The sequence below is a fragment of the Tenebrio molitor genome, chromosome 8 (genome assembly GCF_963966145.1).
Source record: "Tenebrio molitor chromosome 8, icTenMoli1.1, whole genome shotgun sequence".
Lineage (NCBI taxonomy): Eukaryota > Metazoa > Arthropoda > Insecta > Coleoptera > Tenebrionidae > Tenebrio > Tenebrio molitor.
In genome coordinates, this window is record NC_091053.1 from 10291941 (window position 1) to 10364029 (window position 72089).

Below are 72089 nucleotides of genomic sequence, written 5' to 3' on the forward strand. Positions count from 1 at the left end.
TCAGTGTTTCACGCGCATCGGTCCCCCGAAGGGGACCCTCACGTCATCCGCTCATAACCATCTCCAAAAACCATTCTCAGCAAGTGCGTCAACTTCGGGGAGCTGTCTGCTCTCCCAATCTCTAGGGCCCGAAAACCCGCACCCCGTCTACCTTCCGGGCTCATGTCGGCCTGAAGGTCCCACTCTCGGCTCTTGCCACAAGCCATCGTAAGCTCCCGTCAATTCCTTCTCGTTTAACCAATCCTTTGCTTTGTCACTACTTCGGGGAGTTGTCTGCTCCTAGTTCAAAAGTGGGTGACCTAAGGCCACCCACCCCTGTCCACCTTTCGGGGACATCATCCGATGAGCGGAGCAGATAAACCTTCTTCTGAACCGCCCGATTTGCCTATAAAGTCTGCTATGACCGACCGTAGACCCGGTGGCACCACGGGGAGATCTGGGCGGGGTGTACACTCACGATCTCGGCAAATCACCTGCCGCGGCGTGATCTCGGGTGGTGAGTGCACACCTTCTACCACCAGTATGTATAGGACAGTTGTCCTATTGGAAAATAAAGTTGCCATTGGGAAAAACTCTTCTTACAGATCGAAGCATTACATCTTTGAGAATTCTAATAGAAACGTCCGCATTAAGCCGCATTAAACTCTTAACTGGCCATTGGGAGACGACTGGAAAACTTTTTCGTCAGAAAAAATTACTCTGCTCCAGAAATCATTTTCGACTAGATGTTGTAAAGACAATCCGATTCTTGCCTCCATATGACGTGGTGTTAATCGTATTTTTTTTTGCCGCTTTATAGTTTCTCAGATTATTTGCCTTTATACGCCGACGTGCCGTCCAAACGGAGCCAGGAAAATTGGTAATATTTACCGCTGCAACAGCGTCAGTAAAAGGACTGTTTTGCACTATGTTCAGTAAGGCTTCCTCATCGTTTGGAGTTGAGACTAGATGTCCTCCGAACCCTGGTAGCCGTTCTACCGCCTCCGTTTGCCTCCATTTCTTCATGATAGAAAAAACAGTACTTGAGGGAATACCCAACTGTGCCGAAATTTGTCTGTAAGACATTTTATGTTGGACCAAAGTTATTATTTTAATTTTATTAAAATTAGATACTGGCGGCATTTTCGTGACAGTTTAGGTGAAACGTCAGTCATGATCACATATGTCATGATTGATTGTTATTTTGACAATAAAGCTTAGACTACATAGTTTTTTTTTAATAACATAAAAATTGGTGTGCGAAATTCCGTACTCCCAACTGTACACGAGGAACATTAGCGAACCGAGCACGGATCCCTGGGGGACGCCAGAAACTACATCCTGCATTGCAGAGGAGGCTGAACCGATTTGTTCTTCAGGAATTACCTTGCCCTTCTGAAGGAAGGCGAGCATTGGCTTATGGATGAGCTTTTCCATTATTTTGCAACATATGCAGGTGAGACTTATGGGTCGGTAATTCTCCACGCACGTTTTGTCACTCTTTTTGAAAATTGGGGAGACCGAAGCTAGCTTCCAGGTGGACGGAAGTGCGGACTTCGAGAACGAACAGGAGAAAAGATGGTGTAGAGGCTTCGCCAAAGTTTCTGCATTGGTTTTTAAAACTTTACAGCCAATTCCATCAGGACCAAGAGAAGATGAGTCCTTTAGTCGCTGTAATTCTTCCTTGATACCAGAAATCGGAAAATCAATGTCTTGGAGAGCGTTTTTGCTGCGCCAGCCAGCTGGAATAGGGATAATGGTTTGTGCAGTATCGTTTACGTAAACACTCTTAAAGAAACTAGCCAGGCAATCAGCAGTGTCCTGATTTTTTGCGCATAATGAACATTTCGTGTCTTTCACAACAGGCAGCGACACTTTAGAGATCATTTTGGACCTCGTGTATTTGAAGATGGCCTTTGGTCTTTTGCTGACGAGGTTGTTTTCATATCGAGACCTAGCTTGCACTAATTCGCACTTTAAATTATTGGAATAATTTCTGTGGGCAGCAAAATCAACGGCCTGCCCAGCGACTTGTAACGCCTCCAGAGATTTGTTTTAATTTTGGCTTTTGCAATACATTTTTCAGTAATCCAAGGTTTCTGACGATTTCTGACAAAAAGGCGATATGATGAATGTAAGCATATAGCCGTGTTCAGGATGCCAACGAGGGATTCCCACACCTCATCCGGATCGTCCAATAGGTAAAGTGGGCTTCAGTCGAAATTATTTAAATATGTGTTGAGATGGTCGCAGTCGACAACTCTAATATTTTTTTTCTCAATCTTGGGAAAGCAATAGTCGATAATTTGCACCGTGCACTGCACAGTTGCATGATCCGAGATCCCCACTGGGGGACCAATATTGACTGAAGATATTAGTTGCGGATCAGTCGTTAAGAGTAGATCTATATAATAAGGAAGGGTTTTGAGATGCCCTGTGTCGAGTTGGATGCAGAATCATCTGCGACAGATTTGTCTCCAAGACCATATCTACGAATAATGAGGCCGAACCGGTCCCACTTGGGGCCTTCGAAATGGCCCACTCTACCTCTGGAAAGTTAAAATCTCCAAAAATTAGCAAGTGTTTGTGAGTTTCAGATAGATAGATCATTGATTTTATCGGTACGCGGTGGCCGATATACACAAACTAATACGAAAGAATATGCAGGACAAGTTAGCTGTAGTGCTAATATTTCAATACACGGCACTGTTACTGGAATCGTAGTAACAATATAGTTACGAAAGTACATTTATTTCATACTGTCCGGTAGATGCTCGATTGCATCATCAATTTGAGTCCGATAGGTGAGTTATAACAGAATCAGAGCCGGAAAGTGTCACTAAGCAACACCTACCGGACTGTTTTATTTTTATCCATCAAATCTGACACTGAAAAGTGAAAAAGTCAAAAAATATTCAATCTAAAAAAACAATAGCAACGGCCGTTGTCACAGGAAAAAGGTGATGCTATTTTCACAGCATACTGTGATTTTTTAATTTTTGTCGTTTAGACATTCTTGACTCGGCTCCTAACGTCGCCTCATCCATAATGTCTAACTCGTACTGTTACAAGTAACATACCGGACTTATAACGTAAATTACTATTTGTGGAGTAGAATGCATACGCCTCCACCCCTACCGGAACGATCTGTGCGGTATACTGAGTAAAGAGGGAGATCCAAAAGAGAGGAAGGATCAGAAAGCGACAACCATGTTTCTGAAAGCAGCACACAATGAGGTTTGCGCTGTTGAAGATAAAGATGAAAAGAGTTTAGTTTGGCTGACAGAGAGGCAATGTTAGTATAACAGATAACAATCTCTTTAACTTCTGGTAATTCGTTAGAGGAAAAATTTGTAAATTTTGCTGGTTGGCCACACCTTTGGTGGTGATTGCTATTTCGAGACGAGATCGTTCTTTAGTTTGTCAATGGCCCTTTGATACACAGTGCATTTAGGATCCCAGGCAGCATGATCAATCGGCACTTTGATATTTTCATCATTGTTTAGCTTGACGCAGTTGACACATGTGGGCTTTTCGGGATGACAATCTGAAATGGGATGCACAGGGTGTCCAGGACCAACTTTGACGCTACATTGTGGACAGCAACCTTTGTCAGTGCAGGTTTTTGAAGAATGGGGGAAACCATTGCAGTTAAAACATCTCAGAATTTCGATCGCATCAAATGCATAAGAGAAGTCGTATCCTATGAACAATCCTCCAGCACTCATGATTTTGTTATACGTTATTTTGTCTACTTGTATAACTGCCTGGTACACTTTATTATTTTTTTTTGTAAGGCCACAATTTTAGTACTTTGCATTCTGAACTCAAGTGAATACCCGTACTAACGTGTTTTGTAGCATATTCCACAAACTCAACTATTTCAGATTCCTTAACAGTTTGTAACATACCAACAATTTTTATGCTAGGTTGTATCATCTGCTCCTTTTTAGGTTATTTTAATCGTGGAAATATCAGGAGCCGTGGAAAGACACAAATAAACCAAAATGTCTGTTGATGACATTCAGGAAATGTTACGAGATATTTCTCTTTTTGATCGGTGAAAAATTAACCAAAATTACCTAATTCACATGGATATGTTTTATACCGGGTGTCCCAAAATTCGTGCCCTTCCCGTGAGCCCGAAATTCTCCACTTAAAATTAAATTCAAATCTGCAAATAAAAATTGTAAGGCTTTAACAATAATTGAACTAGAGACTAGGGGATTGTAGTGACCCAGTTTAAAATTTAAAATTTAAATTCCCGGTACTGCCACGAGAGCGCGCCAAATGTGAAGGTACTAGCGGCTAGACTAGGAACTAAGGGATGGGGTTGGTAATCTTGGGGAGTTGGCAACGCTGAGAGCGGAAATATATCGGGGGTGACGCGGTCTCTCGCGCGTGGTTGAAGGGCGGTAGGTCACTTTTGTTTTGTTCTTCGAAACGAACACACCGTGCGAAGAGCTATCCATATTCCAAAAATTTGTAAGTTAAATTTGAATCAGTTACACTACCGTCCCGAGTAGATATTTTGTGTCCCCGTGAAGAATCCGGCGTTTTAATCCACCCCGGGTAATTTATCCCACGTTAGTTGCCCCTTTTTTGTTTTTTTTTTTTGGGACCAGGACCACGTGGTAAGGGTATGTAGTAGCTTTCATTTTGTTGCATGCTGTTTCTTTCGAGAAGCGCCCATTTGTTAATTTTAAGCGTTATCCCTCCGGTCCATCAGCACAGATCCAAGCCCATACATTAACCGAAAACCTTCCACTTTCTCTTAAATGATGAACGTATTTTTCTTAAAATCCTACAGTTTCGGGGTCGATAAACTCTTATTCGACCATTGTTGCAAGACTGAAAAACCTTTTCGTTGGAAAATATAACCCTATTCCAAAAATTGTCATCATGTTAAGAAGGATTTTCTAGCAGCAGCATAATTATTTATTTCACTTCCTCTAATTCTTCTACGTGCTACCAGGAAATTCTCGAAGATGATTGAGTAAATTCTCATCGTCTTGTTCGGTGGACACTTTGTGACCTCCCGAACCATCTAACTGCTTCAAGAAATGAAGTTGGTCCCATCCAATTTTTTAAGCTTCATTTAAGTAAATTCGAGGCATTCTTAAACAAATTGTTGACAGTGTCTTGAAACTTAATAACAACTGACAATTACTGACATTTTAATTAAGTCCATGCGCTAATGATTTTTTACAAAATTACAATAGAATGATGTAAACTGTTCCGTGGCCGCAACTGTACAGTTAATTTCAAAATTATAGAGTACACCTCAAAAATCAATGAGTCGATTTGTTATCAGTTTTTTCCACATGTAAAGATGCCGTTTTGAAATTGAACGTCGTATTTCTTATAGGTTAGGTAAGTTTGACAAGATAAAATGTCGCTGATATTTTAGAACACCATAATATTGTCTGTTTTATCCTCTGCACGGTGCTCTTCACGATGTTATAATTCCGGGCTACCCTCCGGATCTACCACCCTTCTTCTAATTTGGCTGTGTAAATTTGAATGAATGTCATTGTGACAATTGAAAAATTCCGCAATTAAGAGATTTTCAAAAAAACCATTCTGCAAACCCGAGTACATGATGGTGGTACCATTAGAAACATTGCTGTCGAACTGGCACTAGCACTGTGTTGCGGGCGGGTTTATTTTCACGGATTTGAAAATTTTAAATATTGAGGTTGACAAACCTTGACAAATTAATCTCGGTACGTTCACTAAGCCTAAATTTTCAAAAAACTCAGTGGCGTCCCAAGTTAACTGTCGTCGTTTTTATGATCACGATGGTACATATACAGGGTGACTGACGAAAAACCTTTGATGCTGTGTCTTGCTTATTTTTTATCCGATTTGAATAAATGACACGTCAAATGAAATAATTTTGAAAACAATTCAAAACCAACTTAATAAAAAACAATTCTTGCGTCCAGTTTTTGACAGATGAACATCAGCTTCTTTTTTTCAAATAGCACTGTACATTTTTTTTTCTATTCAGTATTATAGAGTATATAGAGTGTAATTTGAAAAAAAAAGTTGGCTATCGTCTGTCAAAAAATAGATGTCGAAAAACATATCGAATAGGATAATAATGAAGTGCTTTTCGAACTATTTCATTTGATGTGTCATTTATTCAAATCAGATGAAAAATAAGTAAGATACAGCGTCAAAGGTTTTTCGTCAGTCACCCTGTATATAAAAAATTTGGCTCAAATTTGTCAAAGTTATGACGTCATTATATTTTTTCCAAATGGAAAGCTACGATTCCGACTAGATTATTTTATACAGCTTATTTTTCTGGATTATAAAAATCTGGTTTAAGTAGGGATTACTTAAAAGTAAGTAAGTAAGTAAACTGTTTATTGTACACTGTTTTACAGGTATACAAATGGTAACGGTTAGGTAAATACCTTTATCTACGGCTGCTTGGATAAATCGTTATTACCACACTCATTTACAATCATTTGAGTTGCGTAATGTAGTTCATTACCGCACTGGTTTCATTACGTAACGCATTTTTATTTAGAAGCAAACAGACAAAATTTATTGAAATACAACAATACAAAAGAAAAGCTGGGTACTTGTTGTAAATACACAGTCCTTGCATTTTGTTCGCCCAGTAGCCGGCATCGACTTCGTTTCGGTCTTCAATCTCTGGGCTTGGCACAAAAAGACTCAGTTTCACTTTTAATGATATCATCTACTACTCTCCTTTGGGTTAATCGCACAAGAGACCACTTTGTAATACACGTCATACCGGAAAAACGACGCAAACTGCAGTGACACCTCCAGAGACGCTCGTCTCTTGCACTCCAGGTCATCCTCGAAACAGGATCACACACGTTTCCATTCCAGGTTCTGGTACTTTTCTCACTTGACGTCGGGGTAACCCCAATGTACATTTTTCGAAGTCGCTTCACTTCCGAGAGCCGCGATAAGACGTAAACGACCCGGTTCTCAATTATGAAAAATTTAAAACAACGCGTTGTTTACAAACAGAATTAGCTGGTTGTCCTGATATTGAGCAAATTGTTTCAATCTTGTTGCTTTGATTTTGAATTAAAATGATTGAAACTGACATTTAACAATTATCAAAATATATTTTTGTAAATGTCAAATTTGACGTTTTTACCAAAAATTGATTTTTTTAATTAATAATTCGCAGCCGTAGATAAAACGTTGTACATAACACGTGGGCTAAAGCATATTACAGGAAACTCGTGTGTTACAGATGAACTCGGGCTAACGCCCTCGTCATCTGCAATCTTCACACTCGAGTCCTGTAATATTGCCTTTATCCCACTAATTATGTAAATAACTAATCTAACACCGTTCCACAATTAAACAAAATAAAAGAAAATAACAAAGTATGACAAAAAAAGGAAAAAAAAAGAAAAATCAAACTTAAATCTAATTACAAAGCAAGAACTTAACGTTCGTATCGAGAAACCGCACACATTAGAACAAATAACAATACATAACCAAATCTATAAAAACGGTCACAAAAATCGTTTTATGACTTAGGCCTGTATTCACCAACGCCAGTTAAAGTTAACTGTAGGTTAAAATATACGAAAACATTGTTATAACAATAGGTAACTAAAGTAACGAAGTATTTTAACCTACAGTTAACGTTAACTGGCGTTGGTGAATACGGCCGTCAATCAGGTAACCAACACATAGTTTTTCTATTTTAGTTCTAAATTGCCCCTCTGGCAGATTTAAATATTCAAGAAATTTATTTAATATTGTAGGAGCCATATAAGAAAAACTACCTTCAAATTTTTTGGAAGAATGGTGCGGTATCGTAAATGTATCGAACCAGCTGGATGTTGTGTCGATGACCTCCGTGGAGCAGCTGATCACAAGGCCACCTCGGCTGATGTTGGAGAGATGTCAGCTGGGGACTTGTCTGTGTTTGGGTTGGTACTTTTGGTTGGTAGCGCGCACAAAGTCGAATACCGCCGAACCAAAACGAACCGAATTTTGAAATAACGAACTTTTCCAAATTCGTTAAAACCGGTAGATTACACAATCGCACTTGGAATTTCGGTAGTTTGAACGATTTTCACAGCGGAAAAAGCAAACGTACACGAAACGACGAAACAGTTGAGTTGAATTTCGACAGTCTGAACGATTTTCACAACGGAAAAGGCAAACGAACACACAACAACACACCACAGTGACACATTTATGAATCACTACACATATTGGTTTTTGAAGGAGTTTTCGAACAAAGGGCCGAGTTGGTGCGCCATTTATAACGCGAGGTTCCTCGTGGTCACACGTTACAAGTAATTTGTTGATGGGTTTGTTCTTTGGAACGAATTCTCCTCAATGACCGCGGCGAATGATTAAAAAGCGAAGACTCGGAACTATTTGATTTAATCGCTAAACTAACTTAAAAATAAAAAAAATAGCCGCGTGGGCGGTGCGTACAATGTAATGTCTCTTTTTCAAAACTAACAAGCTCAAACTTAAACTTAAAAACTAAGATGGCTGCTCTGGTTCAGTGCTACCACCCTCTCTTGGTGTAGATAACTGGACATACATACTAATAAAATATTGTCTCTCGTTGGCATCCTAGGCGTTGGTTCGCTTTTTCTTAATTTTGATTTGTTCATTTTGGCTTTTAGGTCGCGCTTTCGCGGCGCGGCACTGTTTGGTAGCGTCCATTTTTTCGTTCGTTTATTTTTTGTTGTTTTTGCTGGCGTCAAATTTCTGCAGCCACTTGTTTGGCGCTTCTCTTTACTGTTTTTCACGTTCACTTGACGAAATAAAATTATGGAAGAACACTGGGTGGTGCATGTAATCGATTTCTCACTGTTCAGGAGCAGGTAGTCGGCAGGTCCGTTCAGGTCGACCGCTCGGACAAGAATGTTTTTAAAGTTGTGACGATCACTTGCGGCAGTGACGTCACGGGATTTGACGCCGTTCGGGTCGGTCGCGGTATGCCTCGAGCGCCAGTCCCTTTTTGCGGCTGTGGTGGGACGCCACACGGCCGGGGTAGCTTTGCGGAGCGTACGGTGTCCGGGGGTCGGCTGTCAGGGCGCGGAAAAGGGGTAGCAAAACAAACAGGTGTCGCAACAAGGGGGCCTTTATTTACACTATGTACAAAAAAGGTGGTGTTGGTACCTGGTGGCGCCGGAACCTTTCGGGGACGGTGTCCGTGACCTGGAGGAGTGTTCCGGGCGGGTGTCGGAGGAGGGCGCGGCTCGTACTTACTGTCTTTCCGGTCGGACCTGGAAGCTGCTGGCTCTTCCCGTTCCGGTCGGACCTGGACGCTGCTGGCTCTTCCTGTTCCGGTCGGAGAAAGGAGGGTGAAAGGAAGCGGGATGGCCGGGGTTCCCTCACAGCGGGAAGGAACGGGCCGGGAAAAAAGGAGAAAGCGGGAAGGCCGGGGTTCCCTCGCAATGGGAGGGAACCGGCCAGGAAGAAAAGGGAGAAAGCAGGAAAGCCGGGGTTCCCTCGCAATGGGAGGGAACGGGCCAGGAAGAGAGGAGAAAGCGGGAAAGCCGGGGTTCCCTCGCAATGGTAGGGAACGGGCCAGGAAGAGAGGAGAAAGCGGGAAAGCCGGGGTTCCCTCGCAATGGGAGGGAACGGGCCAGGAAGAAAGAAATTGCCACGGTGGGGCTGCGCGCGGCCGGCGACTCGCGGCTGGGGCGGTGGGGGAGCTCGGCTCAGCGCGGAGTCCGGGTGCTGTCGGCCGGAAGAAACACGGGTTCCGGGGCGGATTCGGTCGACGCGGGTAAGGCAGTTGGCTCCGCGCTAATTTTCTGCACCGGCTCGGAGAAAGAACGGAATTTTTCCGCCACCGGGAGCATTTCTTAGTAACTTCGTTACACACCCCTCCTTCTTCGGAAAAGGAGGGTCGCGCAGCGTCGCTCCTTCTAAGGGTTCTTCCTCCCGGTGGGGCGGGGTCGGACGACGGGCTTCCTTCTCCGGCGGGCTTTCACCTGGCGGGTTCCTGGCGGCGGCGGTACGGTCGGAAACGGTTAACTAAATATTGATTTCTTCTTTGGAAACATAAAATTGGATTCTTCCGGAGCGGTGGGACTGAAAATCTCCGATGTCCCAAACGGAACTCTTGAAACTAAAACTTCTTTTCCAACAACGAATTGAATGGGGTGTCGGGGACCAAAACTTGCAACTAAAAACTTCTTCCATCTTCCTCGGTTCCACCCTCGGCTCCTGGGGGGGGGGAAGGTCATAAAATCGGCGGATCTTTGATGAAAACTAAACATATATTCAAATGAAAAAACGGAAACCTAACGAAACGGGGGACACAAATGCTGTAAAAAAAACGGAAACAAACAAACGGGGAACACAAATTCTGTTCAAGCTGAAACTGTTCTTCGGTAAATGTGCCGCGGGTAGCGGAAAGTCTGGGGTTGCCATCTGGCCGGCGTTAACGACGGTGACGGCGGCGTTGTCGCCGGCGGTGGCCGCACAGCGGGCACGGCGCTCGCTCCGGAATCGCTGGACGTTCCGGGGAGTTCGGGATGTCCCGGCATGGGGGGCCGGCGGCTCGCGGGAGGGGGGCGGCCGGGAGTCGCGGACAGGGGCAGTCTCGGGACATCAGCCCCATCGTTCCACAGCGCGAGCAAAAGAGCACCATAGGGGCCCGGCAGTCGCCGCGGGAGTGGCCGGGGACGCCGCACCTCCAACACAAGGACTCGGGCCGGGGAAGTCGTGTTGCCTGGGGGCCGCGTCCATATGGGTTGTCTTCCACCCACTCCTCGTATTCCACCCCGTCGCTTCGGGCATGTCTTTGGCGATTTGGGCCGGTACTGGAGTTGGGGCTGGGGCGGTGTCCTCGGCTGTGTTGTGGCTACTGGCCGTGGTTCCCTGGGGCTTTTCGTGGGGGCTTCGGTGTTCCTAACGGGGGCTGTCCGGTCGGTGTGGCCGGTCGGGAGACGGACGGCTGGGCTGCCGGGCTGGGGTCCGGGCTGTCCACCCTGGCGAGGGCGACGTCCACTTCGTCCACCACCGTCCACTCCAAGTCCAGCAGGTGGTCCATGGTGTGGACTGAGTTGGGCGACGGAGGTACCTGCGGATACGAGTGTAGTCGTTAGTTGTGCTGTCGGTCTGGGAGGTTCATTGTGGGAGAGGGTGGCGGTCCGGCGGATGTGTTCCCGGGGTTGAATGGCGCACACCTGGTAAGGGCCGGGGGGTTTGGGGGGCGGTCACGGCGTACCGGAGCGGGGCTCGGCGGTCGGTTGGCGGTCGGACAAACCTAGTACAGTCCGGGGAGGGATTCGGGGGCCGGTTACGGTTCCCAGGCCCGAGGTGTCCCCTCGGATCGGACATATTGGCGAATGCGTTTCCCGGTGCGGGTCCACTTCACTTTCCGGTGTCGGGGCCGTCGGGGACGCGTTCCTCCTGGACACGGCCGGTCTCCCTGTGGATCAGCGGTTTGTGCGGGCGGGAAACACGCCTGGTGCGGCAGCGCCGTGATGCCCTCTACCGTTGTTGCCGTCGGGGTGGTGGTCGTGCCCGTAGGCGGTGCTTTCGGCCGGCCGGTCGGTGTCGAGACCGGTGGAGTCCTGTCGGGAACACGGGGCAGCGGTAGCGACCGCAGCGGCGTTGGGCGTCGGCTGCGGACGGTCAGGTCCATTGGGATCCCAGACCCCGGTGATTCCCCTGTCAGCCGAGGGAGGGCCCGCTTGTCCAATCCGTTGATCCAGCAGATGGAGGCGGCTGGTCGGGTCTGCGGGAGCAGGAGGTTTTCCCGCTGGCAGTTGGGCCTGTCTGTGGGGGGTTCCGTGCCCTTCTCTTCCCGTCCTGGAGGGTCCGCGGCGTCCTCCTGAGCCGTTGCTGCAGCTGGTGGGCGGCCCGTCGGGCGGCTTGGGCCAGCTCAGCCTGGCCTGTCTGTCGGCGACGCCGCTGCTGCTTGGCGCTGGGCAAGTCCGCTGGCGCCGGTGGGGCTCGTGGGTTCGGCATCCTTTAAATGGCGACACAGTCAGTCGGGGGTTCGGTCATTCGGTAGGGTTTCAGGTCTTTGATGTGAGCTCTGAGGATCTTCTGTCCGGAAGGGGATCGGAGGTTGTACACCACTGGAGAGAGGACTTTCGTGACGGTGTACGGGCCGGAGTATTTGGGAGCTAGCTTCGCCGCGAAACCTTTGGCACCGGATGACAGCGGGTGGTCCCGTTTGAGAACGCGGTCCCCTAGGTGACATCGCCATTCCCGGTGACGAAGGTTATAATGCTTGCTTTGTTTCGCAAATGCGCGTGCTCAGTTCACCCGGACGAGTTCGAAGGTGTCCTTCAACAAGCGAAGCCTCTCGGAGTGGTGAACAGCGTCGGCAGCTTCGTTTACCTCATCGGCGGTGGTGTCGGCGGGCGGATCGGCGGCGGTGTCGGCGGACGGATCGGCGGCGGTGTCGGCGGACGGATCGGCGGGTGGATCGGCGGCGGTGTCGGCGGACGGATCGGCGGCGGCATTTCCGGGTGTCGGACGGTGGACTGCATTGGGTACCACGAGTTCGCGGCCAAAGTTCAGCAGTGCTGGCGTGTACCTTGTCGACTCGTGGCGTGAGGTGTTGAGGGCGAACATTAGCTCCGGAAGACGGGCGTCCCACTTCTTTTGGTCGGCCTCGCAGAACTGGGCCACCATGGTCTTCAGGGTTTTGTTCGTCCTTTCCACGGGGTTCGCCTGGGGCGTGTATGGCGGTGTCAGCCGGTGTACAATCCCAAGTTCCTGGAGGAGGGTGCGAAATGTTCCGCCTGTGTATTGGGTCCCATTGTCCGAGATCACCGTCACTGGGCATCCGAATCGGGTGATGACCTCCTCGTAGAGCGCTTGAGTGACCGCACGGGCGGTAGCTTTTCGGACGGCTCGGCACTGTACCCATTTGGTGAACCGGTCCTGCATGACGACGTAGCAGTTGCCTCGACTGGAGCGGGGGAGAGGGCCCACCAGGTCGGTGCTGACAGTCTCCCATGGCTGCCGGTTCGGTGTCGGGTACATTTTCCCCGGCGGTTGCTGCTGCGGCGTTTTGTACCGTTGGCAGGATGGGCAGTTCCGGACGTACTGGGCGGCCTCTCGGAACATGCCGGGCCAATAGTACCGGAGCGCCAGACGGGCGGTGGTCTTCGCGATCCCCAGATGACCAGCAGTGGGGTTGTCGTGACATTCCCTCAGGACGGCGGCTCGAGCCGGCTTGGGGACACATAGCTTCCATGGGTCGCTTAGCTCGGACTCGGTGGAATCGGACATGTCCCGGAAGTGACGGTGGAGTCGCTCATTCCGGATACAGTAGTCCGGGTGAGTGGTCGGGTCCTTTTCCACCTCTTGTCGCATCCTGTTGTACCAGTTGCATCCGGGGGCGTCTTCCAGTGCAAACAGGTCTTCGGGGGTGGTTTCATCTTCGGTTGCGGCGGGCTGTCGGGAGAGAGTGTCAGCCACCCGGTTCAGGACTCCCTTTCGGTAGCGGATGTCGAAATCGTGCTGCTGTAGGAAGATGGTTCACCGGGCGAGTCTTCCTGCCGGATTTTTGATGGTCTGGAGCCACTTGAGGGACTGGTGGTCGGTGAGCACGGTGAAGCGGTAGCCTTCCAGGTATGGCCTCATCTTCTCGATGCCCCATACCACGGCCAGACATTCCTTTTCGGTTGTGGAGTAGGCCTGTTCGGGTTTGGTCAGGCTCCGGCTGGCATAAGCGATCACATGGTCGCCTCCGTCCACGTACTGAGTCAGCGCTACTCCCAGCCCTGTGTCGGCTGCGTCGGTCTGTAAGACAAAGGGCTTACCGAAGTCCGGACAGGCGAGGACCGGAGCGGCAGAGAGGCTATCCTTAAGGGTTTTGAAGGCAGCGTCCTGTTCCAGGGTCCAGTCCCATCCGCCACCTTTCTTCAGGAGTCGGTTCAGCGGGGCGGCGATCCGGGAGAAGTCAGGAATGAAGCGACGGTACCACGAGGCCATGCCCAGGAAGCGCCTCAGCTGACGAAGCGTGTTGGGGGTGGCCAACTGCCGGATGGCGGCTACCTTATCTGGATCGGTCCGGATGCCGGCTGCCGTGACGACGTGGCCCAGGTAGGTCAGGCTACGACGTCCAAATTGGCACTTGTCGGGATTCAACCGGAGGTTGGCGGCTCGTAGGCGACGAAACACTTCTTGGAGTACCTCCAGGTGCTGCTCGAAGGTATCACCGAGTACGACGATGTCATCCAGATAGGCGAAGCAGTACGGGTCCAACTCTGGCCCGATGACCCGGTCCATTAGGCGCTGGAAGGTGGCTGGCGCCGAATGTAATCCGAACGGCATGACTCGGAATTGATACAGCCCCCGGGACGGGACCGTAAAGGCGGTAATCGGTCAAAACTGATAATTGAGGTACGGATACTGTTACATTTTTTTAAAAATGCAAGTTTTCTCCATGATTTGGTCATCGTACGCACGAAGTTTTCCGCCAAAAATAATAATAACCCGAATTGACAGGGGTGAAACTATAAAAGACAGGAGAGAGTGCGGGGAGGGGCTTTTGGTCTTGGGTCTTTGGTCAGGGAGGTCAGATCGGTGCGGGACTGTGAAAGGGGCTGAAACGGCGAGTGGTTGAACGGCGAGAAAAGGGTGCGGAGGCGTCGAAGGTCCGAAGAGGGTGAGGCTGGAGGAAGAGTCCAGGAAGTCCAAACCCAGACGCCGAGGAGCGGATTTGCGGATCCCCGACGGAAGGTTCGTGAAGAACCAAACGCCGGAGTGCGGAGTCAAATTTCACGCCCGGATTTCGTCATCAACTGTGGGCCCGAGGAAGCCCCGAGAAAAGTCCAGGTCTCCAGAGACGTCGACCGCCCCGTGACGATCAAGGCCAGGGTGATAGAAAAATTTTCTTAGTTTTCGCGAAGCCAGCGCGTCGTTTCAGGCAGCACGTTTTTTGTAAGAGTTCTTGTTTATTTTATTTCTTTATCTTTTGTGTCCTCTTCCGCCGCGCGACTTCCTTTTCTATTTTGAATTTAGCTTTTTTTTTGGGAAACGAGGTGAGGCTCGAGGGAACGGTCCCGCCGATCGTGGGCGGCGTAGACGAATAGCGTCGAGGACGATATCGGGCTTCACTTTCGGCTCTCCCCTTTTTTTTAAATCTAGTTTTTGAATTCAATTTATTTTTCGAGAGTTTTCCTTTTTTTTTGTCGCGACGAAGGCACAACCCTTCATTTTTGTTCATAATTATTGAGTGTGAGAAACGTTTTTATTATCAAATAATCAGATTTGTACGTGTGCAGAACTGGGTGAAAATATATTCATTTCGTTTAAACCACTCAGAGTTTTCTTTCTTCCCAATATCACCACCCACCCCCACATTTAGGTTGTACTCTCGAGCAGTCTCCAGTGCATCTCGACCCGAAGTCTGTTAAATCGTTATTTTGGGAAATTTTCACCATCAGGGAAAATAAATAACGTAACAGTACCTAGCTTTTCTTTTGTATTGTTGTCTTTCAATAGATTTATTTTTCACAATTATTTATGCATTATTTGTTAAATTCGATGTTCGAAATGCCTCCATTTGATTCAATGCAAGTGGTGGCTGTGGAATTCTGACAAACATAATCTTTGAAATGATTCCATAAACCGGGAAGTTTTTGAGAAAAACGCATATTTTTCACCATTTAACCGAACAGAAAGTTTAAACGGGCACACTTGAATAAAAATGTTTCTAAAGTCCATTCACGTTGGATTTTCCTCTCAAGGTCAAATAATTTAATTTTTTGGCTCTGTAATAATGTTTTGTAAATAGTGACATGCAGCTAACCAACATAATGCGATTTAGCAATGCTCAATCCAACCTGTACGGTGTTTACCTGCATGTCACTATTTACAAAACATAATTACAGAGCCAAAAAATTTAATTATTTGACCTTGAGAGGAAAATCCAACGTGAATGGACTTTATCATTCTAGAATTTATAATTTTTATTGAGTATTTGAATTTACCAAAGTATTTCCAACGATTCCAGCCCATAAATTAATACAGAACTTTTCCTGATTTGCACGTTCCCTAAGAAGATTTGAATTTTCGAGCATTCATCGGTAAACAAAATTTGTTTAGAAAAATTGTTGTTCGAAATGTTTTTATTCAATAACCATCGACAAAAGCGTACTCTTCAAGGATAGTCTTCCTCTCGTAGATGTTGAACTCGGGTATGATGTTGACGATCGCCTTTGATAATTCGATGGGTTGTGGATTTTGAAGAACCACACATTTGTGATATGACTCACACACTCCTTCTAAGGTCTTGTCCGACAACCTCCAGTTGCTCCAGTATTGCTTCTTCCATTGCATGGACTCTTGCTGTACCTGGTGCCCCAGCAACCCGTATGTCTTGCTCTACTTATCAATCTTAAAATGACGTGAGGATTGGGACGACGCCGATTTGGAAATCTAGCAGCGTATTCTTCATCTGCAACTGTAGCATTCTGATTACACTCACCTTATAGTAGAACCATATCAAGATATTCTTCATTAGAATAAGGCATGATTTTAGACTTGAATGACAAACGTCAGTGTCAAAAAAATTCATTACACATAGATTGTTACTATTTTACTTAAAAATACATTTGTTAAAGCAATGATCACTACGGACATAATTTTTTTCTTTTCTAAATCGGATCTCTTATTGGTCAAATTTACTACTGTGTAGTTTCTAAACTATGATAGCCTGGCAATTTTTTTTTGAAGATTCTGATTTAATTGTTAATAAACTACGGCTCCTTCATGGGAAGGGCGTTAATTCTGGGACACCCGGTATAAAGTGTTAAAATGGTTCAAATTAAAAAACACATACGTGGGCTGAGGTTCAGATTTTTGCACCATTTTTTGTTAACAAAGGTGTTGATATTAACGAAGACATGTTGTTCAATCAGCTGTATTTGTTATTTTTACAGCTTCTATTCAAAATGGGCAAATTATTTCAGGTGTCAAATCTCAAGATGAAAGTGGTTATTCAGAATTATTAAAAATGTGCCAATATTTTTTTTTTCTATACCAGCACACAATGCAAATGTGGAAAGAGTATTCTCTTTAATTAACAGTCAACGGCCTGATGAAAGAAGCCGACTAAAGAGAGAAACAGTGAAAGTTAGTAATAATGGGCCTAACAACATCCCGACGCAACCAAATAAACATAGATACCAATTGAACTTTTTATTTTTCAATAAAAAATTCACATTAATTTAGATGTCAACTTCATGTCAAATTTAAAAAAAAACTAAAACCAACTATGTTTTTTTTAAATAAATATAAATTATCCACGAGGCCGATGAAAATGTATAACTGGTTGCGTTTCAATGTTTATAAGGCTTATTATTATGAATCTAGGTAAATCTCTGGAAGACGAATTGCTCGAAACACCTGCTCGAAAGTCAATTGCTCGAATATGACCTTGCTCGTATTGCAAGTTCCTCGAACCGCAGTTTCTTGAAAATGTTTTGCTCGAAGGTAATTATCATACACATGACAATGCAGTGATTGTTATTACGAAGGCCACATCCCTATTGTATTTAATAAATTAAAAAAAACTGTTTTACACAAAATTTTTAACTTCTGATTTTTACATTGATATGAGGATTAATTTCTAAAATTTATAGACGAAATTACCGAAGAAAAATATGAATTAGATTTTAGATTAGATTAACCGATTTTAAAAATCTGAAGATTGTTTTTTTTTTATGATATGGGATTTGTAATTGCGGTACCGGTAAAGATTTACAGCCGTTAGAGATCTTCGGGTGCAGGCACTTGAGACTCCATTATTTTCTCGGGCGTATGGGAGTTGGACCACGTTATCTGAGTTTTCTAAGTATTCCGGAGGGTAGGGGATTAAAGGCGTACACGGGTTGGGCGTAGACCAGTTGGGCCAACGCTACGGGCCGTCCCTAATCTCAGAGTCGGAGTTGGGCCAAATATGTGTAGCCAGGGGATTAAGAACCCTGTCACCGACTTAGACAATTATTGGAAAAGATGAGCCCTTATAACGAAGGTTGTCGTAAAAGTGGTAAGTAACCGAACGCCAATGATCCGCAGGTACAAGTCTTGAATCGTCTTGAACTGAATCAAGAAACAGAGTCCAAATGCAGTGAAATAGTACAGGGTGCCCATTTTATCTCTTCCCGTCTTACGGTTTAGCAATAGGCAGCACATCATACATTGCACAGATATCTTGGTGGAATTATTTATTTTTTAAAATAAGAAACATAGTTAGCCAAAGTGAAACATTTAATATGCCACAAAGTGACATAACGCATAACCTAATAGCTTAAACAAGAGTTCCTCTATTAAACAGCAAAAGAGTAATTTAGAGCAACTTCGGTCTCCATTGTAGTAACTGCGACGCCTAGCTCTTTTTTTCTTGAATTTCCCATGTTCTCTTAACGTTATTTCAAGATTCCTGAAGACGTGATTTCTAGGAGTTCTTCTGTTGAGATAGCGTCTAGCGTAAAGTCGGATTGCTGCTTCATAATTCCCGTGAGATTCTCCTAGTATGAGCAACATATCCACTTTTTCGGAATTAGAGGGCATTTTTTTAGAATTTATAACTCATACAACTAAAGTTGAATTTTGAAACGACTTTTTAAACACTAGTTAACATTTTGGGTCGTTTATGATGGTCTCATTACTAGGGGATTATTTACCTACCCTGTAACAAAAACTCTCGATGGTACCTGCGGATTATTGAGGATCGGTTACTCACCACTTTTACGACAATCTTTGTTAGCGGGCAATAAACCACTAAAGGAAGCAAAAGGTCGTTTTAAAATATCGATAGACGCACTTTATTTCCAAATTTTTGAAGTATTTGATGACTGATCTCATCCATGACGGATGCATGACGGCATGACGGTAATATTCAATGCAACCTTTTGAAAATTTTCAAAAACATTTTTTTTTAAACATAGGAATCTCCGAAAAGTAAATTGTGTTGCCTATTTTGTAGTTTTAAGGCGGGAACAGATAAAATGGGCACAGTGTATATCAAGAGTTGAAAATGAAAGAATTTTCAACGCGTGGTATACACGATATTTTTCCGACCACAAAAAAAAAACGCTAATATACTCCATATAATTTTTGTTACACCAATTTCAAAGAAATTAGGAATTAAATTTTTTTATTGAGAACAACTAATTACCTACAAGCTTGGCCCAACAGGCCCATGGGATTAAGTTGACCGTTTACTTGACATTACTGGACGCAGGTAGGTTGGCCCAACTGGCCGACTCCGCACGGGTTGGACCACGCTACCTAACTTATTAAATCAAATTAAACAATTCAAAGTACATCCCTAAAATTCCAAGATTTCAAATAGTGCCCACATGTTAACTGAGAATCTACCGCTGGTATCAATTTTCCTAACATACCTTTCGTAATATCGCTGGTTTCTCGGTCTGTAGACACGTAACCGACCAGAGGAAAATGATTGAAACACTTTTTCATCAGTGAAGATTACATGTTCCCAGAAATTATTTTCTCTTAAAATATAGTCGAGTGCAAATCGCACTCTTGTTTCCTTGTGTCTCGGCTTCAGTCGGAACTTTCTGGCAGCCGAGTGGTTTCTTAGATTCGCTGCTCATATCCGACGACGAGCGGTATGGATCGACGCTGGAAAATTTGTAAGACCCAACGTATCTACTGCAGACAAAAAAGGTCTACTTATTTTCAATTACACGCAATAGTGTTTGATCTGCTTCTTCCGTCGATGTTCGTGGACGCCCTGAACCCGCTTTCCTTTCAAGTAATCCACTCTCTTTCCGTCTCACAATAAAATTTACCGAATTTTTTGGAAGTCCCAACTGGGTTGCCACCCTAGCTTCTGACATCCATCTCTATCAGCCAAATAATTTTTACTCTATTAAGATACGATATTGGGGCCATAATTTTTAATGTTTAGATTAAAATTTTGACAATTCTTTTTTGAATGACGTTTTATTGACATTAGCCCTAATTAAGCAGGCAAAATTTTTAATTTGTGACACTAGCGGGAAATTTCTAAATGACCTTGACGGCCAAGGGTGCGTTCATGAAATTTACTCGAGTAACTCTGGAGTAACCCAAGGCGTTTATGACAACATCTGCGTTAACCCGAATATCCGGATTGGGCGTTCATAAGCACAGTTAGGTTTTACACCCAGTTAACACTTTTAACCCACCTCCTAGCCATGGGTAAAATTAACACCGGATGCGCATGGTGGCAACCGCGTGATTATTTAATTTTATTACCACCAACAATATTTTTGCTCGACTAAAAAACACATTTATGTCAAAATTATGTCTATTTTTTAATACATTCATTTAAAAATGAACCCAAAATGAACCCAATAGGAAATTATGTGAAGTTTCTTTCATTGGAAGCGATGGAAGTAAGGAATGCATCTAAATGATGGAACAAATTTGGCAATAAAATTTCAGTTATTCAGAGACACTTATACGTTTTGATTGTGGTTGTGAGTGTTGTGACGTTTCAAGAATGTATTGTTACAATTGCATACCACAAAAGAAAGGTGTATTTTGATTTTTAATGATTTTTTTCTAATTTTCGATGTACGGTTGGTGGACAAAAAAAACTGGGACAAAAATGACAACTATTCAAATCGAAATTTGGCAAATTTGCACCGTTTAATTCAGGCTTGCGAACAAATAGGTTAACTACGAAATGATGACATAAGACAAAAATGCCATGTGTGACACTTACAAACATCAAATCGAATTTTAGATTTCATCCGTTTTCAATTCAATTTATAAAAACACGTAGGTAAAGGTAAGTTGAATAATTATATATTGCATATTTGTTTAAAACAAGTTGTTAACGAACAAAAAACCTAAACCTAATACTTCGTCATTGCACCATTATTATCAATGACCATCTGTAATCGGCGTGGCATTGATAATACCAACTCCCTGGTATATTCTGGTGATATCTCGTGCCAAGTATCAACAATTTTTTGTTGTAGTTGTTCGACCGTATTTGGACGAAACTCATTTTTATACATAATTGAGGTCATACGGCCCCAAATATTTTCAATCGGATTTAAATCCGGTGACTTGGAAGGCCACGGTAAAGTATGCACCCCTTGCTCATCCAAGAACTCTCTAACAACTCTGGCTCTATGGACACGACAGTTATCATCTTGAAATATAAAATTTCCTTCACCAAACACATGTGTGATTGAGGGAAGCATTATCTCCCTCAGAATTCGAACATAGACCGGTGCTCTTAGCCTCTCCTCCACAATTGCACAAACTCCTGGGCCCCTAATGCTGATGCATCCCCATACGTTGACTGCAAATCGTCCACTTCGATTGGTGGAGTGAACGTATTCTTCATTATATCTTGTCCCTACAGGTCTATATACGCGGAGTCGTCCACTGTTAGAAGACTGGAATGTCTTTTCATCAGAAAAGACTACCGTATCCCATATATTTTGATGAATATATTCTTGAGCAAACATAACTCTTTGTTGTTTATTCTGTGCAGTTAAAAAGATTTTATTTGCTGCACATCTATTATTTAGTTCAGATTTCTTTATTCTTCTTCTTGTTGTTTTTAAAGAAGCAGGAAAATTCGTCTCCTGTCGAGCTCTGATGGCGGTTTCAAATGGATGTAAACGAAGAAAGTTTATCATCTCAAAATCTTCATTATCCGTGGTAACTTTTGGACGGCCAGAGCCTGGTCTTCTTACAATGTTACCAAAAGTTGCAAGTTTTTGTTTGGTGAGCAAAACAGTGTTTTTGCTAACGTTTAGCTCGTTAGCAATTGCTCTTATGGTAATACCCTCCCCAAGGCGTTGTCTAATTACGTGTTTTTGTACTTCTGTTAGATTTGGCATTATTTCTTGTCAAGATAACTGTCAACAGTGATTGTAAAAGTCAGTTTTATTTTGACTTTATTTTGACAATTAAGAGCTTGATACAAACGTAAGAAATTTTGCGTGTCCCAGTTTTTTTTGTCCACCAACCGTACATAATTATCTTTAAAATAACGTTGTATTGTTAAAACTGCTCAATAAAGGTCGTAAATAGATTATAATCATGTTAATACATACAATACATTAAATATTAAAGGATTCTAACTAATTAATTTTCGAACTGACTATTTTTTCTTGAGTCCGTATTAGCTTGCGGATTTCGTCACATTACGTCAGTTGTGGAAGGTTAAGGCAATTTTAAAATTAACCTTTTTTCTTTTCGCCATGATAAAATCACCCAGGAATAGAATTTTATTAAAAAATCTGTGACTTTATTTCACACGTCAAACTAACATTCAAAATTAAAGACGTCAAATCGCTCTCAATCGCTCTATCATGAATAAAACACGATAATGTAAAAATTACTAGGAAAGGAGTTGCAGGCTTGCAACGTGACAACAATTTGGCAGGGAAAATCCAACGTGAATGGACTTTATATTTAATTATAGGTACAGTCGCGAGCAATCAATTTTGGTCGTCAAGGTCATTTTTTGACGCAATGGAAAGTGCTCCATTGTAAATCGGTCATAAACATCATAACCTATCATCATGTTGAATGGCATTAACTGTCATTTTTTCCACATTTTTTTTGACACTTTGTTGATATGAGCATAATCAGGCAGGAAAATTTTTATAATTTGTGATAATCTAACCCAATTTTGAAATGACATTGACGACCAAAATTTATTGCTTGCGACAGTACAAACCTCTTGGTTAATTAAGTAGCCGTGCTGAGAAAAAGGCAACGTCGCAATCGTTCACACTTGAAGCTGAAGTTTTTTCAAGGGATTGCTTTTAACCATGCTTGTTTGCGCTCTACATTTTTATGAAATTTGAAAACACTTACACCGCGATTATTTTGTGCATTTCTTAAAGACGAGTCGTAATTACTTTTACAGCTTGTTGTTACACAACACCGACTAGGCATTTTTGAATAATATTTAAATTTTAAATACCTGTTACAAGTTAGAACCAACGATATTTCGTTTAACACACAAAAGTTAGGTTAGGTTTGTCTCGGTTTAACTTCCACCAAGTTGACGGCTTTAATTCCAGAAGAAAATGCACAATTTCTTTCACAAACTCTATACTAAATTCCCTTCAACTTTTAAACAACTTGGTAGCTTAAAATTTTGGAAATAAACACAGTTTTCTGAAGTTAAAACATTAAGATCCCTGTCTACACACATGCAAATCTGCACAAACTGACTCGGTCCTAGGTCTGCGGGCATTGTTGCCAAATTTACTTGAGCACGGCAAGTTCATTTAACGTTGGCTACGATTAAGGCTAATTCAGTTTAATTCTTTTTTTTTTCCTAAACTTTTAACCTATAAATACAGGTTGTGTGACAGGTCTGAGATTCTGAGTTACTCGGGAGCGTTCATTGTACAGTGTGGAATAAAATGATTTACATCTAGTTACCTTTGCATTACCCTTGTAAAAATACGAAATGTCGCTCTACAAAAAAAAAAGAAAGCCTAACCTCAAAATATTCCAAAATTCCAAATGTGATTTATTGCGAAGGGATGATATGAATGCAAAGTAGAGATTGAAATTAAAAAGGAGCTACCAAAAGCAAGTCACAGCTAGTGTTGAAAGTGGCCACCAACGTTTGTTAATTCAATTTAGTAAATTGTAACAATTGTCAATTCGATTGATGACATTTATTGACAGAACTAATAGTTCGGCACTTCAAAAAAAAAGTGGAGCGGTACAGGAAAATTTACATGTGCAAAAATTCCAAAGGTAATTAGATGTAAATCATTTTATTCCACACTGTATGTGTCGACCCGTAGTCTACTTCACGCCATATTAACCCAACTCGAACTCTACTCGGGTAGTGTTTCATGAACGCACCCCAACCCCAAGATTTAATGCTTGCGATTGAGACAGTACATGTGCGTTTTGTTTTGGTTTGGTGTGGGTTTGGTCAGGGGGTGTGCACTCTCACTATTTTAAGTAAAGTTGAGATTAGTTTAACCTCCGTTCGTAAAGGCTGCAGTGGCGCTAGTGTCGGTAAAAATTACAGTTACCTTTACCATATTTGGACTTGAGTTGTGGGGAGAGGTGTGAGTTGTTAGTTACACATTTGGTAAATTGTGAGGTTAAAATCATAGTTGTGATATAAAACAACTAAATAATATGTGTAATAAGAGCTGCAAATTTTCTTTGTTATAAATGTATAGAAAATGGTGCGTTGCAGTTGCCATCGCCAGAGAAGAGCTGATGGTTAAAATTCTGGCTGCAAAAATATTATCGGGTTTGTGATATACACTTCGATGAACAATCCAAATCTCCAGATAGTCCCAACTGACCATTATCCGAGTCCCGACCTGTCTATTGCCGTTCAACTGACGGATTGAAGTAGAGGTGAATCCGATTTAAAATGTGTACCAACGAGACCGATATTTTTATATTAATTGTATTATGTATCTTGTATTTGTAATACGGTTTTATAACAATACTAATTATTGTCTACATTTCTTTGTTTTCTTTATTTTATTTTGATACTAGCTTTTACTCGCAGCTTAAAGTAATTTTCCCCTTGTTTTGAAGGTCAAGTGTGCAAAATTTCATCACAATCGGAGTAAAACTGTAGATTTGCATACAAAACAGACATTCAAACAAAGATCAAATTTGGCGCGATTTTACAGAACCTTGGCGACGCTAGCGACCTCGCGAAAAGCGATCGAAGGTAGAACTAAACCCACTTACGTTGTTATTGGCAGGAGTGGGCTGTCTATATACCCAATATATATCTTTAGTCTGTGGGTTTGGTGTTCATGGTGTTCAAGTTTAAACACTGAAAGTGAGGCAATTGAAATTGTAAGTTTTTCTTTGCATTTTGTTATTGATTTTATTTTTCATTATAGCTGTAACAGTCGGCCACATGCACGGTTAAGATTTACTGACTGCGAATGTAAAGCGTGTAGCGCCATTTTTAGGTTATGTTAACTTTTTGCAAAATCGAAGTTTCAGGAACGTGGGTATTATTTATTGTGTTGTATTTTACAGAATGAACTGTGCCGATCAACAGACCGTTGTTTGTGGTTTTTTAGAGATGAGACATCATTCCCGGATTTCGTATTTTGATACCAACAAAAGGAGACATCAGCTTTGGAAGTCACTAGAGAACACCTGAAACAATTAGCAACCCACCAATGAACGGTAAGTTTCTAAGTGTCTAATTGTGGCTTTCTCAAAATGTGATAAACATGTTCAGCAAGTGGATATGTATCTAATTATCGCAGGTCATTTTTGTAGTAAATATTGAAGCACATTGACAATTGGTGAATTATTTGAGATGTCATTTGCAGTGTGTGTAAGAAACTACCCTGCATTTATGTAATGTAAGATACCACAATTTGATTTTCAAGAATAGGAAACATTTACCTAACTGTTTTGTGTGTGTGCGGAATGAACATTTCTTGTAACCTAACAAATTGTATATTGAATCGTTATTGGTGCAAGTTACTTTGTCTTGTTTTGAAAGCTACAGTAATTCTGTTTCTTCTGAGAGGGTGCAGGTACCATCCCTGTGTAAGGGCAAAAGTGGAGGTGCGAGTACCTGACCCTAAAGTTAACATGCCACCCCTGTTGGAGACCTCTCGGTCTAACTAAAACTACTGACAAAATATAACAGCTTATACGGAGCGATCAACAAATACTTAGATAAGGGGCGGTTATGACGTTGACGGTGTCAGATTTTTCGTATCTTTGCTAACTCAGCTAATAAACGTCAAACAACTGTCACTATGAATCAAATTTTAACGCAAAAATAGTTTTTACTTGATTACTTCAGGATATAAAAGATTAATAGTACTTTCGTGATGGTGTTTTCAATAACGAAGAATGGACATACAGGGCTGTTGCCTGTTTGGCCGAGTTTCGGCAAAAATTTCGAAATTTAAATTGTAACGGGTATATGCAACCAGAAATACTTCTATGCCCATCGACATAATGGCCGAGATTTCAATGGCTTCTTTGATCTAAATAATTGTTGATCGCACGGTACAATATGTAGTTCACCTTAAATCAATAATAGAAGTTATTTCTAACCTAAACTGAACAATTAAAACGTTTGTTGAGGTTTAGATTGTACGTAATGATCTTTAAGTTATCTGCATCATTGTTAAAACAGTTCGATTTATTCCACCAACGGTTAGATTTGTTTTAAGTAGATTAACATCGAGTTTAGTGGCCATATGTTGTGATATAATTGGATTGTGATCTAGCATCCATTTTGATAAGCGTAATGGCTGTAGGCAGAAAAACAAACTGATTTATTGCGCAAAGAGCATGGTTACTACTTATTGTGTCTACTTCAGTAGGTACTTCTTCATTAACTAGGTACTTGTTCGGTATCTTAGTGCAAGATAATATGATGAAGCACCTTGCACTTTCTACAAGAATATTTTGATTTATAATTTGTAACTTGAATGTTTTTGAGAGGGCAGTTTACACACAATTTAAGACTCTTATGCCCGTTTGCACGGTCGCCGTCGTACTAAGCAATGCTTAAGTATTGGATAACACTGTGATTCCAATACTTCAGCATTGCTTAGTACGACTGCGCAAACGGGCATTATTTTGTACGCAACCAAAAATACTAATGACGCTGACCACTTGATACAGTTTATTGATGTGATTTAATTTAGTAATCAACGTAGGTAATGTAATTTGGCTGAAAATGTCAAAATGACAGTTGATGAACTTAATTTTTTATTTCATTACTCAGAACAGGAAAACGTCATTTTGATATTTTTAGCCAAATTACATACCTACGTTGATTACTAAATTAACTCACATTATAAACGGTATCAAGTGGTCTGCGTCATTAGTATTTTTGGTTGCGTACAAAATAAATTCAGAAATAAGCCTTATGTGACTTGCCCTGTATATATACACCAAATTAAATGGTTGTGAATAGGCTACAAGATGGCCTACTAGATTCACGTATAGCCCTAAGGGCTTCAAGGTTAAACTGTAAAAAATTTTTTTTCAAATGGGAACACATACTTTGTAGCAGGTCAAAGTGCCACTATTCGTTTTGGCCGGGATAGGAGGCCAAGAGGTCCTACTTATGCTCGCGGGACAATAAGATCGCTGTTCGAAAATCAGGAACAAGCAAGACAACGCATGGCATTTGACGTCGCGACGCGCCCACCCTGCCGTAACCTTTTTCGGGACGCTCATTTCGAAATCATTCAGTTTGTTTGTGCCGTCAATCAATTCATTTTCAGTTTATCGGGTCAGGGTTCATTTTTTGTTTATCGGTTCACTTTCAGTTTCACTTTCGGTTTTCGTTTGTTTCTTTCGCGTTTCATTTAGAGCTTCCTTTGTAGAGTCTTTGTGCCAGCCAGTTTTGGGGTGGCTGGAATAACACATGTTAGCCCCTAAATTTTAGGCTGAGGTGGCCTCACGCCTCTAGGCTGTCTAGCTGCGGCCTATCTGTTTATCGTTCGCTTTTTTATTCTTTCTCCTTTCCTTTTCCTTCGATCCCTTTTCTTCTTCTTCTCAGCTCGGGTAACCGTACGGCAAAGTTAGTTCCGATTCCCTTTTGTCCCCGTGACTTGCCGGAAAGTTATCTTCTTCTCTTCTTTTCCCCAACCTTCTTCCTTCATCCTTGTGTGTTCAACCTTTCGAGATCCTGCGGGAAATAGCCGTCAACATCTTTCGTGAATTACGCGTGGACTCACCGACACATTACCGCTTCAACATCTGAATTTTCCGATCGGTGAACGTCCAATGTAAACAAACCGGCGCCATAATCGACCATCTGTCAATTAGCGCGCAAGTGTAGTACCGCCGGAAGTAGTCATCGGGATGCGCGGTCCGTACAATTACCGGGACGCCTTATCGCCCAACGGAATAAGGTCCAGATCTTTCGTGTTGATCTCCTAGAGTCGGGGGTAACCAAAAAAAAACCCATCGCGAGCGGAAATTAGGGGACTCGGTCGGCGACTGCCGAGCGGGCGGCTGTGCCGCAAGTCGCGAGCTGCGAATCACGTGCGTGGCGTTCGGGATCCGCAATCATCCCTGTGGGTGGATTGCCGAACGCCATGGCGCTTATCGTCCGGCGCTGCCAGCCTTCGGGGCCGTCGAGGAGCCCGAAAATTATCGTATCGTACCGCTGCCGATTACCGTTTACCGTGGTCGAGAAACCCCTCGTCATCTAGCGAGATAGAGGTAATTATCGTTCATTAGCGAATTCACTTCACTAACTTTCGTCTATTAGGGGTAGTTCGAGCCAGATTACCATTACCGTACCGCGATGGAGTACCGGAAAGTCCTCCTTCGATTTATCGTGAAGCAACCCCTTTCAGCGGAAAGGTAATTACCGAATCGATTGAGTTTCGCAACACTAACGACAATTCGTTAGGGGTTGTTCTTTAGGGTCAGCCAGACCAGTCGTTGTTCATTAGGGTCGTCGCCCAGTTATCGTTCCTTTGGATGTCGTTCGTAGGGGCGATCAACGTTGGATATCGTTCGTTAGGGTGGTCATCGCCAGACCAATCATTTTTCGCCAAGCAGTTTATCGTCCGCCAATATCATCGTTTCATTGCCGGCTCAGGACTAAAGAGTATCGTCAAGGTCACGCCGTGACGCCAAAAAAGGAACAGTACCGTACCGCAAGCCAAAAGGACGCAATCGAGGACACACCACGTTACCGGCATAAGATAAGTCGCCACATTTTTATTGCGGAATCATAAGAATTTGCGCCTCAAATTTCCCGCTTCTCATCATTTAGAACCTTCTCATAATTGAAAAATTTTGTAGTTCAAATATTTCGAAACCTTAATAAGATTTCACAAATTTCATTTCACATTTTGCGTTTCAGTCTCATTTAGCAGTTCTTCTACTTTCAAAAAGTTTGCAAATTTCATATTTTCAAGTTAAAATTTTCGGAATTCTTCCGACCGCTTTTTTATGATTTTTTCATAAAACATTAATGTCAAGGTCACTGCCAGACATTATTAATCATTGAATCAAGGTTAATTTAACGCTGTAAATTTATAAAGCAGAAGACTGCATTCCTTTTTCATTTCACACATGTAACACATTGTTTTCTTCATTACATCGGAAAGATTGTATTAGATTTAAGTTCATTCACAACAGCATCATTAGATAAGTTACAAGGTCACCTGTAAGGGAAAGCTTTCTTAGTAAGACCAGAATAAGCGTATTTAATAAGACCATTGATGTGAACTGGTTCAAAAATTCCTCTTGAACAAAATTACTTAGAAAAACGTTTGCCAATTCCATGAACCAGTGCACACATTAGTGAGCACTTCTTATTTAAAATTACTGTTGGCCAAAAAGCTGAATAAACAAGTTATTTAATTCCCAAGGAATTAGATTTTTCATTTGTCTTGTCTCCGACGTATAAAGCTTGTTTGACACGATACTAAATTTTTGAGAAAATTTACTAGTAAATGAGGGAGGACCAATGAACGATCAGGATCTGACAAAGACAGACTATGATCCTGATCGTTCATTGGTCCTGTCGAGGGTCTCTCTCATTTTCTAATAAATTTACTACGAAATTTAGCATCGTGTCAAACAAGCTTAAGAGAATACTGAGCACTTGTCCCGGCAGTTGGACAAGCTTAACAACCAGCTCACAAAAGCTGCCTGGCGCCCATTTCCTTACTCACGCCCTCTGCCCCGAAAAACCCCCTGAGAGCCCGGAGCTGTCACTGGTCAACTTTTGGTCAGTCAGGAATTCTGATAGAGATTTTTATTCTGAAAACAACAATGTATCACAAGTATAACCTTGCATAAAAAAAATAACACTAACTTTTGAAACAAATGACGAGCACCAAGCGAGAAGCTATCAAAATGCATTGCGTTACAGTGTAATAACCAAATTAAGTTAGGTGGAGAAACAAATGACAAATAATAACATAGGGATTGGTCAAAGATGCCGCCAATGTTCAACGCAAAATGTGAGGGCATTCAAATTTTTTTTTTTAATATAAATAGGTTCAAACTAATACAGAAAACAGAAATCTGAAAATAAAAAAAATTAAAACGCATCACATTGTCGATTTATTTGCAATTAAAGAAGGTGCCGCACAACTGACAGAAATTTATGACGCAGTTACACTAAGCGCCTAATCACAAACCAAACCAGAAGTAAGATTTACAATACCCCATCGCCAAACTGCAGGTACTTACCCTGTCAGGGCCGAACTCGACTATTTTACGCCTAGCAATTTCGGCAAACATTCTGAAGAAATTTTCAAATAAATTACGTAATGAAGTTGAAATTATTCAATATTCAGTTTTCTAAAATATCTATTTTTCATTTAAAGAAAAATCCTTTACTTGCTGCGAATCGTTTCTATCATAAACTGGAATTTCACCAGTACTGACCTGAAAAATGGTTTCGGGGGAGCCGACAGCCCCGCGTCAAAAAGATTTATTGGGGGGCCATCACATTACGAGCTGTCCTATTCAGCTCTACCATAAACGGTCTTGGATTCCAACTTTCTTTAACTTGATATTTGATCGCAATTTTCACTATTACCTAATTATAATTCAAAGTCGGAAGTAGATCAATCAAAAAGGTGAGGAGTTCTGTAACTAGTAGAGCAAAAAAAAGCTTTCAATATTTGGACCAATTTGATATTAAATCGCTATAAAGTTAGCTCCATCACAAAAATTTAATTGAAAAAAATTGATCATGCTCAATCATAGAATATTAATTGTAGATTGTGCCTACCGAGTTTGAGAATTTTTAGACAATTATTAAACGTGTAATCGCAAAAATGGTAAGTGTTGGACCACCCTGTATAAGCTTAGCAATTAAGAACATTAATAGGTAGCGTGTTCACCTTTACATAGATAGCACGTTAAATTACTATATACCTTTAACTGATTGCGAATAATAAACATTTACTCGCGTTTAATGATCTGAAAAGTTGTAGTTATTTCATTGTCCAAATTCTTGTGATGATTTAGAATAAATCTTGTTTATAACATTTACAGATGCTAAAAACTGACACCTTTAATTCTTTAAGATTTGACAATTTAGGTATCTCAGAACTGTCTAAAGTGGCCTTGCAATCTTTCTTTGTATTATAGTCAAATTTAGAGTTCATTTTTATGATGGAACCCCACGAGTGTACCGGGAAATTTAGAACAGGGTCCTGCGGATTTTCTCAGTATGATGCAAGTTTTCGAAATTGCCGCCCTTTAAGGCTCCACAACCTCTCACGTAGCGCCTATACCAAAAAAATGGAGTTATTTTTTCGGATTTTGTCTACCGTAAGTAATGCTTTATTTGCCCTATGGGCTTTCGGATTGCGAAATACTCTACTCTTTTATCGACAAAATCAACTTTGCAGCAATGCTCGTCGTTTGGTTGGTTAGTAGACACCTAAACGGCGGTCGGTGACATTTTATTTTTTAAGTAGGAATAACAACTTATTTGTAATTAAATAAAAACGCGAAATCTTTTTTTTTTTTTGGATTTTCTTGCAGTGGAACGTTTTTTCAAGGTAAGTAAGCACTCATTTGATAGATAATAATTAAAGTACGGAGGTCCGTGGCACTTTCTTTTTTTGTTTACTGTAATTTTTTTTTTTGATATTTACAAAAAATAAATGGGAAAATAGGCAATCAAACATACTAAGACGATCCTCCGTTGGTTGCTGAAACATGATTTATGACTAGTGATGCCCTTCACAGTTGGAAGGCAGAGGCTTACTCTAATCCTTCCAGGTAGTGGTAGAGTGCATTTCAACGAGAGGTACACAGGCGTGGCTACCGAGATGCGCTAGATGTAGGGGAAGGGCGACCCAAAATCGAGTGCATTGGCGTAGTCCAGTTTTATTTTCGTTCTTACTTTCATAACACAGAAGATATCAGATTTTCGCAACCGGGAGTTATATGACATAAAAAAGACGGTAAAGAATAGGGATGGGCGATATACATCGATGTTAGCCGAACTTCGATGTTTTGATTTCAATCTTCGATATTTTGACATCGATGGTATTCTTTTTCAAACGTCAATATTTTATCGATGTTCGTAATAAAACATCGAACATCGACAAAAAAAAAAAACAGGAATACAGTTTCCAAGAGATGACGTAAACGGCCCTTCTGGGAAGTCCACGTGTATATTTGGCCCTGACTTCGCAGATCGGGGTCGGTTGATCAGTTTCCACTTTCCGCTGCGGCGCTGCCATCGCATTTGCTTTTGCGTTTCATTCTGAGTCTCTCTGATTCTGAGTCTGAGTTGAAAGTGAACAGAACAGAAGTGAAACACTTCTTGTTGTCAATGTTATTATTTTTGCAATCTATTGATAAAAGTTTTTGGAATCTATAATTTTCGTAATTCTAGTTGGATACCTACCTAATTTTAATTTTTTGATATTTTAGTTTTGTACTTTAAACAGTGAATAAACATGATTTTTATCAACTTATTAATTTAATATGTTCAAATGACTATTTTCGCCCCCATTTTTAATACCATCGATGTTTCAAAATATCGATGTTTTTTGTTCGATGTTTCCTACCCATCGAAGGTCGCTACCGATGTCAACACCGATATTGAACATCGATGTTTGTGTTCGATGTCCCATCCCTAGTTTTAACGTATCTAGTAGTGGAAAAAATAGTATATAAACCACGGTGAAGAAGTCCCTTATAGCCTTCGCGCCTTAGAACCCTCGGCACGACTCGGGCTCTAATCTTGGCGCTCTGGCTATAATCATGAACTTCTTCACTTTGGTGTATAATATACTATTGCACTCTACACTCTAGCAAATGCATCTACAGACTAAACAGTGATATCGAAAAAAACCTAACAAAATGTGCCAACGTGTGTTTACTACTTCTGAGAAGTAATTATTTTTTCAATTTCTTGGTTTCCGTCATTATATACGGACCTAATTCAACAAATTATCGTCGTTGTAAGCGACTGGACGTTATAACGGACGACGCTATACCCAGAAGGCACGTTCATAAGATTAACATAAGAACCAACCAAATGTCGTTACACTACGTCGTTATATCCGGAATGTCGTTAAACCCGAAGTCGCTATATACGAATTTGACTGTATATATTTATTTAAAGCAACATCATTCTGGTAAGCCCCATCAGCGAAAAATTGTAAAGCTGCCAACACTTTAGAAAAAAATATTTATGAAAGGATATCAATTTATGCAATTATTCACTGCGAATAATTTCAGACTAACCTTCAACCTTAAATCAAAATCAGTTGCCCTTTTCTGTGGAAGTAAGGTTCTAAACCATTTATTAAATAATGGCTTAAATCCTGTCTTTCATTTCTTTGAACAAAAGGATCTTCTGGATGTGTCGCGTTAATAGAATCATTTCGTAATTCGGCATTTTCCAAATTTCGGATTGCTAAAACATTAATTTAATCATCCATTTTTACCAATTTTCACTTGAATGTTGATATTTTGTCATAATCGTAATTTTACACCACTTATAATTCCGCTCGCAAAAAAACGAATAGTCAAGAATTGGATTTAAGAAAAATTCGCAATGTTACAAACCGTCAAGAATTGACCCCCTGATTTCTGATTGTTGCTTCTTTGCTGACATTTTTTCTTTTGCTCGACGTCTTAACTGTTTCTTAGGAATAGGTGCGGCTATTGATGGTGTTTTTTCAAAAGTAACTGCGAATGTTGATGGTGTTGGTTCAAGACTAGCTGCAAATGTTGGTTTAGGAATAGCTGCGGATATTGACGGTACCTGAGAAGACGCCAGATTGAAACTATGCTCGCCTTCTCCTGGTTCAGCATCCTAAACAAGTTCTCGAAAATCCTTAGATGGTGCAAAAGCTTCCTCCGTAAATTTACTAGGGTTGAATGGAAATATTCCAGGAGCTCTGAATCCTGAGCTGCACTGACAGCACATAAGATGGTGATGGTCTGTCCTCGTTCGGCTGATATTGCCACTCCAACTTGTTTTTGTCCATTTTTGACATATACTTTTCCGGACTTTTTCTGGACTGTAGTTATACCAGATTCATCAACATTGAAGATTCTGTCTTCTCGAAATTGATACTTGCTTAAAATGTGTTCAAGATTTTTGAAAAAAAATTCCAACAACTTCAGCATTGAATCAGTGTGGGGTAATATCGCGCAATTTTGCCGAAACCAAAAGCACTTTTCACTGCATCTGTCAATGGCACCCACATTAAATTGGGTTATTCTGTCACATTCTTGTTGAATTTTTGATTTACGAGGTGATACTTTTTTTTATCTTCGTCTGAACGAACCTGCCAATTACCATTGTAATCCTCATCTTGTTTATGAGCTAACTGCAACATCCATTCCATGAACCTTATCCACGTGTGCTAAGATGCTATTCCAAAATTCAAATTCTCAGGAATACGGTTTGTTACAAACTAATTTCAGGTTGTTAAAATCTTTAGAGGTTAATTGACATACATTACATCTTTGGGCTGATTTCGTCCCTGTTTTCGCATTTCTAACCTTCACGTCTATCATTGTCAAACATAATTAATAATGAACTGCAATATTTCTGTCATTATGAAGCACTGTACTGAAGGAAGTAAAAGCCGAAATTTGTTTCTCTAGGCATTATTTTTCTGCAAGTGTCGATTGCACTGTTTCTTCAATGAATTGTAAACGTAAAGGTTTGCAGTAACGTGTAGATGAAGGCGTCGGATTGCTCCAAATTAGTATTTCCTCGTTAGATTCATTGCAAAACGATATTATTTTGAACAGAACAATAGATGTCAACAAAATGTTTGCGTCAGAACTGTCAATTTCAGAAAAATTTGTTTGTACTGCTCAGACGAAGAGCCAACGTACCCCCACTTGAAATAGAATGTAATATTTTCGGTTATTGATTCATGAAATGATTTTATGATGTCAGTTTGTGCTATGAGTAAACGACATGTAGTATGATCCAATAGAGCCTGCAATGAAACTACCGCGGTCGTTTCAGTTATACATGTTGCAGATTCTGGTGGGTAGCACCGCATTTTTGCCGCTTGTGCTTTATAATAGCTGGCAAGTACAGAGACGCCTCTGTTACCATTAACTGTTTCGCGAACATGATTATAAGAATCGCGTGACATTTTTCATTTTATTATGAAATTTAAAGCCCAATCGGCTCCAATTTCTTTTCGTTTCGGCTCAGAAGATGACGAAAATGCTGACAAGTACTGTAGCAGACACAATATTCGGACACCCAATAAACCTAAGCAAAGTACCCACAATTATGTTAACAGTAAGCAGTAACCACAGCCATAAATCACCAAACTGTGAGGGTTCGGTTGAAAGTTTGCGGCACGGACCGTACTTGAAAAAATCCTAATTAGGGAAAACCCAGCGGATGTAGTTTCTATTCAACACAACGCAGATGGCCCACAGTAATTTTTTCAATTTTGTGGGGTTATTTGGTCGATACCTTTTCTTAAAAATTGTAATGTTTCATGCCCAAATTTTGGAAAATTAAATATCATTGAAGATGCAATGATACGGAGGAAGGCGTAAAATTGTGTGACCATATTTTTTTGCAATTTCATCAGTCGTAAAACGTTTTTTTTAAAGACACTGTACTGCCCCTGGAATTTAATAATACGGTCCATCCTAAGAAATTCTTAAGCGTGTTTGCAATCTCCCATTGATTTACCACAAACCGACCCTTTCTATTGTGGGTCTAATTATGGGCATTTGGTTTGGGTTTATTGGGTGTCCGAATATTGTGTCTGCTACAGTACTGTTACGTTATAAATTACCTCCCGAAACTGGGCAACCCTGTTACCGGTAACAAATCCGGACTGTTCAGGGGTGTAACGAACAGGTCGTGGGCTTCGAGTCGGTTTACAATGGGAACCACGAGTATCGCTGACTGAGACCGAAAATGGTGAGGACTGCCCGGAGTTCGGGAAATGACACACAAAAATTCGTGGAGGAAAGGTTTTATTCATAAGTTGGTGTCGTACAAGACAAGGAAAATGGAAACTAACTTAACATAATTCTAACCTAGTACAACTTAACGAAATGTGATCTTCCCTGTTCTGACCTAGTCAAACTCGACAAAATAACCTGACTTTCCCTATTTTGACATGGAAAAACACAACAAAATTTAACCTGATCTACTCAACAAAATGTACAAGACTTCCCTCTTCCGGCATGGACAAATGCGGGTAAATCCTTGAAACTCCGGGTTCCTCACCGGGTCGCGTGATTTAGGCGTTCCACCTCGTTGGCGGTATTCGAACGTTTGCTCCAAATTGAATAATTGAGTCGAGAAAATTAAGAGGAAGGAAGACTCTTTCTACGGAAGCTAGACAATTACACCGCCCTCCGGTGAGGGGTAGGACGTCTGACTCTTCCTCCTTTCCTTCAGCAAATTTTTGATTTTACTGATTTAGAGCCGTTTGCCACTATACTTATTATTATTGTATTTAAAAACGCACTAAAATTTTAGGGGACCCTTTATCCCTGTTTGCAACTGTGGGTGTTTTCAATATCTGTTTTAGTGCGTAGGCTTGCGCACAGATCACATGGCACATGGGACTTTTATCGCTGATTGTCATTTTTACAAATGAGTTAATCTAACCTAAAAATTACGGTAAAAATTTATGTTTTTCTAGTGTGTATCGGTTGTTATTTATTGATTTACGGTGGCTTGTGGCAAAAGTGAAAAAATGCCAGTTATTACCAGAAAAAAGTGAAAAATGTGGAGGATGACAAAACTGAAACCGGACAAAATATAAAGAAAAAAATAAACAAACACCCAGAGGGGAAATGATGAAATGGCTGAAAGAATATAAAAAAAAAATGTCAAGCTGCGTGATGAGGAAAAGAAGGAAATAGTTGAAAGACATCACAAAGAAACCATGGAGGTGGTAAAGCAATTATTGTTGCAAAAAAGGACTGATTAACCACTTGGAGCTACCATACAACTATTACCACACAATTACAGACTGATTAGTTGGTAGTAATTATTTAGTGACTTGTACATACAATATGCATTTTCCATTTTGTGTTCAGAGAAGTAGTACTTATTCTTTAGAATGGACATAAAAGCCATGAAAGACATACAACGTGTAACAGAAATAAGTACATTAATTTTAACTGGTAATAGAACTCGTCAAAAGGAACAACTTTTCTATCTACCATTTTGCCGAAAAACGATGTTTAATTCCAAAAAAAAAAATGGAGAGATTTTTCACTAAAATAACCCTACGCCACTAAATACTGCAATGGCTAATTGAGATCAGCGCTAATATGAAAAAAACATCCATTTTCATCCAGAAAACGTGTTTTAACGCCGAAATCGAAATTCAAATAAATCTACCCGTATAGCAAAAAATCCACTTCGTAAGAATCTGGTTGTTTCACGTTTTTAGGTAGCTTAGTTTTGGAGCTATGAACAGTTTTAGGAAAATCTTTCCTATTTTTTTAAGCCACTACGCAACGTTTTTCGCCAAAATGGCAGAGAGAAAATTTGTTCCTTTTGATGAGTTCTATTACTAGTTAAAATTAATGGACTTATTTCAGAAACACCCTGTATAATAATTCGGTGCACAAAGCTCATGTCCCACTTGGTATATGTCAGATATGCGAAAAACCCATGCATCATGGACGCTTCCTGGCCAGCTACAGTCAACATCAATAAACATTAATTTCCGTGAACATATCCCAGGACTATTGAATAAAACTTTTTCCTATTAAAGTAGTCATTGCCATTTTCTTGTGGACGCTTTATAGGTATGTGGCACCCATCTACTGCTCCTAGCACCGATTGTAATCCATATTTAGCAAACATTCTTGTTGCACTCAGTTTCTCATATTGTTTAGGCCACTTTATATATATTTGGTTAGATTGTTATTTATGGCTTTTATAATAGAATTTAAACTGAGGATTCAGTCACATTAAACCTATCTGCCACAGATCTATATGAATCTGGTGTAGCCAATGTCCACAAAACAATTAATAAGGTTTTTTCTATATTAATTTGCCTTCTACCGCCATGCATATTTTGGTCTTTCTTTCTTACTTCTGGACAAATAGCAATTTGTTGTAAAATAGCTTCAAATGTTGAAGGCGACATTCGAAAGTGGCTTTTAAAAGTAGACAGCCTTTGTTTCGGAATTACAGTTTCATAATAATTTTCACATCGATAAATCTTGTCATTACTTGAGCTACAAGATGACAACTCGTTAATAAATTAATTATACAAAATTATAACATTTTTACACGTCAATTATTCGCTCCGCAACACCTGCATCTAATGTGTCTTCTTCTAGTAATAGGAAAATTCTCCGTTTTTCATGTTCAATTAATACCAACGCAATAACGAACCGCTCCATTTTTTAGTTAGCACTTAGCTTATGTATAGACTAGGGTATGGACGTATGTACTCTTCAGCTCAGAATACAGAAAATAACATTCACATAACCTATACGATTATACGAAATATGTATGACAAATTGACAAACTGACAAATGACATTTGTGGTATGGAATTTCAATGAAAACTGTTTTATTGTGTTTACGCTACTGCGTATTACTTTCGACTACAATAAAATGCACCTATTGTAATTTTTTCTTAATCCCTCGAATCCTTAATTCCCCATTTTGTGTTTTACAATTGTCATTAAATGAGACGTTTGCCGCGATAGTTCAAAATTAGACATGCGTTGACAGTTCAGCGCCAACTCTAATTACAAATTCAATGAATGGCACGATATCTCCAGATTCATCCCAGAAGTTTGCGCGAAGTAATATATTCTACTCTAAAAAATCAACTAACAATAGTTAAAACTTAATTTTTGTAGACGTCAGATTCTTGTAGCGAATGGTCAAGGATCGCCAAAGATTTTCAAGAAATTTGGAATTTCCCAAACTGCATTGGCGCATTAGACGGGAGGCACATTACGTTTAGACCACCTATATCTGCGGGGTCGTACTGTTATAACTACAAGGCACTCACTCCATTTATTAGACATGTGTGATGCGGCATACAAATTGACATATTATAATGTAGGAGTGAATGGTCGTATAAGCGACGGTGGCATTTTCCGTGAAAGTAATTTAAGTAGAGCTCTAACTTGTAATTCCCTAAATTTAACTCCTAATCAAGTTCTAGCTGGTCGTGTCATGAAACTTCCATTTGTGGCAGCTCGGTGGCCGCATGGCTGTCGGAGAAAGTACTCCGAGGTCGCGGTCCCGATGCTAGTGGGTTCGAATCCCACCGAAGGGGGAGGATTTTTTCAAAGGAAGGAACCTCCGCCGGGCCATGGATGTGTGTGTATGTCTCCTCGGGGCTGACGGTAGGGTGGTGGAAGGAAGAATCAAAACTCTTTCGGCCACCATCGCGAGGTCAGCACGGGTTCGAGTCCCGTCGGGAAAGGCGCCCATGGGTGTATAAATGTTGTTGTGTATGTCTGTGAATGTGAGGTGGAATGGGCGTGGGTGGCCGGGGAAAGTGCCCTGGAGCCCCGTCGCATCACCTAAAAAGAAAGGATAATGGAAAACGATAAAGGAAAAATGAATTGAAAAACGGCCGACCGAAAGGGTACCGTAAAAGCCGTATGGCAAAAACGGGAATGGCAGATTTAAAAAAAAAAAAAACAAAAAACCTCCATTTGTGATAGTAGCAGATGACGCATTTCCGATAACTAACCGAATCATGAAACCTTATTCCAAAAGGGGATTATCATATTCACAGAAAATATTCAATTATCGACTCTCAAGAGCACGATTGAATGAATGATTGAAAGTTCTTTTGGTATATTGGCCAACAAGTTGTAGCGTTACAAAACGCCACAATGGCGATTGGCCGGAGTAGGAGGCCAAGAGGTCCTACTTATGCTCGCGGGACTAATAGATCGCTGTTCGAAGACCCGGAACTAGCAGATAACGCACGGCATTTGGTGACGCGACGCGCCCACCCTGCCTTCAAGTTTTTACGTCGCTCATTCCGGAAGCGGAGAGTCCTGGTGTCAGCCATATCGTGGTTCTTCCAGTTCAGTACCGTCGTTCGCTTGTGGTCCGTTTTGTGGGGACACGTCGGGATTACGCTGTGATGCCGCGCCTGGTGTCGCAAGCGTAGTCGAATCTCGGCGAGTCCCAAGCGCATCGGGACCATCTGCGGACATCATTTTTGTAGCAAATTCTGGAAGAACCACCTATCGAAGAGACGTGCACGACTTACCGACACAATACCGTCCAAAATCTGAATTCTCCCGCTCGGCATAATTTCGAGGTAAACAAACCGACGCCATGACGGTCCACCTGTCATGACACGCCCACGTGTAGTACCACCGGAAATGCACATTTTTGATTGCGCAGTACCACGCAAGCGCAGCACGCCTTATCGCACAACTGAATAAGGTCGAGAATCGCGCACGCGACGATTTTCGCGATTTATGGGACTGCGGTGCCGAGATTAAAAATGCGGAAGTCGGACACTTCGTCGAGAGCCGTCGAAGCGACGCCAGCGAAGCGCCTTTTAGAGTTCGTGGTCGAGTGACCCCTCGCCTTATAGAGGTAATTATCGTTCAATTTTGGATTCATTTCACTAAGACCATGTATTAGGGGTGGTTCGATCCAGTTTAGAGTCAATCCCGTTTGGATAAATCGATCCAGCACCGATCGCCACTTTAGAGTACCGAAAATTTTTGAGTAAAGGAGTGCCGGAAGGACTTCGATTTAGCGCCAAGAACCCCCTTTTCCGCTGAAAGGTAATTACCGAATCAATTGAGTTTCGCAACACTAACGACAATTCGTTAGGGGTCGTTCCCTAGGGTGATTCGTCGCCACATCGTTCGTTAGGGTGGTCGAGAGCCACATCGTTCGCGAGGCGACAGTTTTTTGGGGATATCGTTCCGTAGAGTGGTCATCGCCAGACCGCAAGCCGTTCGTTAAGGTCGTAGGACCACGCGTCGTTTCCTTGAGTACCGTTTCGCCAAGGACAAAAGAATATCGTCAAGGTCACACCGCAAGTCAAAAGGACGCTATTCGAGGAGACAACAGACCCGGCATAAAAATAAGTCGCCATTTTTTACTGCGGCATTGTGAAATTTAAGAAAGCCTCGAATTTTCCGCTTCTATAGTTTGCTATTTTCTTGTATGTTCATCATTTATTAATATTTCGCATATAGTAAGAATTTTTTGTAAAACCTTTTCATTCAGATTCAATTTTCAATGTCAATTTAGGAATATTGTCAAATTTAACGTTTCGGAACTTCACCGAATTTAAACTTTCTTACTAGGATCATTTTTAATTTTCGTCTAGGTATTACCCCGATCTTGACCTTGGGTTTCATTAATTCTAATTCATTTTAACTTGATCAGAAGGAAGCTTAAGTTCGAAAGTTTTTTCATCAAGGAACAAATACCTTTTTATTTCGTCGAAGAATCCATTGTTTAATTTTAAGATCCGGTCATCTGTGAAGGAAAAGCTTTTCTGGTTACGACCAAAATAATTATTAAGGCCACCTGAAAGTACTGGTTCCACATTTTCCATTTTTTTACTTAATAGTTACTAACGAACCATTGTCGCATTCGTGCGAACCAGTACAGAATCATTGAAATTTGCTCTGTGAAAAATCTTGGAGTGACCACTGAATAAATTAATTTTATTATTAACGTTCAGAACGAATTTGCTTTCCACTCCCTCCGACGAGTAAGAACTGAGCACTTGTCCCGGCAGCTGGACAAGCAACAACCAGCTCAAGACAATAGCTGCCTGGCGCCCATTTTTTTAAAATCCGAACCCACGCCCTCTGCCCCGAAAAACCCCCTGAGAGCCCGGAGCTGTCACTGGCCAACTTTTGGTCATAAAGTTTAGAGTTTTGCTGAACCCAATCCATTTAAATCCTGTCAAAGTTGAAATAATGACTTTGGCGTGTTTGGCACTACATAATTTCTTGGCTTCATGAAAGGAAAGGAACAATGGGTGATATTCATAAAAATGAGTATCTACTTATGAGCAAATACTTATAAGCATCGGTATTTAGTTAAAAGTATCAGTTCAACGTAAAAGTATATGTTTGAATCCATATTCATAAACAGATGCTTGCCGTTGTGAGCAGATACTTACATCATATAAGTTCATTGATTTTTTGGTATGACAAGTATAGCCTAGTTTAGTCAATTGATGTGTAAGTCTAATGAATAGCAGACTTGTGATTTTATAAGGATATATGCTTATTTTTGTGGGCAACTTCTCTATTTTAGTAGGTATTTTATGAATATAGACAGTATGTAGTTGAAACTTATCTCTCTATAATTTTCTAAGCATATGCTAATGCTACATTAAGTACTAGCATCTTCTTAAATTCTGCAAAATTATTTGCTTACTTTATGAATTATAAGTATAAGGGTCGAATTCAGGAACAATTTATGAGACAAGTTCGTGCTTAAGTGAGAATTTAACAATGTCTTAAGTGAAAACTGTATTCATGGTCAGTAAGTACAATACCATCTTAACTTTTTTCTTAAGATAGGATACTTATTCCTATTCAGAGACAAAAGTACGAAATTAAGTAGGCACTTATCGTTCGCTTTATAAGTCAAATTTTAAGACGCGACGGAACCAGTCTTATGTTCGAACTTGAAATAATTTTTGACTCCTCGTTCTAAAGTGACAGAAGAAAATGATTTTTGATCTAGATCTAATAGAACATATTAATTATCGTGACGATTATATTAGGTTACCAGTGCCTAGACGATACATAAGAGATGCAGATAACCCTCTTGTGTATTACAATTATAATGAATTCAGAAGGCGATACAGATTTTACAAAGAAATCGTATTGAACATTATCATGCCACTAGTATTCGCAAATGATCCACCAAATCAGCGAGGTCTCCCGGTACCACCAATTATTAAAATTACTACTGCACTGAGATTCTATGCAACTGGAAGCTTTCAACTTGTATGCGGTGATTTAAGCAAAATTAGCCAATCTTCTGTATGCCGTATCATAAACACAACATCAGAACAGCTGTCGAAACATATAGGTCAAGTCATAAAGTTTCCAAGAACCCAGGCCCAATTGGATGCTAATCGCCAATTCTTCTATCAAATTGCGGGTTTCCCTGGTGTGACAGGGGTAATTGATGGAACACATATCCCTATTCAAAGTCCTGGAGGCCCTAGGGCAGAAATTTACCGAAACAGGAAAACGTATTTCTCTTTAAATGTCCAGATAGTTGGAGGACCACAACTTGAAATTTTGGATATTGTCGTCCGTTGGCCAGGTTCAACCCATGATTCAAGGATATTTGAAAACAGTTCCGTAAAACTACAATTTCAAAGAAGACAGATACCAGGGCTTCTACTTGGAGATAGCGGATATCCACAAACAAATTATTTGTATACACCTGTTTTAAATCCTGTTAATGAAGCACAGGAAATATATAACAATGCCCTAAAAGGAACAAGGCAGATCATAGAAGGAATAAATGGAAAACTCAAAAGAAGATTTCCATGTCTCCACGTCAAACTTCAGTACAAAATAGGTAACATTTTGAGGATTATAACTGCCTGTGCGGTCTTACATAATCTAGGAATCATGCATGGAGATCTTTGGTTGGAAGAGGAAGAAGGCGATCCTCCAGCAAATACAAGACCCACCATTGCCTGAAAATCTTATGGGAAATGCAATAAAACTGCCTTCACAGAAAGAGATTTTTCATAAATTATTTTTATTAATGTTTGGAACAAATTAAATGCAATTAAACTAAACTATTTAGGAGTACTAAGCATATTTTTAAGCAAGTGAAGCTCAAGAGTTCTTTTTTCTTTTAGAAATTCTTCCAACACCTGCATCCTTTTTTGAAAAACCAATTGATTTTTTGCTATATCCGCCTTGGAGATCACATCACTCTCTTTACTTTCCACAACATGTTTATATTTTTGTACAAGACCCAACAAAAGCTCCTTTTCTTCTCGGGCAAACAAAATTTTCTTCTTTTCGGCCATAATATTTTGAAAACTTTCGCACAGAAAACTAATAACAAACTTTCAAACAACTGTCAAATGTTAAAAACAAAATTGTTTTCGCGATGGTTGCCATGGTACTGGACATGCGCGCACCAAGCGCATCGCCGTAATCGTAAAATTAAATCTAAGCCAAGCTAGAACTTATCTTGAATAAGTGGCGCCCTTGCTTATTTTTTGAATAGCAATCACTAACTTAAGTTCGAAACTCACTCATGTAAGTTAAGAATTGACTCAGCTTTAGCTCAGTGACTATGAATTCGACCCTTAGTACTGTTACGTTATATTTTTCTATCCGGCCCTATGGCCGAATAAAATAACGATTTCGGTCGTGACCAGGAATTTGACCGAAGACGGCGCCGCTGGAACGCAAACAGAAGGAGAGGGAGAATGATACCAATCTTACCCCAGACCTCGCTATAATGAACTTAAAATCACTATACTCTTGACATCTCAGACCTACAACGCTGTACAAAACATGTTGATCTAGGAATAACTCTCGACAGTAACTTGTCCTTCTTAGATCATGTTGAGGGCATGGTTACCAGATCGGTTAGATCTCTTGGGTTTGTCATCAGAAACTCTCGAAGTTTCAATAATACTGATACTGTGAAACGTCTGTATTTTGCTTTCGTGAGATCGAAATTGGAATATGCAAGTGTGGTTTGGTCTACTGGTTATAAGTCACAGATTGAGGATCTTGAGAAAATACAAAGACGTCTTCTAAAGTACTTGAGTTTCAAAGTTGATGGTACTTATCCAGAGAACGGCCATCCACAACATGACCTGTTACGTCGTTGGAATGTAGACAGTCTTTTGCATCGCCGCGTTTGCCATTCCCTTATTTTTTTACATCGACTAATTAACAACGTCTTTGACTGTCCTGAACTGCTGGGTAAAATTAATTTTCATGTACCTAGGATGGCATCCAGAAATCAGTTGACTTTTTATATGGATACTCCTCGCATTAATACGCAAAAATTTTCTCCGCTCTTCATGATGTGTCACAATTCTAATAAGTTACCTTCCCTCGATATTTTCAACTGCACTATTAGAGACATAAAGGGGATGTGCTTCAATACAGATTAATATACTGATTTTGGTTTTCCTACCCTCTAATTGGACTACATGTCTGTTGGGTGGTGTAATAATAATAATAATAATAATAAAATTGATAAAGTTTACAAAATTAAAAATTATTAACAATAAAAAAAATTCTGACTAAAAAATTGAAGCTACAATTACAATAGAAAATATTAAATAATAGTAATGGTAAAGTTTTCAAACAAAAGTAATCCAATCTTGAACAAACAAAAAAAAAAACATCGAAAGATGGTATAAGAACTTCGTTGATCGGTCTTATCGCGGGCCGAGACCTCGCCGAGATAAGACCGTGAAAAAAAATGGTTGGTTCTCTATTGGCGGATGCTGTCCCTCTGAAATTGGGTTAGAAAACACGATGAGTCAATGACAAATGACACACGGAATCAAAATGGCGCAATCAACAACCACGTCCACAACACAACAAAACACAACGCCGCAACAGGGAACAGGACTAACACTAACGGGAGAGTGGTGGAAATGTGGAAACCACAGAACACACACTTGTGGAAACTGGAAACTCGGAAAGGGAGAGAGAAAGAGAGAGCGACAGTAGAGTGTCGTGACGGTTGCAGCGTTACAGATCGGGAATCGCGCCAAATTGGATAACTGGATATGAAAAAAAGAGGGAAAAATAAATGTGAGTTTCTTTGAAGAAATCGCCCAAATTGCGGTATGCGCTTTTTGGATAAAAGTAAGCGCAATTATTTATCTTCGAAAATCGCCCAATTTGCGATAAAGCGCCCAATCTGGCAACACTGTGTGTGCCCCTGGTTGCCGATGCTAAACGGTATCTTTATTATTTTATATAGACTGTTCAAATATACCCCGTGTTACAATGTGCCCCGGTCTACCCCAGATTTAGTTAGAACATATCAACATGATTGTGCATTAGTCTGTTTTTTTCTTCTAATAAATCATTTCGTCTTCTCATTTCTGCCAATTTTTGTTTTTTGTACTCCAGAGTGCTTTCCTCGCATATTGGACCCACTATCGTACTCTTGTCGACGCATATTACACAACGGAATATTCGGTTGTCTTAATTCATGTAATAAAATGTCTGTCAAGCCTTCATCCGTTGAAGTATTCACTGGTATAAATCCCAAAAAACATTCTTTTACAGAGATTTCTTCCTCCGATACGGCATGCACAAATCGAATAGTTAATGTCATTTGTTCGACTTGACTTATATCGGGAGTGCAATCCAACATGATCGTATAATACTTGGACTTTAAAACGTCACTGACTACCTTGTTCTTTATGTTTGACCCAAGTATACTAATTATTTCGATTTGGATGTCCTTGCCTAAGTAGGTTTGTTTAGAGGTTATACGACGGACATGCTCACCAATTACAATATCAAATTTACCGATAACCTCGAGTAATTTAAAAAAAATTCCATTGGCTCTAGCATATTATTTATCGGTATTGCCGCGAAAAGATATATTTTGAGAAGCGAGAAATTTAATTATGGAAATTAAACGTCCAACGCCGTGCTTCATTTTCTATAATTTTTTGATTTTCTGCGTCAATTGTTTTCCCTAAACATAAACGTTGGCGCAGTTAGTCCATAATGGAAAGGCTTTCACGTGTTTCCAGTCTGAAAATCCCGTACTTGAAGAAAAAGAAATTCGAACACAACTAAAGTGGCGACAGCAAAAATAAAAATCGAACTTTTGTTCTTGAATAAATTAGCCAAACACGTAAAATATCTTCTCCGTTGCATAGTCGTCTTCAATAATTATTAGCAGTGAATAGGCGTCATCCTGCGTTAATTGTAAACTGTTCATTTGTAAGTTGAACTGGTCCACGTTTAATAAAAATTTGATCTTAACGTTAACGATCACTTATGCGTGTAGGCCAATTTCCTGACAATTTCAGGTGACAATATTAATTCACAATTCTTTGAGTTTGAACCGTATAAACAGTTTGGTTATTATATTTAACAAAATGTTATTTAAGAAAATTACCTCTTCTATAACTTGTGGCAAGTATTTATCTATTACATTAACGTCTTTTTCGGATACATATTTCAGGCAATTCGATCTCAACAAGTCAACATCCTTTTGCCCTTCTTCTTTTTCATTTTGACTCTCAAGACGTTCTACTTGAGCTTGGTCTTGAGTCTGAGATATTGTTTCCGTTTTCAAAAGTATTTTTAAGGCTTTGGCTTGCAACGTGGCTTCTGCTGCTCTTTTGACTTTACTTTTTCTATAAAAGGAGCCAGACGGTTTCTTTTTCTCCTCTGACATTTTCGAAATAAATGAAACTAACCGCTGCATTGAAAAAAAAACTTTAAAGATATAAAGGAAAGCACTAGTATACTTCGTCCAGCGAGAGATTGGGAGACTTTAAATTGTAGGCTTGTAACCCAACACTGCAAAATGCACTAGGATACATTAATTAGAGCATAATTTCAGTGCAAAAATGTAACTGCTTGAAGGATGTATTTCAAATTTTACGTACGCTATGCAATACAATACTTTCTCTACGTAGAATTTAGTGATTTTTATGTCAACCAATCTCTCGCTGGACAAACTATACTATATTTACCTGTCCAGTATTATTTTATTAGGAACACATGTGCTTTCAATAAAGTTTGTGTTTAAATATATTAACACTGTTATTTACAAATCAGAAGTTTTAAAACAATGTTCCTATTGTATTTAACCAAACTCGTACACAAATTCAGAACTGGGATGCACAATATGCAAAGAAAGTGTAATTCTGACTGACTCTGATTGGAACTGACGGTATATTTTAAGTTTCGCCCTCTCTCCAGATGAAAAAAAGTCGTAAATTGTCACTTTGTTCTTAAGGAGCGTTTCCGTTACCAGCTTCAATAATTTTTTTTTTTCTCTCGCTGGACAAACTATAACCAGTCCAGTTTTGGTTATAGAGCTGTACGACGTTCATTTGTGATAAAACACGCTCGGGCGGCCAAGCCAGATATTTGGGAACTAACCATTTTATATTAGAGAAATTCTCCCCTTCATTTTTCCACCATTCCAACGGGTTTGAGTTCCTAAGAATTACTCCAATTTCTTCTGAGTTCGAGATCCAAATTGTTGATATTTTTGTTCCCTTATGGTTAATTCTCTCTCTAGTTCTGTAATATCCTGTAAAATTGGGTTTGATTAAGCTATTATTGGAAAATATCGTCGGCTTTCTTTAGAAACCGTGTAAGTCCCATTTTGATTATTCATTTATTTAAATAATTATTAATTATTTAATTACGTTTCATAATACAATCAGCAGAGTGTTTTGATAAAATACTATACAAAACTTTAATACACATTTTTTGCACTTTACTCCAAAGAGCTAAGATAAAAAATAAGAATTTGAAACAGTTTTCCAGAAAAAAATTGCTAATTAGACATACTTACACGGTTTTTAAAGAAAGCCGACGATATATTGTACCACCTTAATATGAAGCAGAAAGCCACTTTGAATTTCAATCTCTGACTGAAGTCATTGTTTTCCGGGACCTTTACTTTTAATGGTGGTTGAATGAAACAGTAGCGGCAAAATCGTTAAAGAAAAGATTTCATCCGCAATTATTTTTAAGCTTAGGATTTTAAGAAACATTATGTAAACTGCAATTATTCGTAATATTGTGTTCTTGTTTGTATTTTGATATAATATCCTTCAAAAATCTATCTTTTCGATTTTCCGATATTCGTAAAATTATTTTGGAAAGAGAACTACATTTATTGATTAGGCAATGTTCTTTTCCGGGAAATAAATTCTTAAAGTCTATTTCAAGTAATAGGTGTCCCGATGGATTTTTTAAGGAACTAAATAATCTATAGTAGTCACTGATTGTTTGAGGAAATTGATCGGTTCTTATTTTTGTAGTATTTTTCCATTTTTCTGCTACTATTGTAAATGGCAGACTATTGTTTTTTAACCGCTGCAGATCATCTATAAAAAATAGCGATATTAATGATGAACAAATTCTTCCCAAATTATAAAGTTTGAAATATACCTTGATGAGCTTCACCGACACCATCATCACTTTAATTACTAGCACTAGCAGTACTATTTTCAGTGCTACAAATCAATCCATATTTTTTGAAATTTTTACGCATATTTTATGTATGTTGACCAGCATGTGCCCCGGGCTGCTTTAGGATGGCCTCCCGGATTTTTCGCGTAGGGAACGTGGTCTTTCATGCAGGAATACTTGATTAATCTCGTCGACCAATTCTATGTAGCGAGCCGAAATTATTCTAAAAAGTAAGTTACGTGGAACTAGATAAAGGCATATTATTCAGTGAGGGATAAGGAACCTTCTTTGAAAGTTTTCTTTTAGTTCGTTTTTAATAATTAATTTACATAGTTTTGATCTCAAAAAATCTTTTCCGTAACTGGCCTTTATTAGTTCTCCGCCAGGACACGAATCCAGCAGTTTCCTGACGTTCTGTATTGAACAAAATCGTGATTTAATTTTTTTTTACATTAGGAGTAACTGGCCTAAAATGGCATACCCAATCTATTTTGCCCCATAGTTTCAAAGGTTTTGAAAATAAATTAGTCGTAAAATAAACATTTAATACTCCAATATGAAACAGTAAAAATACTTAAGAAAAAAAATCTCAATTCTCTAACTATGTCGGATAAAATGACATACCTCTTTATGGTTTACAAATGTCACGGATGAACTGCTTTGGGGTTCTTGGTACACCCGCGCACTCGGTATGACTCCACTTCTGGCACGACTGGCACTTAATCCAAAGTTCCCCAGCTTTTGAGAAACTGTTACAGTAAATGCAAGGGGCTTCATTCTCATCTTCATCTTCCACAATATTGCCAAATTCATCTTCGCTGTCACTGTCCAAAATCTTCCTCTACAGATTTAGATTGTCTCTCATTCTTCTTTTTTTCGTTTCATATTTATATTTTTCGTTAATTTCTCCTAAATTTGGTGTACTTGTCAATACAATGGAACTCGAATTGCGGGTCTTTTTCCGCGATTTTTTTGGGTCCTCTGCTTTTAATATGGGTGCTATAATTTCTAAAACAATTTCTGGTATACTAGTACTGGCTTCATTTAACACGTTCGCTGCTAACCAAATATAGCTTTCGAACCCCCAGTGCTCACTAACTTTTTTTTTGTAGTATCATGAAATTCAAAATATAAATAGAGAATATGATTAAAAATATTTTTTTTCATATATTGTGTGTCTATTTTGAAAAACGCATATGGTACGTCATCAAACTTTATCAATAGTTAGTTTATTAATTTAACAAAAAAAAGAAAGATGATTAAAATAACACAGAAAAATTACAATTAAAAAAACAAAAAAATATAATAAATGATGCACAGAAAAATTACAAGAAAAAACAAACAAAAGAACAATTTAGCTGGTTAAATTTCGATGAAATTCTTCGAAACAGGGTTCTAAACAAAAACCGGCTTTGCAAACCTTACACTCGTAAATTGTGTCGTGCCGCAACCCTTTTTGGTAACAATTTTTGCAACGTTTCCGCAGAGTTTTGCCTTTAGCACTAGGCGGACAATGACTTACAAAATGTGTTAGGACTGTTGGAGAATATTCTACAGGTTTTTCTGGAAGCAAATTTTTTATAATATTTAATCTAAAATCGTAGGACATGCGCGGATTCGTATATTTTTTATAAAAAAAAAAAATGAATTTAACAGTAGCAACTGAAAGATGTGTATGCTATTTTTTTTGTACCATCTCAAAGTTTTTCTGTGACACGGATAATATGAAAGATATTGATCTTGTCGATCAATACCGCCCATATTTTCATTATATTTTAAAATTGGTAACGGTTTTGATTTCGAATTACCTCTTTTATCGAAATAATCAACCAAGCGATTTTCAAATTCGGTACTGATAAAAGTCACGTCTCTTTTGTCTCTCCATTTTGCCACCAGTACACCGTTGGCATAGTTGGCCACAGTTTCCCCAGCTTTTAGTTTTGCCGTTGTAACTTGCTTTGGTGTATTTTTCCTATTGACCCGCAAAGTGCCCGTACTATAGGTTTTTCTGTCTAATAATTGTTTTGCCAAATTATAACTATTGTAAAAATTGTCCATATAAATGGCATATCCTACATCCAGTTTTTCATGCAACAAATGCAGCACTACATTTGCCGCATGCCCTACACCTCCAAAATCCTCTAGTGCCCCTGTATATATTAAAAATTTAATGATGGTCCCTGATGGTTCAGTTAACATGTAAAATTTTACCCCGTATTTATGTCTTTTATTTGGGATGTATTGACGAAAGCTTAGACGCCCTCGCCAAAGAACCATGGATTCATCAATGCATAAATTTCGTTGTGGATAATAAATATCCAGCATTTTTTTATTAAAATAATCAATTAGGGGACTTTATTTTGAACAAGCGGTTCTCTGGGTTAACGCCTGCGGGTGGATTTGGCGCAAAATGCAAGCAACGTAAAATTGAAAGAAACCTATCGCGACCCATTGATTCTCGAAAAATCGCAATGTTAAAAAGTCGATTGGTTTTCCAGTAGTCTTCCAATCGTGGCAGCTGAATGGTCCCCATATGGAAAAGTAAACCCAGAAAAACTTTGAATTCGTTCGTTGTAACTGGCCTCCAACGCGATATTCTAGCATGTTCGGCCGACCCTCGTTGCAAAAAACAATTTCGGCTTGTTTATTTGTTTCTTCAACAATTAAAGCGCATATTTGTTCATCGAACAGTAGATTGAAAATGTCCATTGGCTGATCTCCTGAAATAAAAGTAAATTTTGAACAACCAGTTTTAAATATTTGAGAGCTATGTAACAAAAACAAACGAGCAATGCGTACTAAAATTTTACCCAAAAGCAGGTATAAAACTGTGGCTTATTGAGAATTTACATTCTATTAGAAACAAGATAATATCGTATAAACCAGAAACCCAACCACCAGGTATCAGCTACAAGTACCTGCTCAAGACCCTATAATCCCTAATATGCATTCTGTAGGATATTGAAAAGAAAGTACTGTCTTGTTCCACAATAACAAGTAAGATTTTAGAGAAATAAATTCTTACCTGGATACGGTACTAAAAACTGCTCCGTTTTCTCAAACTGAAAATTCACTAAATCACCGGTTTTCTGCCAATCAATTACTGAGGTTGATGGCGGTGGCGGTGGTGAGGACAGAGGTTGAGAAGCTGGTGATTGACGCGATTCTTCCTGTTCATCAGCAGTTCCTTCATCGTCTTCTCCTAAATTTCGGTCCTCGAGCTCTTCATCTTCCACCTCTTGCTCCGATGAGGCCTCGTCGTCTTTTGTGAGCAAGGCCCATTCGTCTATATCTTCATCCGAATCGTACAATAACCGCTCTAGATCATCTTCGGTTAACCACTTAGATGCTTCCCGATTGTATTTAATTTTTGTAGAGAAATTGCGTGACTTATTAGATCTTTGCCTTTGTAACATTTTTCAAATGCCAGCCTATTGGCTTCAGAAATGTTTTCGTTGCATTTATACCTGCATGTGTGATTAAATATTTGTAGCTGCTTTTCTCGGTGTTCTACCCCCTGTGTCGTATGTGACGCTTTCCCTCAGTTCTAAGTTTCTTCTTGTTATTTCTTTTCCATTCAGATATGCATACTTTTCTTTTTCTTGTTTTTTTAGGTGTAATGTGATCATTTGCAGCATGTTGAGTTTCAGTTCCTGATTGTTCTGCGCTTTCCGCTGAGTTTTCAGATAATGAGCTACTACTTGGAAGAAATTCTTCATCTTCATCGGTATGATACGGGTTGTCTGGGTCTGATTCTAAGTTATATTCATCTGAAAAATATACCATAAAGATTTAACCTCAACATTTTAATTAATGTCTTACCTTCATTACTGGCCATTATCTTAGATGTTTTAAAATATAACTATCTATTCTTACATTATATAACCACGGTTAACTTAGTTATTAATACGGATGAACTATACTGTTACTACTAAAACATTAACGAACATTTACAACGCATGCAAGGCACAAAATACATTTTGATTAATGCAAAAACGGTATAAGTGCACTTATACCTCTATTGCAGGAAGCATAAGTTGAAACGGTTAACAAGGTTACAGATCTGACCAAATCATGGCGATTCTGATTGCCAATAGCACTTAAACCCTTTATGCAGTAAAGAAATTTCATTTAACGAGATGAATAAGTACTTATCTCCACAAATAAAAAAAAGTCACTTATACCCTTTTTGCTCCAACCCCTTCATTTTACTTTAGCAGGATCTGGTCGAATACCCTTATCTGTTACCAAATGACCTAGATAACTGACTTCTTTCCTCAAAAATTCGCATTTATCTGGTTGTAATTTTAAATTATGTTGACGGAGTCTACCAAAAACATCTCGTAATTTAACTTTGTGCTGATCCAGATTATCGGCATAAATGACAATGTCGTCTAAATAAACAAAAGATTTTAATACCTTGAATACCGATTAAAACATGATCCATTAGTCTTTGGAAACAAGCGGGAGCTCCTTTTAAACCCATCGGTAACCGTCTGTACAGGTAATGTCCAAAAGGTGTGCTGAAGGCAGTTTTTTCCGCGTCTAGGATCCATGGGGATCTGGTGAAATCCAGATGCGAGATTTAAGACTGTAAAATAACGACTTCTACCTAATTGATCCAATATGTCAGTTATATTGGGTAAAGGATAAGCATCGCCTAAAGTTGCATCATTTACTTTCCTGAAATCCACGACAATTCTATATTTCTGTTCTCCAGATGCATCATTCTTTCGGTATGATTAACAAAGGGGAATTCCACGGGCTGGTGCTAGGTTCAATAACACCTTTTTCAAGCATTGTCCGAACTTGTCGATTTATTTTACTTTGTTGAGCGTGTGGAAGTCGATAAGGCTTTAATTTAATTGGTGTTTGCGCTGGGGCCATTGGAATGGTGACTGATACTTTTTGTCTCACTCAAAGGTTTCGATTTAAAAGTAAATAGATCTGAATATTCTAAGCAAATATCAGTTATCTGTTTTTGTTCTTCCGAATTCAGATGTTCCAGGCGCAAATTTTCTACGATCTTTTGTTCTCTCTCAAGTACATTTGAAGTATGATTATTTGAAGAATTTCCGGATTCGTTAAAATGAAAACAATTAAATTGATTCAACGACTCGACGTGTACAGATACCTCTCATCGACTTTTGTTTCAGACTCATTCGGGTTTAAAAACGCAACACATGATTTATTGTTATTTACTTTGATTATCGCGCTGGCCATTAAAACAGAATTATCAAATTTTGAAGAATTTATCACATAATCTCCATCAGGTCGGTCAATTTCGACTTCGCATATTTTTTCACACCTGGGCGGTAAAACAAACGGCTGGATGATTTCCGGTTCTTTCTTACTTTCTTTATCATGAATTATTGAATCTACTCGTAAGTTTTCCCTATCAAAAATTACTTGTCGTTTCAAATTTATGTTTAGATCCTTTTCTTTAAGAAACTGTTTACCTACAATACCGTCCCGCGGGATTGGAAATGAAGGCGCAACAACCTGAAATGCAATTTTCATTCGGAATCGTATTGTAATATGCGCATTCCTAACCTTATTCGAGGGCGGAAAGTTAACTATTTCTTTTATACTAAGTGACCTCAGTAAACTATATTGACGACAAAAATACCACCCACCGCTTTGGTCTTTGTTCAAGAAAAATGTGATAGTTTAACACCAAATAATGAAATCCCTAAAGTAATTGAATATTCCTTTTAAAGGCTGACACATTGGAGTGTCATTTCAGAATATTGAAAAATCTGATAAGCCTAATAAAAGACCGGAACCGAAAAAAAGCAGCACCTTATATGCAGGATCATTATAAATGATTGTCCCATCGCAGTTGGCGTTGAAAACCCACACAAATTTGGGATGTGCCTCTAGCTTCGCAACATTAGACAATAGTGTACTAGTACTAGTGTAGACAAATTTACACTACCGCCAGCAGCGCTACCTATCGGGGATGCTAGTCTCACTCATGTTATAAAGCTTGCGGCACATTCAATTACGTCACCAACGCCTATTGCGATGAGACAATCATTTATAATGACCCCGTACTTTGTTCTTCTGAAGATTATGATTACTCCCAAGATGTTAATTTTGCGTGGAAATTATTTCCTGATACCACAACCTTTTTTGGTAATGGTGTGAAAGTATCTACCATAGCTTATCTATCCTTCTTAAAAAAAAAAACAATAATTGTACATACATGTGCATGAAGGAAGGCTTAAAATGCTGCAGTGATTGTTCTTGCAAAAAATGTCAGAACAATGTTTCTTGTTTATATGAGGATGAGGATAACGAAGAAGAAAGCATTTAAAGTAGGTAAATTTTAGTAAAAATACAAAAATATTACCTACTCAAAACTTTACAATTATTGTTTTTACACGGCTACACTCTCTATCTATATCGATATAGAAGACTAAATACGCGTGCCGGGTTATTTCTGCCTGCCAGAAGCTGCCGCGCGTTCACTCGTCGAATAAAAAATAATTATTTTCTCAAAAAGTATACAGACCACCGAATTAATTCTTTTTTAAAAAACTTTTCCGATATCTTAGTTACATTTGACTCGCTGCATGTGTATCGAAATTTTCAACATTTCACATAGGTCCCAGCAGAGTGAAGTTTACTATGCGCATTTTTGATTCATCTAAATTTATTAATTATTTTTTTCAAAACTCTCAATATTTGCGAAATTTCCAATTCCCTATTGGAAGCGCTGTACTTTTTAGTATAAATATACAGAAAATCATAATTATAGCTTCAATAGTTGAATTAACACAGCGTTAAATGTTACGAGAAACGTAGTGTTTCGGATTACACCTCAACTACGTATAAAAGCCGTTTTCAAAGTTCGGTCTTATTAAAAAAAGTTGTAAATGACCATTCCTTATGTCCCAAAATGTCCTCTACAAGATAGTATCGGTCTCATTTAGTTATACCTTGGAATCACTAGAAGTCATAATTTCAGTCCGATTTTGCTCCACTACTTGGCTTGGCTGGGCCCTTGATAGCGTACGCTGTGTCTGTGATTCTGTGAAAAGTTGCAAAGAAAGAACCGCTCGCCTGAATATTCATCAACTCTAATTAGTGCTCACAAATTCATTCGGTCGACTGTAAAAATTTGTTTCGTTGATTGCCACGCTCTCTATCAGTGGCATCCAAAAGTAAAATTTCTTGCATACGGTTTTCCATTTAGGTGGCCAATCTAGTAATATAAAATCAAAGATAATACCTATTGTAAGATCAAATTAAATTGAATTTCACAATTAACATTTTAATGTAAATACAATGCTTATATCAAACTCTAATTTTTGGATCTTCGACGACTGTCCATTTTTTCAAAATGCGAAATAGCCGTTATAAGTGCTAATAATATTAAACTTACCAAAACAGAAAAACAAATAATTCTGCGCCGCACTTTTGGCACGAGTAATGCGCATGTCTAATCGAGAAAAAGCAGGTTATCCCCTGGGTTAACTTTCCAGTTAAATTTAACCTTGATCAGAACCAACCCGACACCGAAATACCCCTAACCAGGTAATTTAATAGTTAACCATTTTTATTTGGTTTAACCCACGACTGAAATACCGGGCCTAAGTAATGTTAATTTATTTCATTAACTTGACTTTGCCCGGCGACAGAAATAATCTAAACGCGAACCGGAGGTAGCGGGTAAAAAAGACACTTGGACCTGGCTTGACACCCTCCTATATTATATTTACAGAAAATAAATTAAATATTGATTCTCGTTGATATATCATATAAATAATATAATACACCAAATAACAAAGACAAAAGATTAAATGAAGAAGCTATACAGAATGTCCCAGTACTCGCTTCCCAGTGAAAACTATACATATAAACAAAGTAAGTATATACAAAGTATACAAAAAAAGAGAAAAACGACAAACTCAGTGAAAAAGTTTCCAACCGGTCTTATCGCCTACGAGCTCTGAAGTCGAGATAAGGCTGGTGAAACAGGTATAAAAATCTACCGTTAATGTTTCAAATTCTAAAAAAAAATTAAACGGTAATGCGAATTTTGCCCCTCTGACGGTGATGTGGACTTGACTTCGTGCTCCGTCGCTCCGGTGGTAGGATCGCTCCGGTGAAAGAACCTCAGAAGAAACTGCTCTGACAGAGAAATGGGGCTGGATCGGCGTGTCCTGTAGATCTTTCCTCGACGTCGAGCTCTCCTGTAGGTACCCCGGTGAATTTTCACTTTGAAATGCGAGAGTGCTCCCGACTACACGATATTGGAAGAAAATGCTCGCTCTGGCGCGAACCGTTGGATTTGAAATTGGGGAGATTTTTAAAACGTAACAACAATATCTCAATACATATATTGCGTAACCTTTTAAATAATCGTACTTCAAAAATCCTACATATTATTGATATTGTTCCTGCCATGGTACTTTTCCTTCGTTAGTCATAAAATAATTTCTATATTCGTCCCGTACTCCGATTGCTGTAGTAGCTGCTCTTCGAGGAATATGACGTAAGTCTCTAACTCCGGTATCACCTGTGGTGATTGCTCTCCAAGATCCTGGAATATGTAATCCATCGGTAGTTTCTCAGTCAAATGTTCCTGGAGGTGCATATATAAATGCAGAAGTGGCACTTTTCCGAAGAAAATTGTGTAGATATATGCATGCAGTTACAACTACCTCTGCATTTTTTACATTCAAATACAATGGCTTTCTAAACAATCTAAATACAGAGCATAATAGACCAAAAGTATTTTCCACGACTCTTCTTGCACGAGATAACCTGTAATTAAAAATTCGCCTTGGTGATTGTTGCAGAGGACCAGGATATGGTTTCATAATATTTTCTTTAAGTGGGAAGGCTTCATCCGCTACTATAACATAGGGTGTGGGAATAATTCTTCCTGACAGTGGTTCTGGGTTAGGAATTGAAAGTTTGTCTTGGTATAATAAGGACGAAAAGGGAGTTGCGTTGAAGACACCTCCATCAGATATTCGACCTTGGCAGCCTACATGTGCATATATAAAATTATAGTTTGCATCAACGAGAGCCATTAGCACAATACTAAAAGTTCCTTTGTAGTTGTAAAATGTACTTCCTGTATTTGCTGGACATTGCATTACAACATGTTTTCCATCTAGTGCTCCTAGACAGTGAGGAAAATTCCAGGTTACTTGAAAATCTTTGGCAATTTTTTTCCATTCCTGTTCAGTTGTCGGCATCTGAAATATTTATACATACCATTACTGGGTTTTTAAAAAATACGTTTCCATTTTTTATTTATTTAAATTTTATGTAAAGACTGGGTCAGACAGTAAAGGTCTACACCTATTATATAAAAAAAATTATATATTTCAGAGTGTGCAAGATAGTCCCGAAGAACAAAATTCAGAGGTTGTAGACCAGGGTCAAGTTACCGAAACTGACAATCCAATTCCTCAAGAATCGTTAACTCCTCGACGGCCGATCTTTAAAAAACCAATTTGTAAGAAAAGCCGACCAACGGGCAACGATGAAAAAAGCCGTGCTGATGAAGCGTATGCTATTTTAAAGAGTAGCACTAAAAGAGACGACTTTTCAATTTATGGTGAACATGTGGGGAATGAACTTAGAAAGCTTCAACCAACGGCCCAAATATATGTTAAACATGCTATTAACAATATTTTATTCCAAGCAGCTCTAGGTCGGTATGACCGTCCCAATTATTCCGAGCAATTGAATTTCTCATCGACCCCAGTCTACACCAGTACTCCATCACCTTCACCATCATCAACACAATCTCATATCTCTCCTGAAGCTGCTACTGCCAACGAACTGTCTGAATATTTAAACTTCGACTAATTATTATTTTTGTTTTAATTTTGAATAAATGTAAGTATTATGTTATACATTGTCTGAGTATTTAACCTTCGAGTAATTATTTTTGTTATAATTTTGAATAAATGTATGTATTATGTTCTAAATTGTCTGTTTTTTTCTGTCTGTAATACACTGCCCGCCAAAATTATCGCATAAAGTAAAAATGAACCGTAGTTTTTTTGTATTTTACTTCTTCTGCGGTTTCCTTATGCTGAATCTCTTGTTTTATCGTATTTCTTTTGTTTAGTAGCAAAAATCGCCATGCTGATAACTTCTGAAGTTGTTTATTATGAAAAGTCTGTGTTAGTGTTATTGGTCAATTTCGTAAAGCATTTTGATTGTGGATTTGAGAGACGGTTAGTAAGAAGTTTTGGTTCCTTCAGTCATAAATTTCGAAAATGAATCCCTACGAACGTTTAAGATGACATACAACAGCCGAACAATGTGCACAAATCGTTGTACTAGCCGAAGACGGTATTAATCAACAAGATATTGCAAATGGTCTTGATTTGCACCAGTCAACGGTATCTAGAGTTTTGCGTCGTTTTCACGAGACAGGAGAATACTCTAGAAGACCTGGGCAAGGACGCAGACGAACAACAACAGCTCAACGGGATCGTTTTCTGCTTTTACAGTCGTTGAGACACAGGACTCTGACTGCTCCAGCTTTACAAGTTATGACTTTAGGAAGATATCAGTTCCAAATTAGTGCAAATACTGTTAGAAGAAGACTTGTTGAACACGATTTAAGGCCCAGGATACCAGCAAGGGGCCCACAGCTGACAGCGGCTCACCGAAAAGTACGATTGCTGTTTGCCCAAAATCACGTTGATTGGGAATTGGATCAATGGAGGTTTGTAATGTTCTCTGACGAGTCCAGGTTTTGCCTGGATCACAGTTACAGACGTGTGCGGGTGAACCGATGCTCAGGAGAGCGATATGCTCAATGTAACATTATCCCGAAAGTCAATTTTGGAAGAGTTTCCGTTATGGTTTGAGCAGGTGTCACTTTCGACGCTCGCACAGAGTTTGTGGTGCTAGAAAGAGGAAACCGAAATGCGGCGGCGTACATTACCAATATTCTGGAACCTCATATTGTTCCATTCCGACCATTTATTGGGATGACTTTATTTTTATGCCTGATAATGATAATGGTCGACCGCACGTTGCGGAAATAGTGCAGCATTATTTCCGTGAGGTCGAAATTGGGCAAATGCAATGGGCAGCAAGGAGTTCAGACCTAAACCTCATCGAGTAATTGTGGGATCCTACAGATAAAAGAGTTAGAAGGTTACCAAATCCACCAACAACTCTTCATCAGCTGCTTTTGGGTTTAACTCAAGTTTGAGAAGAAATTAAGCAAAGAGTTATACAAAACCTCATTTTAAGAGACAATGTTGTGCAGCTGTAATAAAGGCACGGGGTGCCAACACGCACTATTAAATGTTAAATTTCTTAGTTTTCTCCGAATTTGAATTTTTTTATTTTTTTGTTTTCTTCATTTCTTTATTGTGTTCTGATTATTGTAGTGTATTACTTTTATAAATCTACTTCTTTAATACTTTACAGTTGGAAATGTTGTAACTGGAAATACATTTTGGCTTAAAAACACGAGTTTTGAAATTATGCGATAATTTTGGCGGGCAGTGTAGTTTATTAATTATAAAAAAAACTTACCTTTATTAGATCCTTTAATTCTCTCACTAGAGCCGCACAAACTTGTGGTACAATTAAAGATATAGTTGAATCCGATACTTTAAACAAGTACATCAATGACCTGTACGAATCACCACTAGCCAGAAACCTTAATGTTATTAATAATCTCACAGAAGCAGGAATACTGTTGCGATAGTTCGTGTCTTGTTTTGAGATAAAAGGAGCTACTTTATTTAACAAACAATGGAAGTCAGTTAAACTCATTCTCGTAAAGTTTTTAAAAAGGGCTCCGTCATCTGCATTTAACTGACACCAAAAACTTTCTTGGGATAGGTTTTGAATAAAGTCGCAGCAACCTGGTTTGTGCGACCGGCAACATCACCAGAAAATGTTGCTGGCAACATGTTGCCAATTGTTGCCTTGGTGTAGGGCCGCCTTTAAGGTTTTCTATACAAAATTGTAATCTAGCTTCCGCTTGAGCAAGAGTTATCTAAATTTTCGTGGCTGGAGTCCTTCCGTGAACTCCTGGTTCATGAAGTCGAAGACGTATTGTCGACAAACCACAGTTCAGATTCAGTGCTTTACGAATCCGCACTAAATTAGTGAAGGGAATGTTTGCCACAAATTCATTTATTCTTCGCAACTGATTTTAATCCAAAACACGAGGGCTACCTGTTTTTGGCTTTGTTTGCAAAGGACGGTCTAGCAAATTGTCTTCGCTTCTGTTAATCCAGCGATTTACCGTCCTTTTCTGCGAAAATTATTTTAGTAAATACAGTGTGTCCCTTGCTTGGTTAAAGACTAATTTTTAACATAATTTTAGTTTTGAAAAGTCAAGTACGAGGGCGGGGTGAAATATTCTGGGCCTGAACAGGAAGACGAAGTTGTTTTGGTTTGATTTGTATTTTTTCCTCAACATAGTCTCTATTTAGCTCAATACACTTGTTCCAACGATGCTTTAAGGCCGTTACGCCAGACTGATTGTTCGATTTGTCGAGGTCCTCAAAATAGTCATTTACAACGTCGATTACTTCATTTTCGTTCGCAAATTTCTTTCCACAGAGTCACTTTTTCAGATTTGGAAACAGATGGAGGTCGCATGGGACTAAATCTGGCGAGTATGCTAGGTGGCAAAGCAATTCAAACTTTAATTGATGAATTTTAGCCACCGCAATGAGTGACGTGTGAACTGCTGCACTGTTTTGATGAAACAGCACTTTTTTGCTAAATGGGGCCGTTTTTAACTTTCCCGATGGGTAAGTTATTGTGATCGGTCCAAAATTTCGAATTGCTAATTTCATCAGATCTTTACGTTTTGAAGTCCCCTGAACACGTTTATGAAGTTTTTAGAATGATGTCTGTCTGTGCGTCTGTCTGTCCCACTTTTCGTTCTCCCACGATTACTCAAAAACGCTTTCACCGATTGCTTTCAAATTTGACCAACACAAACTTACCCGTGGTCTCTCGAGTTGAAAAGCTTTTGGTGCATTCTACATTTTGAGGTTATATTTTTTTCGCAAAAAAGCGGTGTTGCAGGTCTTCAAGAAAAACACTCCTGAACCATTGGAAATAAATGGTTTTTTTAATTGAATTCTCAAAGATTTGTCCGATTTTTTGCGCTATTAGCGACATTTTATTTATGTTTCATAGGTCTACTGCAATTATTAAAAATTGATAATCAAAAAATGTCGAAAACTTCATTTTTTTAAATGGCAACTACCATTTCTCATACTAGATATAAATGTGAAATTTATTTTTAAGGCCACTTTTATTAACATTGTGTATGCCTATTTTCAGTCGTTTTAGTGTAATTTCAATTTTTAGAATAAAATTTTCTTTTATTTTATAAAACCATTTTTATTTGAATTTTTATTCAAAGATAGCATTGTAATAAATAATAGATAACAACAAAATAATAAAAAATAAGCAAATCAACTGTTTTCATCGGGTCAATTCTAGGAAGTATTTTGACCGTGTGGGCAACTAACCAAATACCCTCAAATTCGATGTAAGTTTTTCCTTGCAGTTGTGAGACGAATTAGTGCCGTTTCGTGCGTTCCCATTTCGTGCGCTAATGAAAATATTCCCTGCTGTGAGTGCTGTTTCCTGCGTTGGTCCGCTGACAATGCGGGATACGGTCATGTACCGAATACCTACCCAATATTTACTTAAGAAAGCATATTTTTAATCAAATACATTATACATAAATTTATTTTTTCTACAACCGTCAAAAAAACGTGACATTTATGCATCGTTATCAAAAGTATGTCATTTTTTATAGTGAAAAAATATTTGTCAAAAAGTTTCCTTGGATGCTAAAATAGTTATATTTTACTTTTTGACAAATATTTTAGCATCCAAGAAAAATTTTAAAATGCGGTTGTAGAAAAAATAGTGTGTATTTCGTGCGAAAGATGATTGTTTTGTTGGCGCATTCGAATGAGTTTTTAGTCGAGACCGTCAGGTCGAGACTTCAAACTCATTCTCATGCTCCAACAAAATAACTTAATACAAAAATAACTATTTCGTATTTACTATGTTTCGCTGTCAAATAATGTTATACAAAACTCTTCAAGTTGGGACTGATTTCGTTCACTTGACTGTAGACTTAGTTCTTAGGCTTCTCATATTTGTTTAATTTCGCTTAGAATAAGGTACTTTGCTGAAAAGGCCTTATGACAAACTCCTGCTTACTTTATATCTACCTATCTATAGTGCATTTAAGTGCAAAATAAGTGTCTTTTTCACATTAGACGTGAAGAGGTTTTATAATAATTAATAACTTTTCCCTCAGGCTTCAGCCGGTACCTATTCAGGTACAGATATAAATTGGAGTCCGTTAGTACTATGGCGGCCAAAAAATTTCGTCCGTCATTTTTCCGTCATTTCAAAAAAATCGATGTAGTCCATTCTTTACTGTCATTATGATTGATGTTTTTACTTGTCACTTTTGAAAGTGAAGCAAAATGCCATTGGTATCAAATTTTAATAAAATTAAAATAGTAATTCTTGCACAAAGAGGAATGTCCCAAGCTGAGATTTCGATGGACCTTCGTATACCTAAAAGTACAATTTCGTCCATTCTTCAGAAATGGAGACAAAATGGAACTCTTGAAAGACTGAATGACAGATTGTCAAAATGACAATAACGATAAAAAAACGAGGTTATTGGTGCTTAAGGGTAATTTACACTTTATGTCAAGGCCTTGAAAGTGACGGACGAAATTTTTTGGCCGCAATAGTACCATTGCGGACAAAGCCCTATAAAGGACGACGCACGATTCTTCAAAATAATCTTCAATTTCGTCATTTTGTTCTTTGCAGATGTTATTTAGTATTCCACAAGCCACAATCACTTTGACAGTAGTGACTAGTTTGAGTCGTAGACTATTTTTTTAAGCAGGGAAATCTGGTCTTAAGAACTCCAAAAAACCTCTCCACTGTATTGCGAGTAGAGCTGGTGCGTTATCTCATGACACGCGAGTTAAAGTTGCGCAGAAGGCCAAATTCAGACGACTAGTCACGAACGGCTCCCACCCGTTCTAAAAAATCGCCGTTGTTGAATTACTGCTGAACCGATCTTTGTCGATAGTTCTCCTTCTCCCTGCTAAACTCGTCCCACCGCGCACCTCGCGTGTCAAGAGATAATGCACTAGCTATAACAGTGATCATACCCAATGAGGAGATCTCCAGTTTTCATTAATCTATCATAAGTTAATCTGTCTACTTGTATCACTACCCGGAATACTTTGTTGTTTTTTTTGTGGGCCAAATCTTGATCACCTTACAATGACGGCCAAGATTAAAGGACGCCTCGTTGACTGATATCCACCCCTCCTTAACTGAATTGGTTTCTGTAATTTCTGTGTTATTTGTGATATTTCTACACCACTGATGTCAGAAACATCTGGGAATATAAATGTGTTTTCAATCTTTGGATAAGGACGCAAAAAGTGGACAGTAATGGCAGTCCCATCTTCAGTCTTGGTGAAAGATTTAGTTACACCCACAAAATATTTTTCGGGTTTTCTTGGTACTTAGTAAATTTTACTTCTATAAAGTCGTCGGATTTGAGATCATCCAGTAAAATATCATGTTCTGTATCTTGAACGCTGTCTACAGCTAAAACATGGTCAAGATCTTCATTTACAAGAAAATCTAAATCTTCATTTTCCTCACTAACTCTGTGGCTAGGTCCAGGGCTATTATAATTTGTGCCATTTTCATCATCGTTAAAATCGTCCTGTGTTACACTCTGTCCAGGGGAGACATTGATTTTCTTCTTCCTAAATTTTTTTCGAGTCTGATTCACTAATGTTCTGAAAAAGATTATAGTCCAGTCAATATAAACATAAAAAAAGGTCCGACCTTGCAAAAGGTCATGTAGTTCTGATTTTTTAATATGTTGTTTGGATCTCAGCCAAGAGTAAAACACCAAATTTGCAACTTCGAAAGACTTGTGCGTGCTGCGTGGTAGCCAAAGAACAGCAAATTTTTTGCACTATTTTCAGTTTTTGCTCAATATCTCCTAAGATATGAGTTTCACAGAAAAAGTTGAAGTTATCTTTTTTAAACTAGATTCAATTCGCTACAGTTTGAGGTCCAAGCGAACTTTGTGCATGCAGCAGTTTCCGAGATAGAGCTCTTTAAAAATTGGGTATTTTTCCAAGAAGTGATTTTTTTTTGTTTACGTCTCTAATTTTATTAAATATTGTCAAAAATACTCGCCCCATGAGAAAAGTCATGGGCAATGAACTTGAAGTGTATTCATTTAGCTTTAAATTGAGATCTGACAGGCAGCTGCAGGTCCAATACTTCTCTCAAAAGTGGCATATAACCGAAAACCTCGAAAGATGGAATTTGGGAAAAATAAATGAAAACAAGTTTTCAGCGCATCAAACATCACGTATAGGGCCTAAACCGATCAAATATAGTTATTTACGAACCAAGTGCGGGAAGACGATGTTCCCGCATGAGCGCATTTTTTAAAGCACGAGCGACGAAGGAGCGAGTGCCTTTAATTAAAGCGCGAATGAACGGAAGATGTCTTCACGCAAGTGGTTCGTACAATATTTTTTGTACGAAAATTAAATTAAATTTTTTTGTTTTAATACATTAAACATAAACGAACATAAAACCAAGTAGGCAGTGATCTTTGGTTGTTGGAAACAATTGCTTTACTTGATATTTCAATTTTTGCAATAATTTGTGAATTTTGTAGGAACAATTTTCAACGATTATAAATCTTACCGTAATTTTTTAATGGAGGAAAACCCAGGGAAGTTGTATTTTATGACCTAAATTTTATTATTATCAAGACGGATTTTTTTTTTAATGCCTCCAAGGGCCAGTGTTTTTTGCAATTTTTACATTCGAGTCGACCGGGAAGCACTCGTTTCGGAGCGAGCGTTGAATGTTGGAAGCGTTGCTTTCAAGGCTATGAGTACAAAAAGTTATTTTAACGTAATTTAGTATGTGTGATTAACAACTTGAAGAGAGTCTGTGAAGTTGGTGGAGAAATACTGCCCTCAGCGCCAGACTTGTTCTGGTTCTGATTGTATGGAAAATTATCGAACACCCCAAGTATGCTCGTTTGGAACGGGTTCATGGAGCAGGTGACAAGTGGTCTTGATTTTGATCGACCAAGAATTATTTTCCTCTCTTTCATTGGCGCGCTTTAATTTGAGCTCCGGCGGGTACATGTCCTGGCGTATGTTTATCATGTTTATCATGAACCCCATTTTTACGGTCCACTGTGCTAGTTCACTGCTGGAGATTCCACGCACATGTGCCAATCCACAGTAGCTTTTCATAAACCACATCAGCAATCAAATCTGACCATAGGCCGGCCAAAATTTATCGGATCGGCGGATTGTAAAATTTTGTTGTATGAATATCTTAAACTCAGTGAGATCCATCCGCTGTTCTAGAGCCATCATATCTTACAAATATAAGTGGGCACTCTTTGTGAAGAAATAGTGACCAACTGAATGAAAACAAGGTAGCATTTTATCGATAGTATACAGGTGAAGGTTCTTAATCACCCTAACGCTCTGCCTGGATGAATAGTTTTACGGGATTAGACGTGTGAAAATATTGATCCCACAGCTTTGATTACCTTCCAAATTATGCAATGCAGTTTTGAATTTGGCTCTTAGGCTTTGGTAAGTCCTATTTTCCTTTACAAACAAGATGAGAGACCTCTCACTCTCACGTAGCTTATTCTCAGTTCCGGCTCTTTCTTTCCCAGTCAAGTCTACCTCATCCAAAATAATGCCAGCCAATATCAGATTAGTCAAAATGTGTGCTCGTACAGCTCGTGAATAGGCATGACCATTCAGCATCTTGTGATCTGTATAAATAGTCATAAACGGCGCCTTCAAGCAACTCCCTGCCATTATTGCACCGATACAACCCATGAATTACATTAGGAGATGGAACTCTCCAAGCCTCACAACCACGCAGCTTAACTCAGAATGTTGGCCACTCTCAACAATATCTCTGGCCTTAAAGAACAGTGGTTGATCAAAAGTAACGAAGCAGGTTTTTTGAAAATGACCTTTACTTCTCTCACTGGCTTCCAAAGGTGATATGAACATTGTATCGTAATAAGTAGGTGGGGTGTGGATAAATGAGAGGAAAATAATTTTTGAGGCATAAAACTCAAGACCACTTGTCACCTGCTTAATGAACCCGTTCCAAAGGAGCATACTTGGGGTAGTTGATGATTTTCCATACAATCAGAAAGTCTGGCGCTGAGGGTAGTATTTCTCCACCGACTTCACAGACTCCCTTCAAGTTGTGAACCACACATACTAAATTACGTTAAAATAACTTATTTGATCCGTTTAGGCCCTATACGTGATGTCTGATGCGCTGAAAACTTGTTTTCATTTATTTTTCCCAAATTCCCTTTTTCGAGGTTTTCGGTTATATGCCAGTTTTTAGAGAAGCATTGGACCTGCAGCTGCCCATCAGATCTCAGTTTAAAGCTAAATAAATACGCTTCAAGTTCATTGCCCATGACTTTTCTCATGGGGCGAGTATTTTTGACGATATTTAATAAAAAAAGAGAAATAAACAAAAAAATTTCACTTCTTGGAAAAAATACCCAATTTTTGAAGAGCTGTATCTCGGAAACTGCTGGACGCACAAAGTTTGCTTAGGCCTCAAACTGAAGTGAATTTAATCTAGTTTAAAAAAGATAACTTCAACTTTATCTGTTAGGCTCATATCTTAAGAGACATTGAGCAAAAACTGAAAATAGTGCGAAAATTTTGCTGTTCTTCGGCTACCACGCAGCGCGCACAAGTCTTTCGAAGTTGCAAATTTGGTTTTTTACTCTTGGCTGAGGTCCAAAGAACATATTAAAAAATCAGAACTACATGACCTTTTGCAAGGTCGAATGTTTATATTGACGTCACTATTAGTAATCGATTCGGTTAAGGCATCATTTACGTTATTTTCATTCAACGATTGTTTCTGTATTTTTTTTTTGAACTTGATCACTGTTTATTGGTACAATGCCCGTTGTAAGAAATCCCGATTTAATATTTTCAGAAGTGTTTGCTTCAATTTCGCGTAAACAACGATTAACCAAAGATAGAAAATTTTGCTTGGGTCAAGGACCTTTGTTTTTCTTTTTCCAAGATGTTAAAACTCTTCTCCAATTTTTCTTCATAGGTCCAAAAACCGACACGTCTAGAGGTTGTGTGAGATGTGTAGAATTTCTTGTATCACCGCAAGGGATAAGTGGCTGGTCAAATTGTCCCCTATTAATACCTTTTTACCACCTTCTTTGCGTCTAAAATAAGGTAAGACAATGTGAAAAAACCATTCTTTAAATAATCTCTGGTCGAACCATCCACTTTTTGATCTTGATCTTTAGGACCATTAAGGGTCCAGTTATCGTAAACTATGTAGTTTCCAAGTTGTCAAAATATTCATTAATAACTTCAGGAGAAATAGCAGCTCTTGCCCTTTTCATATTTTCTGACAAACGAATAGTAAGGTCTTTGACACTTGGCTTCAAAAACAACTTTAGCCAATCTTCCCCTGGAAAATTGTTTTTTAATTTCATTTCACGTCCTCCAAGTCTGTCAAGCAGACCTTTGACGAGGCGACGAATATCTACATATCTAAACCCTCTAGGGGATATCCCCACTCAGCTGCGATTTTTATAGCCTTCACCATGATAGAAAGAAGACTGGTATACCCACTCACCGCCATTTTGAGAGCCAAATTTAGGGCCAGCTGGAGCCCGCAAAATAGTTCATAAAAATTCTCTAGATGGCAGTGTCTGTTTCGGGGACTGTCACTGTTGAACTTTGTACGTTAAATTTCAAAGTTTCAAATATTAGACAATTTTGATTTTTGCTAAAAATGAAAAAGTGTGTGCTTTGTGGCAATATAAAACCTGTAAATATGGATATATCCTTATTCAAAACTCATAAATGACAGTCCCTCGTACATACAGCGCCATCTAGTAGTAACTTTTGAAGCTCACACCTGGGGTGCTTTTTTGACACGCTTATTTATTAAGCTTGTTTGACACGATGCTAAATTTCGTAGTAAATTTGTTAGAAAATGAGAGAGACCCTCGACAGGACCAATGAACGCTCAGGATCATAGTCTGTCTTTGTCAGATCCTGATCGTTCATTGGTCCTCTCTCATTTACTAGTAAATTTTCTGAAAAATTTAGTATCGTGTCAAACAAGCTTTAGAGAAGTATAGGGAAGTGGGCGTACCAGTTCTTATGTATATCGTGGCCTTCACTATTAACTCTTCTTCTTTAGGGGAAATAACGGTTTGCCCGCATAAGGGTTTTAACGCCCCCCTTAAAATGCCGATGTAATGTTGTTCTTGGTATACCATAAACATCTTGAGCTTCTCTTAATGTCATCCTTTGGTTCTTGACATGACGTAAAGCTTCAGTAATAGTAGATTACATACCGAGGTGGGAAGTGTTCCATTCCTGTCGAGAGCTAAGATAGTTTACCAAGGCGTAGCCGAGGTGAACTAATGCTCGAGACAGGAATGAAACACATTCCTACCGAGGTTTGTATACTATTTTATTCGGAATCATTACATTTTTAGCAAATAAACAATTAATTTGATGCAGTTTCATTTCTACTGTTTTTCGACTTTCATTAAGTACGCCACTGGAAAAACCTTATAATAGGGCGGAAAGTGGCCTATTACTAACCAAGAGAGGAAAGTAAAGATAAAAAGGAATGGTTAACTTTCCGCCCTCGTATATGGTTAGAAATGTGCATACGATTCCGAATAAAGGTATTGTAACGGTCCGAATAGGTTCGATAAATTAAGAATTTTAATTTTAAAATAATTTCAACGAAATATTTTAAATACCGTTCATTTGCGACGGAAATGCTGGTCAGTTGTAAATTTTATTGTTGCTTTGTTCACAAGAGTGGCACCACACTCCTCAAGTGAAATCTGCCAACCTTTCTTTGAAAATGCAGGTACGCGTCCGGGGCAAAACATAGCCCAAGGGGAACAAGTGTTCAGGGGAAAAGAAGCGTTGCAATAAATTTACTGTAATTACATGTTCGACAGTTTGGGTGGTCCAGTTAAAATCAGGGGATAATTGAATTAATGAATTTGATGTTAGCAGGTTTCAAATTGAGAGAACAACAAAATTAATGTTCATTAGGTTAATTTACTTTTTTTAGCATTCTCAAATTTGTGGCATATTTGTAATTAAAGGGCGAGAATTGCAAATTAAAAACAGAGCGCTTTATCGTAGAAAAGAACTAGAATCGTTTGCACTTTTAGTTAGAAAAGTAACAAAGCAAAGTAGAAAGGGAGTCGGTAGAAAACACAGAGGACCGGGTAACGGTAAAGCCAGGTAATCGTAGAAATCAGACGTGTGAGTGAGAGAGAGAGAATGAAATTTACGAAGTAATTATTAATTAGAACGGTTTTGGGGAATCAAACCAATGTAGAACAATTTTTAGAAGTAGCAGTTACGTAATAGCGTTTCAAGCCAAATTTAGGTTTCAAAATAAGGTTAATTTGTTCTATTTTAATTCTGTTGGTTTCATGTTTATTATGTTTGTTTCATTTTTATTCTGTTTAATTCTTGGTGCTGATTTTTATTACTGTATAGAGTCGGTAATTCAGTGTTCCTGTTTAATTCTATTTGTTCCATTTTTAATTGTGTTTGTTTCTTGATCTTGAGGTTTATTATTGTATAGAGTCAGTAATTTAGTGTTCTTTTTCAGAGTTCTAATTCAACAACAAATTGTGTACTTTCGGTCTGGTCCTAACAAAAGTCTAAATTTAAACATTTAAATTAATGGTGGAAAACGGAGACGGTAATTTCAAAAGTTCTAGAGATATCGAAAGGGTGTCGCGGTCGGCGTAAAGTAGAACCGAGCTGATTGGTCACTTTGGTCAAGTAGGGGTTGCGAAAGTGGGGTGCGCCAGAAATGATAAAACCGATTGCGGGACGGGAAACAAGGCTTTTTTGATTCACTCGGGGTTTGATCTCCAAAGTAGCCGGAGGTACGTTCAGTACTTCCAGCAGCCATTTTATGACCACGTTCTTTACATTCACAAGTTCGGGAAGCTACCGCCAGTGTCCGTCGCACTCAATAAGCTGTAGTCCGGCGTAAGAGCACAAAATTAGCCGCGTCACCCCCAAGGGGGCCAGCGACCAAACTAGGCCAGCTGACACGTGAAGAGAGGTACCCTTTGGCCCTGTTAGAACCTTTTTCCCTTTTATTTTCGACCACCGGAGTAGACCGGGGTGATCTATGAGATTCCAGGGCATCGCGTCGGGTTAAATTTAATTGGGGAAATAATTGAAATCTAAATCGGATCATATAGTTCGCATCTCAAACTCGTATAATGCTGTTCGCGCCACAAACTCATATATAGGGCCCGGATTTTAGGCAAAATGGACTATTTTTATTTTTTAAGGCACGTGTATGAAACTTGTCTATAAATGATTTCTGGCTTAATTTGAGTAATTAGAGCTATATTTGATTCTGCCTATTCGGCCTAAAATGCCCTTTAAATACCTATTTTACTTTATAACTGCCTGAACATGCCTAAAATGACCAAAAATAAATTTCATTTTCGCGATTTTTTCTCAATATTCGAATTCTGGGAAGTTTACGGTATTAAAAATGTAAAAGTGGTACCTCAATAAAATTTACAATTCTTTATGATTTTGAAATTTAAGGAGATGTAATTATTGAAATGTACAAAGTGCAGTACAATAGAGGAATTACTTTTTCGCTTTTACGGTTGGGACCATGGTGTCAGCGGTAAATACTCCGACAATACCTAAGTACCAGGAACCATTAGACTGGTCTGGCATAAATTTCAGAGTTTATCTGTTTGCCTCTGTTCGAAGGGGTGCAGGTATACACAGTCTAATGGTTTGTGACACTTAGGTATTGTTAGAAACTTTAACGTTTATACAATGGTCCCTACTATAAAAACGAAGTTTCTCAAAATATAAGTCCACTTTGGTGGATAACAGACAATGTTTTAAAATAGAAAATTCAGAGCAATAT

The 72089-nt window shown here is 39.3% G+C and overlaps 5 long non-coding RNA genes across 6 annotated transcripts; 4 read left to right on the forward strand and 1 right to left on the reverse strand.

The window, feature by feature from the left end:
* Positions 1-23882: 23882 nt before the first annotated feature.
* LOC138136878 (uncharacterized) lies at positions 23883-24428 on the forward strand. Its single transcript, XR_011161470.1, has 2 exons — positions 23883-24094; positions 24152-24428. It is a non-coding gene; the product is annotated as an uncharacterized lncRNA (long non-coding RNA).
* A 287-nt stretch (positions 24429-24715) lies between these two features.
* LOC138136871 (uncharacterized) lies at positions 24716-58509 on the forward strand. 2 transcript variants are annotated; one of them, XR_011161464.1, is made up of 3 exons: positions 24716-24774; positions 24964-25116; positions 58386-58509. It is a non-coding gene; the product is annotated as an uncharacterized lncRNA (long non-coding RNA). The 2 variants fall into 2 exon arrangements; XR_011161463.1 differs by lacking the exon at positions 58386-58509 and having other exon boundaries at positions 24964-25345.
* LOC138136680 (uncharacterized) lies at positions 27245-29303 on the forward strand. Its single transcript, XR_011161389.1, has 3 exons — positions 27245-28137; positions 28187-28281; positions 28331-29303. It is a non-coding gene; the product is annotated as an uncharacterized lncRNA (long non-coding RNA).
* LOC138136681 (uncharacterized) lies at positions 39906-40234 on the reverse strand. The gene is made up of 2 exons (XR_011161390.1): positions 40130-40234; positions 39906-40063 (listed from the first exon to the last, which is right to left on the reverse strand). It is a non-coding gene; the product is annotated as an uncharacterized lncRNA (long non-coding RNA).
* Positions 40244-41565, forward strand: LOC138136678 (uncharacterized). The gene is made up of 2 exons (XR_011161388.1): positions 40244-40658; positions 40708-41565. It is a non-coding gene; the product is annotated as an uncharacterized lncRNA (long non-coding RNA).
* Positions 58510-72089: the final 13580 nt, after the last annotated feature.